The following is a 72,089-nucleotide window of genomic DNA, read 5'->3' as shown; positions in this document are numbered from 1 at the left end:
TTAAAGAAAACATACAATACAAAAATAATACATTAAGAAACCAAAGTATTTACATGTATAGAAATGGTCATTAGTAGAAAAAATATGATTTTCAAAGCATCTTGAACCACAATCAAACAAGGTACAGAGAAAAGGTGCCAAGGTGGTAAAGAGATAGATGGTGGAAAATATAGTAGTGCCAACACATACCATACTATAGCAAATGTAGGATTTTCTATGGAAGCTTAGTTAAAGCGAGTATAGATGTATCAGCATCTAAGAGAAGAAAGTGTTTTTACTCAGTGTAAGGTAATAATGTGGTTATAACGGAATGGTACACCTACCCGTGGGAGTAAGGAACTAAAAGAGGCTGGTTAGCCCTAGTTAGTGGATTGCCTATGGACACTTAGTTGAAGTACAACATCTAAGATAAAAAAAGTATTTTAAATCAGTGTAAAGATAGTCACATATGGCTATAACGGAATAGCACACTTACATATGGGGGTGAAGTACTAGTAAAGGCTCGTTAGTCCTAGTCCTAGGATTACCTATGGGTGCTTAATGGAAACAAGTATGGATGTGTCAGCATTTAAGATAAGGAGGTAATTTTACTCAGTAAATATGAGTGCTAGTGTTAGTGGGGATGCTGTGGGCATTGGTGGAACCCCTGCAAGGACACGCCCTATGGGCACCATATATAGTGTGCTTCCAAAGTTTAATGGCAATAATATGCCTCTGTCTGATTGAGTGTCCTGGCTGCAAAGCACCCTGAAGAGTTATAACATCAGCACAGACCTTGAAGCGAACATTGCGTTGATTGCCTTGGAGGGAGAGGCCCGTAAAAACGTCTGTCTACAGCTGGAACTCACTAGTAGTACCCTGAAGGAGTTAGTGAAATTCTTGGAAGAGATCTACGGCGAGACTGCTAGCGCGGGACACCTTTGCGCCAAATATTTCTGTAGACTGCAGCGGGAAGAGGAAGGGATCTCTCAGTATGCGACAGCACTGTAAGAAGTGTTGGCAGAAGTGCAAATGAAAAAGACGGATAGGCTCGGTGGCATGGGCTCCAAAGACCGGATACTCCGGGAACAATTCATTCTGGAACTGCACAACACATCCTTGAGGAGAGCACTGTAAGAACGGGTCTGTGTAGATCTGGCTCTTTCATTCCGTCAAATCCTGGCAGAAGCAGTGTCCAGAAGCAAGGAAGACAGTTACGCGTCTGGGGTGATGCGTGTCCAGGGTGCCAATTCCAGAGGGGACCCAAATCATCAGGAGGCGCTGGTCCAGGTACTGCAAGGTACTGCAAGACTTGCAGCAGTCTCTTGTCGGTATGCAAGACAAATTAACCCGGAAGGAGCAAAGAATGGGAGAATAACAGTCAGACCCTCCTTCGTACTCATATAACCACTCTTCCGCCCGACCCATAAGGGATCAGTTGGTGCAAGCTCCCTTCCGTCAGGCATCGGAGGCACGAAGACAGGCTCGGGGTGCCCCTCGGCAGAGAGGAGGCATCCAATGCTGGGAATGTGGAGGACAAGGGCACCTTGCCAGAGACTGCCGAAATTATGTTCAAAGCCACTGTTAAACTACCAACTCCCGCAGTAACGCGGCACTCTGCGGGGAGGCAAGAAAAGAGGCCCCTCCTTATCATAATGAACATTTGATTGCTGGGAGTCCCATCCTGCGTGCCAAATTTGAGGGTGTTCCAGTGGATTGCTTGATAGATATCGGGTCACAAGTTACAACAATGCCAGAATCATATTTCAATCAGCATTTTCAGGCCCTGGCCAAGCCAGAGAAGGAGACAGTGATTCGGTTATTTGCTGCCAATCAACAACCGATCCCGGTCACAGAGGTCATGTGGATGAATATTTGAATCTGTGGGCAAGAAACGGGAAAGAAAGGGATCCTGCTAGTCCCTGAGTCCATCAAAGAAGATGTGCCTGTAGTACTGGGAATGAATATCCTACGAGAACTCAATCAGATAGTGTTTACCAAACGGGGACCCAGTTATTGTAAAAAGGCTGCCACACACAGCCTTCTCAAGAAGCCCTTCAGCGATTGATCCGCATCTGTGGGACACTGAAGAGTGTGCTGTGTTTTGAATGAGTAACCGGAGGAGGAAAAAACAAAAACACAAGCTAAGTCCAGAAAACCGGAGAGGTTGATAGCTAGCGGATTGCAGACCCCTGATCCTATTCACCACAACTAACAGTAGCCGTGGGGGGTTCCTACGGTGCCCTAGACACCTCATCACAGCCGGAGAGCTAAATAAGCCTAAAGAAAGAAAGGGGAAATCTAAACTGCCCCAGAGCAGACCCCAAAGCAATAGACAGCCCCCAACATGTATTGTCGTTGAAAAACAGATGAAAACACAAACACAGACAGAAATACAGGCTGAGCAAATGATGGGGCCCAACTAACTAGATAGGAAAGGACAGAAAAGATGCTGGCTGCAATCACGCAAAAAACCCTGCCAAAAATAATGTCCAACTCGTCTGATAGAAAAGGCCCTGAAGTCACTAGACTTCAAAATCTCTATATCAGCACTCAGGTATATTCTGAAGACAGAGCAAAGAGATCAACTGATCAGAGACAAAAATGGAGTTCAGCCCGTCCCAACCAGGGCAGGCTGAACACAAACACTAAGTAAACAGACAAAATCTCATGGAAAAATAGCAGAGCAAAAACTTAGCTTTTAGTAGACAGGAACTAAACTGGATGCCAGAGCTCAGAGCAGAAAGGATCACCAGCAATTCCTGCAGGGCGTCGGCTGCCTTATATCCACTCAGAAATTCCGGATGTCCAATCACACTCCACCTGTTCAGATGACAGGTTCTTCCCATCCAGATCAATTTCACTACCTCCTTTCACCAGCAGAGGGAGTTCCTCAGACATCAGAGGTGAAGGAGAAAATGAACTCATAACAGTACCTCCCCCTTGAGGAGGGGTCACCGAATCCTCATCCACGCCACCAGGGCAATCAGGATGGGCCCGATGAAAAGCACGAACCAATCTTTCGGCATGCATATTGGATGCAGAGACCCAAGAATTATCCTCCTGGCCATAACCCTTCCATTTAACCAAATATTGGAGTCTCCGTCTAGCCAGACGAGAGTCCAGTATCTTCTCAACCTCATATTCCACATTACCTTCAACCAATAAAGGGTCAGGAGGTGCCACTACAGGAACTACTGGCTCAACAAACCTCTTTAACAGAGACTTATGAAACACGTTATGGATCTTGAATGTAACAGGAAGAGCCAATCGAAAAGAGACTGGATTAAGAATCTCCAAATTCTTGTAAGGTCCAATAAATCTAGGTTTAAACTTTGGGGAAGCCACCTTCATAGAGATATTCTTTGATGACAACCAAACCATATCACCCACCTTAAACCGAGGACCAATGGTCCTATGCCGGTTGGAAAACCGCTGGGCCTTTTCCTGGGAGAGAGACAACTTATCCACCACTTGGTCCCAGATCTGGTGCATTCTCTCCACCACAGTGTCATCACCTGGGCAGGCAGAAGACTCCACCTGCCCTGAAGAGAATCGAGGATGAAACCCAAAGTTACAAAAAAAAGGTGACATCAAAGTGGCAGAACTAGCTCTATTATTTAAAGCAAGTTTGGCCAAGGGCAAAAATGAAACCCAATCATCCTGATCAGCAGAAATAAAACATCTCAAATACGACTCCAAAGTCTGGTTTGTTCTCTCCGTCTGCCCATTGGTCTGAGGATGAAACGCAGAGGAGAAGGACAACTGAATTCCCAGCTTGGAGCAGAAAGTCCTCCAAAATCTAGAAACAAACTGAACTCCTCTGTCAGATACAATGTTCTCAGGAATCCCGTGCAAGCGAACCACCAGTTGCAAAAACAAGGGCACCAACTCTGAGGAAGATGGCAACTTAGGGAGTGGTACAAGATGGACCATCTTAGAGAATCTATCACAAATCACCCAAATAACAGTCATTCTCTGAGAGACAGGCATATCAGAGATAAAATCCATTGAAATATGGGTCCATGGCCTACTGGGCACCGGCAAAGGCATCAACAACCCACTAGAGCGAGAACAAGGTTTAGACCTGGAGCAAGTCCCACAGGACTGCACAAAATTCCCGACATCACGAGACAAGGCGGGCCACCAAAAAGACCGACTCACCAAATCTCTAGTACCAAGTTCCACTGGTCAGGACCATACAATTTTCCAATAGGACAACGCTCAGGTTTGTCCTCCTGAAACTCTTCCAGAGCACGTCTCAAATCGGGCGGGATGGCAGAAAGAACTACCCCCTCACCTAAGATGGTAGCAGGCTTGGTCACAATAGGAGAATCAGCAAAGAAACTCCTAGAGAGGGTGCCTGCCTTGACATTCTTAGTGCCCGGAAGAAAAGAGACCACAAAATCAAAACGTGTGAAAAACAAGGCCCACCTAGCCTGCCTAGGATTCAAGCGTTTGGCCGACTCCAGGTAAATCAAATTCTTGTGGTCAGTAAGGACCACGACTTGATGTTTAGCTCCCTCCAACCAATGTCTCCACTCCTCAAATGCCCATTTCATGGCTAACAGTTCCCGATTCCCCACATCATAGTTACGTTCGGATGGGGAGAACTTTCGGGAAAAGAAAGCACAGGGATTCATTTTAGATGTTACAGGATCTTTTTGGGACAAAACAGCTCCTGCACCAATCTCAGAAGCGTCCACCTCTACCTGAAACGGGAGTGAGACATCAGGTTGCCGCAAAACCGGAGCAGAAGTGAACCTTCGCTTCAGCTCCTGAAAGGAAGAAACAGCCTCCGGAGACCAATTCAGCACATCAGCACCCTTCTTAGTCAAATCAGTCAATGGTTTGGCAATACCAGAAAAATTAGCTATAAATTTACGATAAAAATTAGCAAAACCCAAAAACTTCTGGAGGGCCTTCAAAGAAGTGGGCTGAACCCAATCATAAATGGCCTGGACCTTGGCCGGGTCCATTTCAATAGTTGATGGAGACAAAATAAATCCCAAAAATTAAATCCTCTGTACCCCAAAAAGGCATTTCGATCCCTTGACATACAGGGAATTCTCCCTCAAAATCCGGAACACAGTCCGAACCTGTTCCACATGAGAGTCCCAATCCTTGGAAAAGATCAAAATATCATCCAGATAGATGATCAAAAATTTATCCACAAAGTCTCGGAAAATATAATTCATGAAGCACTGGAAGACAGAAGGGGCATTAGTGAGCCCAAAAGGCATCACCAGGTACTCAAAATGTCCCTCCGGAGTATTAAACGCCGTCTTCCATTCATCCCCATGCTTAATGCGAATAAGATTATACGCCCCCCTGAGGTCAAGCTTGGTAAACCAGCAAGCACCTTTAACTCTGGAGAATAGATCAGAAATCAGGGGTAACGGATACTGATATTTAATAGTAATTTTGTTGAGGGCACGATAATCAGTACAAGGCCTTAATGAACCATCTTTCTTGGCCACGGAAAAAAAAAACAGCACCTAAGGGTGAAGAGGATGGTATAATATGACCCTTCTCCAACGACTCCTTAATATAGGATCGCATAGCCTCGTGCTCAGGTATAGATAAATTGAAAAGTCGACCCTTGGGAAATTTACACCAAGGGCTCAGCTCAATTGCACAGTCATAACTCCTATGAGGAGGAAAAGACGCAGACTCATTCTCACTAAATACATCATAAAAATCAGCCAAATAGTCAGGAACATCATGCGACTGGGGAGAGGTGGAGAAAACAGGAGCGTCACTAAGGGCACACCGACAACCCCAACTCACCACAGACAAAGATTTCCAATCCAAAACTGGATTATTGATTTGCAACCAGGGAAACCCCAGAACAATGGTATCATGCAAATCATGCAACACCAAAAATCTGCAATTTTCTTGATGGTCTGGGGCGACCTGCATTACCACCTGGGTCCAAAACTGAGGTTTATTCTTCGCCAAAGGAGTAGCATCAATACCCCTCAAAGGGATAGGCGTCTGCAGAGGTGTCATAGGAAACCTACAACAGTTAGCAAAATCCAAGTCCATCAGATTCAGAGCTGCTCCCGAATCCACAAAAGCCTTAGCGGAAAATGTGGACAGGGAGCAGATCAGAGTAATTGCCAGAAGAAACTTAGGTTGAACACCAACCACAGCAATTGTGTGTGCAAAACGTTTCTCTAGTTTAGGGCAGACAGAAATAATATGAGAGGCATCTCCACAAAAAAAACACAGCTTATTACGCCTTCTGAACTTCTGACCTTGCGCCCTAGACAAAACTATCACATTGCATAGGTTCAGACATTTGTTCAACAGGTGGCAACACCTCTCGTGCAGTTTTGCGTTCACGCGAACTCCGATCAACCTGAATGGCTAATGACATAGAATCGTCAAGACCAGAGGGAACAGGAAATCCCACCATAGTATCTTTTTCAGTTTCTGACAAACCCTTCCGAAAGAGAGCAGCCAAGGCACCATCATTTCAGGTAGTAAGGACCGCCCACTTTCGGAATTTTTGACAGTACAACTCAGCAGAATCCTGACCCTGGCTCAATGCCAACAGGGCCTTTTCAGCCTGATCAATAGCATTAGGTTCATCATACAACAGCCCCAAGGCTTGAAAAAATGTGTTCACATTAATTAGAATAGGATCATCAGGTTTTAAAGAAAACGCCCAACCCTGGGGATCGCCGCACTGCAAAGAGATGACAATTTTAACCTGCTGCGCGGAGCTCCGCGATGAGTTAGGCTTCAAGGCAAAAAATAATTTACAATTATTCTTAAAATTCAAAAATTTAGACCGATCCCCAAAAAACACATCAGGAGTAGGGATCTTTGATTCAGCAGCATGTGAATGAGAAAGATAGGCGGAAATTCTCCGCACTTCAGCAGTGAGCTGCTCCATACGAACAGACAATTGCTTAATCTCCATTGAGAAAAAATTCCCCCTACGGCCTCAGAGAAATAGAAAAAAAAATATACACAAAAAAAAAAATTCTGACACTTTTTTTTTTTTTTAACAATTCTTTCCTGCTATTGAGTACCCTAGAATCTGCGGTATGGCTGGTGATTCTGTTATGAATGAGTCACCGGAGGAGGGAAAAACAAAAACACAAGCTAAGTCCAGAAAACCGGAGAGGTTGGTAGCTAGCGGATTGCAGACCCCTGATCCTATTTACCACAACTAACAGTAGCCGTGGGGGGTTCCTACGGTGCCCTAGACCCCTCGTCACAGCCGGAAAGCTAAATAAGCCTAAAGAAAGAAAGGGGAAATCTAAACTGCCCCAGAGCAGACCCCAAAGCAATAGACAGCCCCCAACATGTATTGTCGTTGAAAAACAGTTAAAAACAGAAACACAGACAGAAATACAGGCTGAGCAAATGATGGGGCCCAACTAACTAGATAGGAAAGGACAGAAAAGATGCTGGCTGCAATCACGCAAAAAACCCTGCCAAAAATAATGTCCAACACGTCTGATAGAAAAGGCCCTCAAGTCACTAGACTTCAAAATCTCTATATCAGCACTCAGGTATATTCTGAAGACAGAGCAAAGAGATCAACTGATCATAGACAAAAATGGAGTTCAGCCCGTCCCAACCAGGGCAGGCTGAACACAAACACTAAGTAAACAGACAAAATCTCATGGAAAAAGAGCAGAGCAAAACCTTAGCTTTTAATAGACAGGAACTAAACTGGATGCCAGAGCTCAGAGCAGAAAGGATCACCAGCAATTCCTGAAGGGCGTCGGCTGCCTTATATCCACTCAGAAATTCCGGATGTCCAATCACACTCCACCTGTTCAGATGACAGGTTCTTCCCATCCAGATCAATTTCACTACCTCCTTTCACCAGCAGAGGGAGTTCATCAGACATCAGAGGTGAAGGAGAAAATGAACTCATAACAGTGCTGTCTTATCAGACAGTAGGGGTAAACAGGGCCCCAGGGAAAGAGCCTGTAATCCTGCCTCCCAAGCGAGAAAGTATATTACACCTTCCAGTGGGGATTCATCGCAACCTTGACAGGCTGAAGGTGATTGTTCAGCCTGTGGTAGGCGGAGGAGCAGACCAAGAAGTCATGATAGCTCGTACGATAGCGGTGGTCCAGCGAGGACACGTCTCCATAAGAGCTTTGAACGTGGGCCCCGGGGAGGTCACCTTGCAGTGAGGGATAGATCTGGGCCATGTGTACCTACACAAGGGCGAAGTGATGAGTCATCAGATGTCTTTATCGCCGATAGAAGGTACGGTGTAGACTTTGGCAGTCGCTGTGGGGCCCGAAGAGACTCCTTCCCCGGAGTGGAATGGGCGGGTCATCCGGGATCAAATGGAAGTGGATGTCAAGGCCCTAGGCCCTGAGCATGTGCAGACGATAGAAGCTATGCTGTGGGAAAATCAGGCCGCATTGACTCGTCACGCCGAAGATTTTGGCTGTACCGAAGTGATCACACACGAGATACCAACCGGAGACGCTCGTCTAATTCGAGAACGATACCGGCAAATCCCACCCAAAATGTATCAAGAGGTAAAGACATTACTCGGGCAGATGCTGCGTTCAGGAGTAGTGCAAAGTAGTCAGAGCCCCTGGGCGGCCCCGGTGGTGCTCGTCAAGAAGAAGGATGGGACCATCTGGTTCTGTGTAGATTACAGGAAACTCAATGCTTGGACTGTGCAAGACTCATACCCGATACCCCGCATCGAGGAATCCTTGACAGCATTGGGGAAAGCCAAGTACTTACTTCAGCCCCGATTTTGGCCTACGCAGATTTCGATCAACCGTTCCTGTTGTACACAGATGGTAGCCTTCATGGACTCGGTGCAGTTCTTTCCCAAATACAGGATGACATGAGAGAGTCATCAGGTATGCTAACAGGTCTTTGTGAGACAGCAAAAGAAACCCCCACAATTACAGCTCTTTCCGGTTAGAGCTCCTGGCCCTGGTGTGGGCCATGACAGAGAAGTTTGCGGGATTCCTGGTAGGGACCAAGAGTCAAGTTCGACCGGACAATAACCCCCTGGCCCACCTTGAGAATGCTAAATTGGGGGCCTTGGAACAACGGTGGGTGGCTCACCTGGCCAAGTTTGACTTTACCATCCGTTATCACTCTGCCACTGAAAATGCAAATGCCGAGGGCCTGTCACAAGTGACGGTGAAAACACCAGTGGGGGATCTCGATGAACAACTCGAAGAGGAAGAAAACCCAGACTTCTGTAAGTTCAGGACCCCAGTGGCTGCGGTCCAGTCAGGTAGGGAGGCCTGCGAACTACCCCGATCTCTGAGGAGAACCAATGAAAAATGGTGATATGTTCAAGATGAAGATGAAGGGCTGAGACAGATGAAATGCTGGGTAGCGCAGAAGCGGAAGCCAGGCAAACAACAGAGGGATAATCTGGACGCTGAGATGAAGAGTGTCTTACACCAGTGGGATAGGCTGGAGGTGCGAGAATCGGTGCTATATCGCAAGAGACAACAGCCGAAAGACACTGAAGTAAGGTGGCAGGTGGTCATCCCAGGAGGAATGGCCCAAGAAGTGACTAAAGAAGCCCACGAATTGGGAGCCCACTTCGGGTCCACAAAGACCTACCAGTGGTTACAGTGGTAGGTGTACTGCCCCCAGTTGGAGTCCGTGGTAGAAGAGGTTTGCCGGCAATGTCGGGTATGTGACCTCGTTAAGAGTACTGAACAAAGGGCACCAATCCAGACCATACATACTAAGGAACCACTGGAAGTCTTGATCTCCTTGTGGGACACTCAGAAGGCATGCTGGCCAGACTACCTGCCAGCGTTGGTCTGGACCTACAACAATCGGGTCCATTCCACAACGGGTTACACCCCATATCTGCTGCTGTTTGGAAGAGCTGGACGTGAGATCATTGAGTTAAAGTTAGAACAGCCAGAAGAGCTGATGGAGCGAACCGTCACTTCATGGGTGAAAGAACATCGGCAACGATTGCAAACGATACAGCGGTTGGTGGGTCAGCAGCTACAGGAGAAAGAACATATGGGCCGTAAACCGATTCAGGAGATACCGCTCCGGCTCGGGGACCGAGTATTAGTCAGAGAGACATGCCCCAGGCGTAAGCTAAGCGAGGGATGGGAAAAACAGCCTTACAAAGTAATCGAGCGAGTGTATGCTGACGGCCCGGTCTACAAGGTGTAGGCTGAGAATGGGGCGTCCGCCCCTTGAGTGCTCAAAAGAAATATTCTGCGGCCATGCCGGTCCGAGGCCCGTCCTGTACCAGTGCGGCTTGAGGGTCATGCTCCACTTCCTGAACCTGTCTTGCCTGCTGGTGAAATCAATGATGAATGGTGGATCGGCCCTGACACTGTGGGGGGCCCTCAGGTGGACAGAGATGGTAATCTTCTGGAGGTACCACTGCCGCCACGTGACGATGAGTCCAGACAAGAGCCTACTACAACTCCTGAAGCAAGTATTCCTCTGGAAGATAATCAAGAAATCCGGAGATTCCAGAGGTCTACTGCAGGGGTTTCACCAGCCCGATACATGTAACAGTGTTCTTTGTCTGTTTCTCTGCTTGTGTTTTCTCCCCTATAGGTGCTGTTCCATATTGCAAGTGTCTCTATCCCACTGCAACCTTGATGCTGTGATGGTTGAGGACAACCATCTTAAGTAGGGAGGCATGTAAGGGGGTGGCATTGCTATGGACCGTAGAGACAAGCTGCCACTTTAAGAAACAGTACCCCCCTTGGTTAGAGCAGTGGGACATTCTGCTCTTCCCTGCAGGTAAAGACTGTGTGGCTTCTTCCGCCAGCACTGGAAATGGGCTGCTTTTCTGTGCGTGAGGGGAGAGCCGAGATTTCTGCAGGAAGGAGACGTGCCTGGAGCTGTGAAGAAAGACTTTGTAAATTCTTCTGGGGATAACAAGGTGGCTTTCCTGTGTTGCCGTGAGGAGCCATGAAGAAACACAAGAAAGGAATCAAGGGGAGGGAATCCACCATTTCTACTGGCATCACTGGACCTGCACACAAGGAGAAGACCACGTTGCACAGAGCTTCCGGAAAGATGTGTGCACCATCTTGCAAAGCTGCAGGGGCCCTGGGATTGGACTGAGATACCAATGCTACTGAGAGTGTTAACCCCTTCTCTGCACATGCTAGCGTTTAGGATAGGCTGCAATAGACAGAGCATGGCAGCCACGTGGCCTGGTAGGCAAAGGCCAGATAGGCTATAGTTAGCGTAGCATCATACATTACTTTACTGTGTTGTCTTGCCAGTTGGATAAATACACTGAGCGGTGATAGTTGGTGCTCCGTGCTGTTTGACGGCCCAGCTAAAGAATACTATCCTTGTAAATTGTCTGTTTTCATAGCATACCCCTGTTTTTGCATTATCCTAAACACTGCATTCCATGCCTGTAAATAAATTAACCCTTTGTTGTTTGCACCTCATCTTGTATACCGTAGTTTCCCTGCATTGTGGTGGTCCCCGGCCATCGCTTCAATTACACATCTAAAAGGGTATATGATTGGGGCACATGGGAGAATGTCCATAGAACCCCTAAATCTATTCTGAAACGTGATAATTATTACAGGAGGACAAAGAATATAAAACCGCAAGTGAGTGTTACTTCATCTGATCCTGATTCATCAGATACAAATCTTAGTGCTTCTGATATTTCTTTAAATGAATCGGGTTATTCTATGAAAACACATTCCTTTCGGTCGTAAAAAAAAACTGGAAAAGTCGAGGCGGGAGGAAACATAGGAAATGTGTCGAGCTTGCCAACTAGTTACCAGAAAACACCTACGGTATAAGTTCTCCTGTTAATATATTGTACATATCTTCTAGGAATTTTTCCAAGGTGTAATTGGATGTCCTATCGCAGTGGTCCCCAACCTTTCTGACTTTGAGAGCCACATTCAGCTTAGAGAGAGGGTCACGAGCCACATTCAGCTCCCACCCCGCAAAGCCCCCATTACAGGTATAATGATAACCAAAGGTTTTCCCTCAGAAATCACTTCAAAGCAGTACACTGAGATCCAGGGGTTGTTCCCACATTTCCCTCATTCATTAGTCACCCATCAAGGACTCCCAACACACTGTCACATCCAGCTTTGAGCACCTCCTCTAACAGGTAGTACCATCCTCCAGCGTACCATACCTAAATCATCTAATCCCCAAGACAGTAGTGGCTGGAGCCTCCCCTCCCCTCAGGAAAGGCGTTAGGCGGAGGCCAGCATGACGGGGGGTTTGGAGGGGTGAGGGTGGGGGGAGTGGGTTAGTTGAGGGGGTGTTGCCACTATATATGGGCACGTAGTGGGGCCTCCCTCCTCATAGTTCCCGCTCTGCTACAAGCAGTTGTCCCACTCACCATGGCTGATCTGGAGCGGGCGTTGCAGTGCCTGAGTGCGGCTTCTTTGCACCAGCCGCCAGGATGGCTGGAGGCGCAGTTGGCGGCGGTCACCCCAGGGACGTCCGGGCAGCCGGTCCTGCTGACACCAAAGGAGCAGCGCGCACGGCGGGTGAGGCCGCCCGAAAGACTCCCCTGATGTGGCTCCTAGGGCCTCCCGTCGGCGCAGGAGCCCCTCCGGGGACCCTCCAGGCCGGGCGCCCCGCGCTGCTCGCTCCAGCGGGCCCCGGCTTGGGAGGAATCCTCATGCCCGGCGAGGCCCTGCGGCGGTGTCCGGGCCTCAGTCTCGCTCCGTGCAGGGGGCGGGGCGGACACGCGCCGGGCGGCGCTCGTCACAGGATCAATCGGAGGGCCGCGCTGGGGGCCCTAATCCAGCGCATCCTGCTCCCAGCTCCTCTCCCCGGTCTGCGAGGACTGCGTCAGCGGCCTGCGCCACGGCAGGGCCTTGCCTCTCACCCTCCAGTGTGGCGGAGTCTGCGGGTCCATCGGGGGGCCGCGGCGGGGGGGTGCCCGCAATGCGGCCTGCTTCCCGCTCCGGGAGCAGCGACAGGAGGCCTAGCAGCAGGGACGGGTCGGCCTGCTGCTCTGCAGGGCATGCGTCATCCACCCCCAAATCCGGCAGCAGGGGGTATGCTGTGGTCCCGCGGAGCTTGCCAGCGGGGGCCGCACACGCGTCAGCGCGGACGGCTGGCGCGTCATCGGGGTCTCCGGCAGTGTTGGCGCAATCAGCAACGTCGCCTGGGGATCTACAAGCGGGATCCCCCTTGGTCTTCGGGCACGATGGCCCGGTTCCCTCAGGGGGGAGTCCCGGACGACGGCGGTGGTCAAGTGGTGACGGCATCAGGAGCCAATTGGGCAGGAACGCATCTGGGGATCCTGGCGCTTCGGCTGGAGGGCTCACAGCTCCCTCGCAGCCCGGTGAGTATGCATCTGTGTCCCCTGTATGTCAGTCATTGGCGTCTCCAGGGTTAGGCGGGGTGGGTCCCTTGACGGACGGTTTGAGTAATGGGGTGGGGGTTACGTCCATGCTTGCAGAGGTCCGCAATTTGCTGTCACGTTTAGAGCGGGGCATCGTTGTATCATCCCCTTTGGCGGCCTGGGTGGGGTCTTCAGCTGGGGAACAGGTGGGGCTGAGCGGTCCAGAGCTGGCGGGTCGTACTAGCGAACCAGTGTCAGTTTCTGTGCAAACTGAAAAGGAGAAGGAATGTCGTGTGCACTTGGATGACAGGGCTCACGGCGAGGTCTATGTCTGCTTTGAGGGCCCATTGGGGGCTCATTTAAAGAAGGAAGTTAAGGAGCGCATATGGAAGGACGAATATGTGGAGATTTTCTCGTTATTGCCGCTTGAAAAATTTAATCTGGATAAGAGCAAGAAGTTGGATAGCAAAAAGGAGGATGAGGAGAAACGCAGGTGGCGCTTAATTCCTCAAACATTTGTGAATTGGCAGCAAGCGTTTGCCATTTTGGCAAGCGTTATAGGGGAAAGGGCCCCGGACAATTGCTCGGCATTGTTTTGTTACCTGGATGCGATAGGTGAAGCTTACAGGGTTTACGGGGGTCAGGCGTGGCTGAGGTACGATGAACAATTCCGGCAGAGGAAGGCTGTTCGCCCAGCCATTCGTTGGGATCAGAAGGATATTGGGTTATGGATGCGCGTTATTGCTCAGAACAAGTATGGGAGCTCCTTTCATGGGGGGGCTGGCAGCACCAGCCAGAGCAGCGGTAACTCAAGTGCCGCAAGCGGGAGTGGATCGGGGCAAGGGGGGCACCACAAGTTGGGGGTTTGTTGGCAGTTCAACGATGGGCAGTGCAAGTTCGGGGCGAATTGTAGATTCAAACACCTTTGTTCCACCTGTAACGGTGCTTCCCATGGAGCGTCTAAGTGTTTTAAAAAAGGGAAGTCAGGAGCTGGGGGCGGTAATTCAAAAGGGGGAGACTCCAGTGAAACTGGAAAGGATGGTCCCTTATCTAAATAGATATGCGGACCGGGAAAAAGCGGCATTGTTGTATGCGGGTTTTAGAGATGGTTTCGTGATTCCGCATCCTCCTTTTGTCATTCCACTCATTTTAAAAAATTTGCGTTCAGCTCTGGTTCACGCGGCTGTGGTCTCAGACAAAATTGAAAAGGAAGTTTCTTTGGGCCGCATGGCTGGCCCTTTCTCGTCCCCGCCGTTTCCGGATCTGGTGGTCTCTCCCCTGGGTGTGGTCCCAAAGAAGGAGCCAAATAAGTTTCGGCTTATCCAGCATTTGTCTTTTCCTCGGGGTAGGTCGGTCAACGACAGTATTGATCCGGAGATATGTTCGGTGGTTTACTCCTCCTTCGACGAGGCGGCGCGGTGGGTGCGGAGTTGTGGTCGGGGGGCCCTTATGGCCAAGACTGACGTGGAAGCTGCTTTCCGTCTGTTACCGGTCCACCCGGACAGCATGAGGCTCTTGGGTTGTTTTTGGGACGGCAAGTTTTTTGTGGACAGGTGTTTACCCATGGGCTGCTCATTGTCTTGCACGTATTTCGAGGCCTTTAGTTCTTTTCTTGAGTGGGTGGTGCGTGGCGTCTCTGGTTTTGAGTCAGTTATCCATTATTTGGATGATTTTTTGTGCGTCGGACCGGCTGAATCGTTGCGTTTAGAGTTGAGCAAAACGGGTCGAAAAAAATTCAAAAGTCGCCGACTTTTGGCAAAGTCGGGTTTCATGAAACGAAACCCGACCCTAGGATGAGGTCGGCCACGAGGTCGGCGACTTACGCGCCAAAGTCGCGTTTCAAAAGTTTGTTTTGCGCTCTTTTTCAGCCAATCAGGATCCACGGACACTGTGGGCAACGTGATGACCTAGGCACGGGTCACCACCATCTTTCAGAAGGGCATGCGAGTGATTGGCTTGCTTTGGTGGGCGTCACAGGGGGTATAAAAGGGCGTGCACGCCGACCGCCATCTTACTTCTGCCGATCTTAGTATAGGGAGAGGTTGCTGCTGATTCTGTAGGGAGAGCGTTAGGCAGGGAAGAAGACAAAAAAACTGCTTCTGCTGCTAGCGATTTGGCCTGCACAACACACAAGTCACTGTGTGTGCAGTGCAAGGGGAGGCTATATTGTGGTGTATTAGTGGTGTTGGCTGTTGGGCTGCCTTTTAAGGCTTCCTGACACGCTGGCATTGCTGTTTACCCACTGCTCCGCAAACTGCTTTTTTAAAAGCATTCCAATCTCCCTTATCCTCTCGTCACTTTGGTCACAGGCAGCTGTGCCATCGAGCGTGTCACATAGCGCTCAGATATCAGTGGGCCTCACACAATCCACAAGTGTCCAGTGTCCAAAAGTGTACGCAGAGATTCAAAATCTCCATTATCCTCTCGTCACTTTGGTCACAGGCAGCTGTGCCATCGAGCGTGTCACATAGCGCTCAGATATCAGTGGGCCGCACACAATCCACAAGTGTCCAGTGTCCAAAAGTGTACGCAGAGATTCAAAATCTCCATTATCCTCTCGTCACTTTGGTCACAGGCAGCTGTGCCATCGAGCGTGTCACATAGCGCTCAGATATCAGTGGGCCGCACACAATCCACAAGTGTCCAGTGTCCACAAGTGTACGCAGAGATTCAAAATCTCCATTATCCTCTCGTCACTTTAGTCACAGGCAGCTGTGCCATCGAGCGTGTCACATAGCGCTCAGATATCAGTGGGCCGCACACAATCCACAAGTGTCCAGTGTCCAAAAGTGTACGCAGAGATTCAAAATCTCCATTATCCTCTTGTCACTTTGGTCACAGGCAGCTGTGCCATCGAGCGTGTCACATAGCGCTCAGATATCAGTGGGCCTCACACAATCCACAAGTGTCCACTGTCCACAATTGTACGCAGAGATTCAAAATCTCCATTATCCTCTCGTCACTTTGGTCACAGGCAGCTGTGCCATCGAGCGTGTCACATAGCGCTCAGATATCAGTGGGCCTCACACAATCCACAAGTGTCCACTGTCCACAAGTGTACGCAGAGATTCAAAATCTCCATTATCCTCTCGTCACTTTGGTCACAGGCAGCTGTGCCATCGAGCGTGTCACATAGCGCTCAGATATCAGTGGGCCGCACACAATCCACAAGTGTCCAGTGTCCAAAAGTGTACGCAGAGATTCAAAATCTCCATTATCCTCTCGTCACTTTGGTCACAGGCAGCTGTGCCATCGAGCGTGTCACATAGCGCTCAGATATCAGTGGTCCGCACACAATCCACAAGTGTCCAGTGTCCAAAAGTGTACGCAGAGATTCAAAATCTCCATTATCCTCTCGTCACTTTGGTCACAGGCAGCTGTGCCATCGAGCGTGTCACATAGCGCTCAGATATCAGTGGGCCGCACACAATCCACAAGTGTCCAGTGTCCAAAAGTGTACGCAGAGATTCAAAATCTCCATTATCCTCTCGTCACTTTGGTCACAGGCAGCTGTGCCATCGAGCGTGTCACATAGCGCTCAGATATCAGTGGGCCTCACACAATCCACAAGTGTCCACTGTCCACAAGTGTACGCAGAGATTCAAAATCTCCATTATCCTCTCGTCACTTTGGTCACAGGCAGCTGTGCCATCGAGCGTGTCACATAGCGCTCAGATATCAGTGGGCCTCACACAATCCACAAGTGTCCACTGTCCACAAGTGTACGCAGAGATTCAAAATCTCCATTATCCTCTCGTCACTTGGGTCACAGGCAGGTGTGCCATCGAGCGTGTCACATAGCGCTCAGATATCAGTGGGCCGCACACAATCCACAAGTGTCCAGTGTCCAAAAGTGTACGCAGAGATTCAAAATCTCCATTATCCTCTCGTCACTTTGGTCACAGGCAGCTGTGCCATCGAGCGTGTCACATAGCGCTCAGATATCAGTGGGCCTCACACAATCCACAAGTGTCCACTGTCCACAAGTGTGTGCAGAAATTCTAAAACTCCCCTGTCCTATAGACACCTTGTACCTTGTTTTACATTACTATATAGTTTGTTGGATTTTGTCTACATTTCTACCAAAAATGAGGAAGGCTGGTGGAAGAGGCCGTGGAATTGGGCGGGGGTTGGCAGCTGGTAATGATGGTGTTGGTGGTGGATCTGATGGTAGTGGCAAGAGCAAAATAGGACCGAATGCAGGAGGTGCTGACCCTGCGTCATCGTCTGGCTACATAAGGCCTCGAACGCTTAGTTTTCTAGGAGTTGGCAAACCGCTTTTAAAGGCAGAGCATCAGGAAAAAGTTTTGTCTTACATTGCTGACTCAGCCTCCAGCTCTATCGCCTCCTCTTCTTCAGTTGTAAAAAGTAAAAGCACTGAGTCGTCATTGGAGGCTCATGTTCATGAACCACACCTTTCCTTGTGTCCTTCACCCCAACCAAGATTGAAGGATGACGCAGGCCATACTACTGATTACTCCATGGAGCTGTTTTCACATACCATGCCTGGATTATCAAGTCAAATGGTGAATTACCCAGGCCAAGATGAATCTGACATGGAGTGCACTGATGCACAGACGCTGATGGATGATTCTGCTGGTACATTCACTCAGAGCACTACATTGTCCTCGCAGTGTACAGAGCCAGATTTTGACCCTGATGAGACTCAGGTGCCCCTTCCAGCACACTATACCACCATACACGGTGACACAGAGAAAGGTGCACATGACATAGAAGAGGAGGTGATGGATTACCCAGTTGTTGACCCAGATTGGCATCCATTGGGGGAAGAGGGTGCTGCTTCCAATAGCTCAGATGAGGAGCATCCACAGCAGACATCGACATCGCAACAGCTGTTATCTGGCAGGCCCGGAGCACTCCAAAGACAGGTTCCAAACATCAAAAGAGTTGCTGGACAGCTTGTCCAGAGGGTCAAAAGATCACAGCGTGCTAGGCCGCAAAATGTCTGCCAAAGTAGGAAGAGTGCAGTGTGGCACTTTTTTGACCAAAATCCTCATGATCAGGCCAAGGTTATCTGTAAGATGTGCGCAAAGACCTTTAGCCGAGGGAAAAATCTGAAAAATTTGAATACCAGTTGCATGCTTAGACATTTAACCAGCATGCACTTGCAAGCGTGGACACAACACCAAACCTCAAGTGCCACATGTGCAACTGATCACAACGAAGGTAGTCAGCAACGCTACATTGTTTCCCCCACTGTAAGCCCACCGGTTAGCACAGCAGCAAATGTTGAGGTGTCGTTGCAAGGCCACAGCAGTCAGGGAATCCCACTGTTATATCAATGAAAGACTGATTCTAGGCCATCAGAGAGAACACCAACTCCATCACCATCATCAACCCTCTCTCAGTCCGCCCGCTACTTCCACCATATGCAGCTCTCAAGTCCAGCTCACCCTCCCAGACACTATGAGTAGGTCAAGAAAGTACTCAGTCTCTCATCCGCGTACACTGGGTTTGAACGCCCACATTGCCAAACTAATCTCGTTTGAGATGATGCCCTTTCGGTTGGTGGAAAGCACAGCTTTCCGCGAACTCATGGCCTATGCAGTACCACGCTATGACCTACCCAGTCGCCACTTCTTCTCTCGCAAAGCCATCCCAGCCCTCCACCATCATGTGAAAGACCGCATTGTCCATGCACTCAAGCAGTCAGTGAGCGGAAAGGTGCACCTCACAACTGATGCATGGTCCAGTCGGCATGGCCAGGGCCGTTACGTGTCCATCACTGCGCACTGGGTTAATGTGGTGGATGCAGGGTCCACAGGGGACAGCGGTGGTGGGACAGTGCTGCCTAGCCCACGGTATAGGAAACAGTTGGCTGTAGGCGTTCGACCCTCCTCCTCCTCCTCCTCCTCCAGAAGCGAAGCTCGTCCACAGAGCGCAGTCGTACGAGCACTCCATCTGCAGCTGCCACTGTTGCACACGATGTGTCCCCCTATCGAGCAGCTAGTGGAAAGCGTCAGCAGGCTGTGTTGCAGATGATGTGTTTGGGCGACAGACACACCGCCGAGGTGCTGGCCGAGTACTTGAAGCGACAAACTGAGTCATGGCTGGGCAGTGTACATCTTGAGGCAGGCAAGGTAGTTAGTGATAACGGCCGTAATTTTGTGGCAGCCATAGCCCTTTCAAAACTCAGCCACATACCTTGCTTGGCTCACACCTTGAACCTGGTGGTGCAGTGCTTCCTCAAAAATTATCCGGAGTTAACAGCCCTGCTCCAGAAGGTGCGAAGACTGTGCGCGCACATCCGCCGGTCGCCTGTACACTCCGTTCGTATGCAGAAGCTGCAGCGATTGCTCCACCTTCCCAACCACCGCCTCATTATCGACATTGCAACAAGGTGGAACTCCACCCTGCACATGGTGGAGCGGCTGTGCGAGCAGAGGCAGGCCATAATGCATTTGTGGGAGGATACACGGCCAGGCACTTTGAGAGCAGACATGGAGTTGACAGGCGTGCAGTGGTCGAAGCTGAAAGACCTTTGTAAAGTCCTTCAGTGTTTTGAGGAATGCACACGGCTGGTAAGAGCAGACGACGCCATCCTAAGCATGAGCATCCCACTTATGCGTCTGCTCATGCAAACTTTGACGCACCTTAAGGAGCAGGCGTCTGCAGCCAATGTTGATGAGGAGGAAGAGGAGGAGGGAATCCTTGATGACATTCAGCCATTGTCTGCTCAGGGACCTCTCCTGGACGAGGTGGAGGAAGAAGAGGAGGAGGAGGATGATGGGGATGATTACTTAGGGGAGGAGGATGCATCTCGTGGGGCAAGTGAAAATGTTGGTGTGCCAAGGTCTGGTACAGGGTTTGTGCGTGACTGGAGGGATGTGGATTTGCCAGAAAGTGCTCCTCCACCCAGCACTCGCAGTGCATCATTGACACCGGGAAAATTGGCCCACTTGTCAGATTATGCCTTGCGGATCCTAAAAAGGGACCCCCGCATTGCCAAAATGATGAACGATGACGACTACTGGTTGGCCAGCATCCTGGATCCACGCTATAAAGGCAAATTACAAAACATCATGCCACAGGAGAACCTTGACCTAATATTGGCTAATAAACAAGCAACTCTGGTAAATCGGTTGCTTGAGGCATTCCCAGCACACAGCAGCGGTGATGGTTCTCACACGAGCCGTACGGGCCGGGGGCAGCTTGGCAGAGGTGTTCGTGGTGCACACAGCAGAAGTGGCGTTGGAGACAGGGGTTTCATGACAATGTTGTGGACTGATTTTTCAAATACCGCTCACACAACTGGTAATACTGCATCGATGGAAAGTGACAGGAGACAGCAGTTGTCAACTATGGTTACAAACTACTTTTCCTCCCATATCGATGTTCTCCCACACAGGTCATTCCCCTTTGACTATTGGGCCGCTAAACTGGACACCTGGCCTGAATTGGCCCAATATGCCTTACAGGAGCTCGCTTGCCCAGCTGCAAGTGTGCTATCGGAAAGAGTCTTCAGTGCAGCTGGATCAATCCTGACAGAAAAAAGGACCCGTCTGTCAACTCAAAATGTGGATGATCTAACCTTCATTAAAATGAACCACGCATGGGTTTCCAAGGATTTTGTCCAACCTTCCCCTGATGACACATAGGGTGACAGAAAAATGGCTTGCTTTGGTCCACCTCTTCCTGGTACTTCACCTATTTCGCCTTTTGCATCAGCTGAATGTCCAACATCAACATATGCCACTTTCTAAAACTCCCTAACTGTGCTGCCTCCCCCCCATGGCCGGGGTCACCACCTACCGCACGACACCGTGCGAGTGCCGTTGCCCTGGACAGGTGGGTAGGCCGACTCTTGGGCACGGGCACTGGCACAGGGTCCCTCATAGTGCAATCAAGTGTCTCTGACGGTGGTGGTGCACACCCGCCGTCAGACACACCGCTGTACTATGAGGGGCCCAGTGCCAGTACCGACGCCCACGAGTGGGCCCCCCTTGCTTGGCCAGGGCCCCAGCATTTGCAATCTTTACCTCTCCCTGCTCCTCCGCTGTGTAATCTGGGCCGTCAAATCCATACTGTGCCTGACACCGTCTGAGCCTGCCTCCTGAGACATATATTTTGAATGTGTACGCTATCCATACATGTTATCCAGGGATACGGTACCCTTTCTAACCTTTGTGCAATGACGTGTAATCCATACTGGGCCTAACACCGTCTGAGCCTGCCTCATGCTGTATAGACATATATTTTGAATGTGTACGCTATCCATACATGTTATCCGGGGATACGGTACCCTTTCTAACCTTTGTGCAATGACGTGCAATCCATACTGGGCCTAACACCGTCTGAGCCTGCCTCATGCTGTATAGACATATATTTTGAATGTGTACGCTATCCATACATGTTATCCGGGGATACGGTACCCCTTCTAACCTTTGTGCAATGACTTGCAATCCATACTGGGCCTAACACCGTCTGAGCCTGCCTCATGCTATATAGACATATATTTTGAATGTGTACGCTATCCATACATGTTATCCGGGGATACGGTACCCTTTCTAACCTTTGTGCAATGACGTGCAATCCATACTGGGCCTAACACTGTCTGAGCCTGCCTCATGCTGTATAGACATATATTTTGAATGTGTACGCTATCCATACATGTTATCCGGGGATACGGTACCCCTTCTAACCTTTGTGCAATGACGTGCAATCCATACTGGGCCTAACACCGTCTGAGCCTGCCTCATGCTGTATAGACATATATTTTGAATGTGTACGCTATCCATACATGTTATCCGGGGATACGGTACCCTTTCTAACCTTTGTGCAATGACGTGCAATCCATACTGGGCCTAACACCGTCTGAGCCTGCCTCATGCTGTATAGACATATATTTTGAATGTGTACGCTATCCATACATGTTATCCGGGGATACGGTACCCTTTCTAACCTTTGTGCAATCACGTGCAATCCATACTGGGCCTAACACCGTCTGAGCCTGCCTCATGCTGTATAGACATATATTTTGAATGTGTACGCTATCCATACATGTTATCCGGGGATACGGTACCCCTTCTAACCTTTGTGCAATGACGTGCAATCCATACTGGGCCTAACACCGTCTGAGCCTGCCTCATGCTGTATAGACATATATTTTGAATGTGTACGCTATCCATACATGTTATCCGGGGATACGGTACCCTTTCTAACCTTTGTGCAATGACGTGCAATCCATACTGGGCCTAACACCGTCTGAGCCTGCCTCATGCTGTATAGACATATATTTTGAATGTGTACGCTATCCATACATGTTATCCGGGGATACGGTACCCTTTCTAACCTTTGTGCAATCACGTGCAATCCATACTGGGCGTGAGAACGGCTGGCGAGCTGTTAAGCAAGCTACAGCACCTGTCCAGACAAGTACAGGGATTCCCTAGCGAGGAGACTTATTTGATTGTTTTCAATGTTGGGACAGCAATTTTTGGGGAGCACTATATTCTGGAGAATGATAGATGGGGCCCACCATACACTGGAACATTCCAAAGGTGGACATCAGACACTGGAGCAGCATTTACAGGGCCCATTATACACTAGAGCATTAGAAATGGGGCCCATTATGTTTGGAGCATTATTTGGGCCCATAAGACAGTGGAGCTTCATCCATGGGGACCAACATATACTGTAGTATTATGTGGAGCTCATCATATACTGTTTCAAACATTATATGGGACCAATGATTTTGTATGGAGAAATAGATGGGCCTCGTCATGAGATGTAAAAAGTGAGGTATTTTTCATTGTACTATACCGCTATTTCTCTGCCGTATCGGAGCATGATGAGTTGTGGTATGTGTTAAAGGGGCGCTCTTTCGCCCAGGGCACATGAAAACCTGCAGCCAGCCCTCCCCCCCACAACTCTAGCCAAATAACCCCCATTTTTCAGTGCGTAACTTGTATTATGAAGTTAATTAAGGTTGACAAGCTTAAGTAAGAAGAATTGATGCTTTTGGCATTCAAATGGGCACTGTAGGTGTGTTTCCTGTCCTCCTCTCACTGCCGACTTTTATTCCCCGTTGACTTACATTGGGTTTCGTGTTTCGGGACGACCCCGACTTTTCCCTATAATCGGACGATCTTGCTCGACCCGACTTTTGGAAAAGTCGGGTTTCACGAAACGAAACGCGACCCTAAAAAACCAAAAGTCGCTCAACTCTAGTTGCGTTGTCACAGACTATTGCAAACCATCGAGTGGGTGACTGAGCGCTTTGGCGTTCCGCTGGCGCCTGGTAAAACCGAGGGCCCAAGTACATGCTTGCGTTTTTTGGGGATTGTTGACACCGTTGCGTGGGAGTTTCGGCTGCCGGAGGACAGGTTGGCTGATCTGCGGGCTGAGGTGGTTCGGGCACGACGTTTGAAGAAAATATCATTGCGCGATCTCCAGTCGTTGCTGGGGAAGTTGAATTTTGCGTGTCGAGTAATGCCGATGGGGCGAGTTTTTTCACGTAGGCTGGCGAGCGCTACTGCAGGGATTCAGGCCCCCCATCATTTTGTCAGATTGTCGTCAGAGCTTAGGGCGGATTTGGCGGTTTGGGAGTCTTTTTTGGTTGGGTACAACGGTCGCTCTTTGGTGATGTCTGATGTGGTTGGCAACGACGCGCTGCAGCTGTTTACGGATGCGGCTGGGGGCATCGGTTTTGGAGCTTATTTCAGAGGACAGTGGTGCGCGTCTCGTTGGCCTGATGAGTGGATCGAGTCTGGTTTGGTGCGCAGCATTGCGTTGTTGGAAATTTTTCCGATCCTGGTGGCAGTGCATTTGTGGGGTCGGGAGTTTCGGGATCAGCGTGTGCGGTTTAATTGCGACAACATGGGTGTCGTGTGCGCAATCAACGGGCTTACCGCTTCATCTCCTCCGGTAGTTCGGGTGCTGCAACAATTGGTTCTGCTATGTTTGTCTTTAAATGCGTGCGTGACCGCGTCACATGTTCCTGGAGTCAGGAACGAAATAGCTGACTCTCTTTCTCGTTCGCAGTGGGATCGTTTTCGCTCCTTGGCGCCAGAAGCAGAGGTCGAGGGTTTGGCTTGCCCGGAGGAACTGTGGAGGTTGGCTTATGGGCCGCAGAGGCGCTGATTGAGTCCTCCTTGGCGCCGAAAACCTGGGAGGCCTACCGGGCAGTATGGCGGATGTGGGAGGAAGTTGCGGCAGCCGGCCCTGTCATTGGTTTCGGGCAGGATCAGGAGGGAATGCTGCTGGCCTGGTTGGGGCGTGGTTCACTTGAGGGCTGGTCTTGCGCAAAAGTGTCACAGGTTTTGGCTGGATTGTCGTTTGGCTTTCGGCTACGTAATAGTCGCGATTTGACAAAGAAGTTTTTGGTCAGACAAGCGGCTAAGGGTTTTCGCCGTTGCAAAAGTGGGGGTGATTTGAGGAGGCCGATATCTTTTAATATGTTGGAACAGTTGGGCCTTGTGCTGGAGTCAGTTTGTTCTTCGCGTCATGAGCTTTTGTTGTTTCGTTTAGCTTTCTCGTTCGCCTTTTTCGGAGCTTTATGGGCGGGAGAGCTTGTTTCCCCCAACACAGGTTCAGTTGGTGGGTTGTTGGCTAGGGATGTTGTGTTGACATCGCGTGGTGTGGAATTTTGGTTGCGACGGTCCAAGACGGATCAGTCGGGAAAAGGCCGTCGGGTGGTGTTGGGCAGCGTGCCCGGCTCTTCTATGTGCCCTGTTCAGGGTTTACGGAATTTTTGGGAACTGCGACCCAGCTTGAGCGGATCGTTGTTGTGTCATGTTGATGGTAGTAGTTTGTCTCGTTATCAGTTTGGGGCCGTTTTCAAAAAGTCTATTCGGTTGTTGGGCTTAGACGAATCCCGTTTTGCAACTCACTCTTTTAGGATTGGGGCTGCCACGGAAGCAGCGGTTGGGGGTTTAGGTCCTGCGTGCATAATGCAGATTGGTGGCTGGAAGTCTAATCGGTACCGAAGCTATGTTCGGCCTCAATTGGAGGGGGGGGTGGCTTGAGTGGAAGTTTGTGGCGGATTGGGAGTTATGTTCGCGTACTGTGGTATGTTGTGATGTTTAGCGCCCCCTTCCCCTCTTTTTGTTTCAGATACCGCACCTTTGTTAGTTTGGATTTTTGGGCACTCCTTTGTTCATTGGGGAGCTGTGCGTGCTGACGTCCGGAACGATGACAGACAACTCGGCTTCTCCAGGACCGTGGCTGTGGTGCGGTGGCTCGGTTTCAGGGGAATGGAGTGGAGAAGGGTATTGAAAGAAATTCATGTGTGTGCTCAGTTGGACCGCGCTCCGGACATTCTGGTTCTTCATGTTGGGGGCAATGATTTAGCGGTTCGACCTTTTCGGGTGCTGATCAAGGACATCAAGCAGGATTGCTTGCAGTTGTGGCTGTTGTATCCGGGGGGTCACCATTGTCTGGTCAGAAATTGTTCCACGCAAGCGTTGGCGTTACATGTGATCCTTGGTGAAGGTCGACAAGGCAAGGATTAAAGTTAACAGGGCGGTATCTTCTTTTGTGGTTAGGAATGGGGGTGTGGTAGTACGTCATTTTGATCTTGAAAAAGGGGAAGGAGATTTTTGGTTGGCTGATGGTGTTCATTTGAACGCGGTGGGATCCGACATTTGGGCTCTGGGTCTGCAGGAAGGCATTGAGAGGGCCATGGTATGGCGTTTTCGGGGGGTCTCGGGCCATTGAGGTGTTCAATGGGCCCTCGTTGTGGCGGTTCGAAAGGGGGGGGGGGGGGGAGTCCTTGGAGTCATTTTGAAATTGTTTTTGGAGACTCATGGTATTGGGTCTCCTATGTTCATTGATTTGGTGGTGGTGATCTGGTGAAAATTGGATGGGGAGTTTCCGTAAAGTGGGCGGATCCCCTAGTTGATTAGTGGACAATATACCTCGGTGTGGTGGTGCTCCCGAGCCTGTGGGGTAACGGCTGGGAGTAATATGTTGGTTTCGTCCACAACAGTTTAATTCACCTAGATCTTTGTGGCTTCAAGGACTCCTCCTCAGTGTTCAAGTATTGCTACATTATATTATTTATTGTTGTTTGTTAATTTAATAAAAGGCTGCTGTGGCCATACATATTCCAAAAGAAACTCTTGGTCTCTGGTGTTATTAAGCGGCGTATGGGGTTAAGTCATGGGGAGTGGTATTGGTCTTCAGGATGGTCTTGTCTCCCACAATCGAGAACAACTTGACAATCCCAACGTCAAGTTTATGTGCATCTAGATCTGCTCTTCTGTGCAGGGCTACTCACACAATTCACCATTTTGAGATGTTCTCTTCATACTTGTTTGCTAGACCTGGAATTAATGCACCAAGCTGGCAGACAGCCGCGAGCCACAATTAATGAGATCGCGAGCCACATGTGGCTCCCGAGCTACAGGTTGGGGACCCCTGATCTAGTATATAATATCTAATTAACTCAATTTCTGGGCTCTAAACTTAATCTGTGACTTTTGTAGTGAAGAAAGTGCACAAAACCAGATGCAAAAAAACCAAACACATTTAATAACCATAAACGTAATAAAACGAAAAGTACCCAAATTTCACAACTACCGCCAAAACCCTATTTGTAAGAAAACCCTAGTTATTTCTATGAAATATCCACAAACTTTCCATTATTCATTCATAAATTGAGCAAAATAAACAATCGTGATGAAAAAAAACACAAAAAGTACAAATCTTCAAAAAGTGAGAACCTTCAGGCACAATAAGCCTGAGAGGCCACACCTGCTCTCCGCAAGGACGGCAGAAAAACAGAGTGGGGTGTGAAGTTCAAACAGACCCTAAAAATGAAGGCCGTGGTTGTTCGGGACCCCCCATCGCCTTGGAGAGGATGGAACTCAATAATGCGTGTGAGGGCCTGTGAGGTCTACTGCGCCAGGAATGTGACCAGGTGAGACTGACAGGGTAATCGAGGTGTCCACACTACACACGCTGCAGCCTGTCCCTCCTGTGCTCTCTGACCTCACAGGTTCCTTTACAAGTGGCTTCACCTGGTGGGAACACATATAATAAGGATTCCAAAGGGCCAGCATTTCTTAGTGAGTGGATCCAAGTGATCCCAGTCCCAGCTGTGCAGCAATAACCCCCAGCACCTCAGGGAGAGCAGGAACCTAAGCAACAGCAAAGAGGACAGAGGGCATTCCACCCTCATCCAACATGGCGCTGGCGGCCTCCAGACCACGCCCCCTGGTGTATGCACAGTCATCGCTCCCCCTGGCGCCGGCGCCTGGTGATGACGTGCTGTGTTTGGTGAGACACACTCACTTCGGGGGATCCTGGCAGCCGCGGTAGGGGATGGCGGACGCGGCGGCTATCAGCGGAGAAGACAAGGAGGAGGATGGTGGGAAAAAGGCGGCGGGCCCCACGGAACACAGTGGGCTTCTACGAGAGGAGCGACATGCAGCGGCCAGAGGAGAAGAGGCGCCACCTGTCAGGTGACTGACAGGCAGGGGTGTATGGTGGGTGGGGGGTTAACCATGCAGTGACCCTGCTCCGGCCATTGTTTGCCCAGGTGAATAACAAATAGTAACTTGGCACTCAACTTGAATGATCCTTTTTGAAAGAAAATTTTATTATGTGCAGTCTCAGAAACGTTTCGGCCCACAACAGGCCTTCATCGGTCTGCCGACTGATGTCACAGTGTGGTGACTAAATGCAAGTCCAAAATTTTGTTTATATTGATTCCTGCTATCAAGGTTGGTGCAGGTGTGCACTGTGCACTCACTTGATACTGTTTGCGTATGGGCTGGTAAACTAACCAGACTCAATATATATTGATTTTGGTGCGGTATCTAACTCCTTGGATTCAAATTAGGATGATGCACATTGTGAGATGCTTGGCCATGTAAGACAGGCGTTTAATATGAAAAACTAAGTGCTCTTGAACCATATGTCTGTCATACAAGCGGTGGATACCGCGTTTTGATCTACATACCCCAACCGACCTCCACAAGCTTTAGGGGATACCACTACATTGATTACACCGCTTATCTTGTGCTCCCTGTCAGCTACAGTCCTGGATGGACCTATGGTTCAAGAGCACTTAGTTTTTAATATCAAACGCCTGTCTTACATGGCCAAGCATCTCACAATGTGCATCAAACTAATTTGAATCCAAGGAGTTAGATACCGCACCAAAATCAATATATATTGAGTCTGGCTAATTTACCAGCCCATACGCAAACAGTATCAAGTGAGTGCACAGTGCACACCTGCACCAACCTTGATAGCAGGAATCAATATATACGAAATTTTGGACTTGCATTTAGTCACCACACTGTGACATCAGTCAGCGGACCGATGAAGGCCTGTTGTGGGCCGAAACGTTTCTGAGACTGCACATAATAAAATTTTCTTTCAAAAAGGATCATTCAAGTTGAGTGCCAAGTTACTATTTGTTATTCATTTGGGTCTGGGTAACCTACTTGTGCACCCTGCGGTAGTGCCACGCTATACTTATCATTGTTTAGCCAGGGGCCCTTCCCTGAGTGGCAGACAGTGAAGTGCTGTGTGTATATATATATATATATACCAGTGTCCGTCCAGCACTGCAGACAGGGGAGTGCTGTGTATATATATATATATATACCAGTGTCCGGCCAGCACTGCAGACAGGGGAGTGCTGTGTATATATATATGTACCAGTGTCCGGCCAGCGCTGCAGACAGGGGAGTGCTGTGTGTATATATACTGTATATACCAGTGTCCGTCCAGCACTGCAGACAGGGGAGTGCTGTGTATATATATATATATATACCAGTGTCCGGCCAGCCCTGCAGACAGGGGAGTGCTGTGTATATATATATATATACCAGTGTCCGGCCAGCACTGCAGACAGGGGAGTGCTGTGTATATATATATATATATATATACCAGTGTCCAGCCAGCGCTGCAGACAGGGGAGTGCTGTGTATATATATATATATACCAGTGTCTGGCCAGCGCTGCAGACAGGGGAGTGCTGTGTGTATATATATACCAGTGTCCAGCCAGCGCTGCAGACAGGGGAGTGCTGTATATATATATACCAGTGTCCGGCCAGCGCTGCAGACAGGGGAGTGCTGTGTGTATATATATATATATATATATATATATATATATATATACCAGTGTCCGGCCAGCGCTGCAGACAGGGGAGTGCTGTGTGTATATATATTTATACCAGTGTCCAGCCAGCGCTGCAGACAGGGGAGTGCTGTGTGTATATATATATACCAGTGTCCGGCCAGCGCTGCAGACAGGGGAGTGCTGTGTGTATATATATACCAGTGTCCGGCCAGCGCTGCAGACAGGGGAGTGCTGTGTGTATATATATACCAGTGTCCGGCCAGCCCTGCAGACAGGGGAGTGCTGTGTATATATATATATATATATATATACCAGTGTCCGGCCAGCGCTGCAGACAGGGGAGTGCTGTGTATATATATATCAGTGTCCGGCCAGCGCTGCAGACAGGGGAGTGCTGTGTGTATATATATACCAGTGTCCGGCCAGCCCTGCAGACAGGGGAGTGCTGTGTATATATATATACCAGTGTCCGGCCAGCGCTGCAGACAGGGGAGTGCTGTGTGTATATATATACCAGTGTCCGGCCAGTGCTGCAGACAGGGGAGTGCTGTGTATATATATATACCAGTGTCCGGCCAGCCCTGCAGACAGGGGAGTGCTGTGTGTATATATATGTATATATATACACTCACTGGCCACTTTATTAGGTACACCATGCTAGTAAGGGGTTGGACCCCCTTTTGCCTTCAGAACTGCCTCAATTCTTCGTGGCAGAGATTCAACAAGGTGCTGGAAGCATTCCTCAGAGATTTTGGACCATATTGACATGATGGCATCACACAGTTGGCGCAGATTTGTCGGCTGCACATCCCTGATGCGAATCTCCCGTTCCACCACATCCCAAAGATGCTCTATTGGATTGAGATCTGGCGACTGAGGAGGCCATTTGAGTACAGTGAACTCATTGTCATGTTCAAGAAACCAATCTGAGATGATTCGAGCTTTATGACATGGCGCATTATCCTGCTGAACGTAGCCATCAGATGCCTGTTCTTAGCTGAGAGGAGTGGTACTCAGTGTGGTCTTCTGCTGCTGTAGCCCATCTGCCTCAAAGTTCGACGCACTGTGCGTTCAGAGATGCTCTTCTGCCTACCTTGGTTGTAACGGGTGGCAATTTGAGTCACTGTTGCCTTTCTATCAGCTCGAACCAGTATGCCCATTCTCCTCTGACCTCTGGCATCAACAAGGCATTTCCGGCCACAGAACTGCCGCTCACTGGATTTTTTTTCTTTTTCGGACCATTCTCTGTAAACCCTAGAGATGGTTGTGCGTGAAAATCCCAGTAGATCAGCAGTTTCTGAAATACTCAGACCAGCCCTTCTGGCACCAACAATCATGCCACGTTCAAAGGCACTCAAATCACCTTTCTTCCCCATACTGATGCTCGGTTTGAACTGCAGGAGATTGTCTTGACCATGTCTACATGCCTAAATGCACTGAGTTGCCGCCATGTGATTGGCTGATTAGAAATTAAGTCTTAACACACAGTTGGACAGGTGTACCTAATAAAGTGGCCAGTGAGTGTATATATATATACACACAGCACTCCCCTGTCTGCAGCGCTGGCCGGACACTGACCCATATATATATATATATATATATATATATATATACACACAGCACTCCCCTGTCTGCAGCGCTGGCCGGACACTGGTATATATATACACACAGCACTCCCCTGTCTGCAGCGCTGGCCGGACACTGGTATATATATATATATATATACATAGACAGCCAGGGGTGGATTAAGGGTAGCCAGGGCCCGGGGCAGTTCAGACTCTGTGGGCCCCCCTCGTCACGTGACGGGGGTCACGAATCGTAGAGCCACACTCTACATAGAGAATAATGGGGCCTCCAGCACCGACCTCCACCCGCACTCCACATAGAGAATAATGGGGCCTCCAGCACCGACCTCCACCCGCAGAGCCGCACTCCACATAGAGAATAATGGGGCCTCCAGCACCGACCTCCACCCGCAGAGCCACACTCCACATAGAGAATAATGGAGCCTCCAGCACCGACCTCCACCCGCACTCCACATAGAGAATAATGGAGCCTCCAGCACCGACCTCCACCCGCAGAGCCGCACTCCACATAGAGAATAATGGGGCCTCCAGCACCGACCTCCACCCGCAGAGCCGCACTCCACATAGAGAATAATGGAGCCTCCTGTACCGACCTCCACCCGCAGAGCCACACTCCACATAGAGAATAATGGAGCCTCCAGCACCAACCTCCACCCGCACTCCACATAGAGAATAATGGAGCCTCCAGCACCGACCTCCACCCGCACTCCACATAGAGAATAATGGAGCCTCCAGCACCGACCTCCACCCGCACTCCACATAGAGAATAATGGGGCCTCCAGCACCGACCTCCACCCGCAGAGCCGCACTCCACATAGAGAATAATGGGGCCTCCAGCACCGACCTCCACCCGCAGAGCCACACTCCACATAGAGAATAATGGAGCCTCCAGCACCGACCTCCACCCGCACTCCACATAGAGAATAATGGGGCCTCCAGCACCGACCTCCACCCGCAGAGCCGCACTCCACATACATGGCTGCTCTCAGTGCTCTGTGCGCACAGGACCTGTGATGAGGTCACAGGAGGGGAGGAGACAGGGGTCACATGATCGGGGGCCCTGACACCTTACCTCCTGTGATCTCATCACAAGCCTTTGTACGCTACCAGCAGCATCAGCGTTCACGCTACTTGTAGATGCTGCTGGTAGCAGAGCACATAATGCCGCCCCCACGGTCACTCACTTTTAGGTGGGGAGAAGATGGAGTGCCATTGCAGCAGCCAGCAGGAATGTGGTGGGGGCCCCCTTAGAAGCTCTTGTGGTGGGGGGCCCTGGGGCTGAAGCCCCGCCTGCCCTGCCTATAATCCGGCCCTGCGCGGTGGCGGATTATAATGGGGCAATTTACTGGCCTGGGCTGTGGGCCCCTTAACCTCACTGGGCCCGGGGCAACTGCCCAAATTGACCTCATTATAATCCGCCACTGTACACAGCACTCCCCTGTCTGCAGGGCTGGCCGGACACTGGTATATATATACACAGCACTCCCCTGTCTGCAGGGCTGGCCGGACACTGGTATATATATACACAGCACTCCCCTGTCTGCAGGGCTGGCCGGACACTGACCCATATATATATATATATATACTTATATATATACACAGCACTCCCCTGTCTGCAGCGCTGGCCGGACACTGACCCATATCTATATATATATATATACAGTATATATATATATATATATATATATACACAGCACTCCCCTGTCTGCAGGGCTGGCCGGACACTGGTATATACACTCACTGGCCACTTTATTAGGTACACCTGTCCAACTGTGTGTTAAGACTTAATTTCTAATCAGCCAATCACATGGTGGCAACTCAGTGCATTTAGGCATGTAGACATGGTCAAGACAATCTCCTGCAGTTCAAACCGAGCATCAGTATGGGGAAGAAAGGTGATTTGAGTGCCTTTGAACGTGGCATGATTGTTGGTGCCAGAAGGGCTGGTCTGAGAATTTCAGAAACTGCTGATCTACTGGGATTTTCACGCACAACCATCTCTAGGGTTTACAGAGAATGGTCCGAAAAAGAAAAAAAATCCAGTGAGCGGCAGTTCTGTGGCCGGAAATGCCATGTTGATGCCAGAGGTCAGAGGAGAATGGGCAGACTGGTTCGAGCTGATAGAAAGGCAACAGTGACTCAAATTGCCACCCGTTACAACCAAGGTAGGCAGAAGAGCATCTCTGAACGCACAGTGCGTCGAACTTTGAGGCAGATGGGCTACAGCAGCAGAAGACCACACTGGGTACCACTCCTCTCAGCTAAGAACAGGAAACTGAGGCTACAATTTGCACAAGCTCATCGAAATTGGACAGTAGAAGATTGGAAAAACGTTGCCTGGTCTGATGAGTCTCGATTTCTGCTGCGACATTCGGATGGTAGGGTCAGAATTTGGCGTAAACAACATGAAAGCATGGATCCATCCTGCCTTGTATCAACGGTTCAGGCTGGTGGTGGTGGTGTCATGGTGTGGGGAATTTTTTCTGGGCACTCTTTGGGCCCCTTGGTACCAATTGAGCATCGTTGCAACGCCACAGCCTACCTGAGTATTGTTGCTGACCATGTCCATCCCTTTATGACCACAATGTACCCAACATCTGATGGCTACTTTCAGCAGGATAATGCGCCATGTCATAAAGCTCGAATCATCTCAGATTGGTTTCTTGAACATGACAATGAGTTTACTGTACTCAAATGGCCTCCTCAGTCACCAGATCTCAATCCAATAGAGCATCTTTGGGATGTGGTGGAACGGGAGATTCGCATCAGGGATGTGCAGCCGACAAATCTGCGCCAACTGTGTGATGCCATCATGTCAATATGGTCCAAAATCTCTGAGGAATGCTTCCAGCACCTTGTTGAATCTCTGCCACGAAGAATTGAGGCAGTTCTGAAGGCAAAAGGGGGTCCAACCCCTTACTAGCATGGTGTACCTAATAAAGTGGCCAGTGAGTGTATATATATATATATATATATATATATATATATGGGTCAGTGTCCGGCCAGCGCTGCAGACAGGGGAGTGCTGTGTATATATATATATATATATATATATATGGGTCAGTGTCCGGCCAGCGCTGCAGACAGGGGAGTGCTGTGCATATATATATATATATATATATATATATATAGATCAGTTTCTGGCCAGCCCTGCAGACAGGGGAGTGCTGTGTGTATATATGGGTCAGCGTCCGGCTCTCGCTGGATGCATATTTTGCCATAGAGATAAGCAGCTGCTGATGGCTCCTGTGACGCTTCTCTCTGGTTACGGTTCAGTATGCCCTGATGTGCCCCCCATACATCACATGAACCCGCTGACCATTACCTGAAGGAGCAGTTTCCGTGTGTTATATGGCACCGATGTCCTCTCTGGATCAGGCCCAGAGTGCATTGTGTAAGAGGTCCTCCAAAGATATTGTATAAAATATTCAAATTTTATTCAATGCAAAAAATGACACAAAATATATAAAGAAACAGCAAACCATACAGAAAGTGGAAAATAGCATGACACTGAGTGAAAGAAATTTTTGATGACTATTGAATGATTGGTATAAAATATAGCACATGAGGGAGCATATAAGAAAAATATTACATGCAAAAAAATGCTTAAAGTGCTGGTGCAGCAAGCAAAGACAGGTTACATAGTAGCACTAAATAGTTAATTCTAAAATTTCACATATCAAAGCCTAATAGCATGCTTGGTGAAGCTTGCAGCAGGATCATACACAAGAAAATAGATAAAGCACAGACATTGCTGATTTCCCCATATCTGATCTGCTCAGAAGGGGTGAGGAAGACATTCATCGAAACACGCGTTAAGGGGGACCCTGGGTGACCTTCTAATTTTGGTAAATATGTAATTGCTTTATTTTTTAAGCCATGAGGTGCACTTCCCTTACCTGACCTTCTCTATACTTACATCATTCATTTTCTATGAGGGATTCTTTCCTTCTGAGGAGATCAGATATGGGGAAACCAGCAATGTCTGTGCTTTATCTATTTTCTTGTGCATGATCCTGCTGCAAGCTTCACCAAGCATGCTATTAGGCTTTGATATGTGAAATTTTACAATTAACTATTCAGTGCTACTATGTAACCTGTCTTTGCTTGCTGCACCAGCACTTTAAGCATTTTTTTGCATGCAATATTTTTCTTGTATGCTCCCTCATGTGCTATATTTTATACCAGTCATTCAATAGTCATCAGAAATTTCTTTCACCCAGTGTCATGCTATTTTCCACTTTTTGTATGGTTTGCTGTTTCTTTTTATATTTTGTCATTTTTTGCATTTAATAAAATTTGAATAATTTATACCATATCTTTGGAGGACCTCTTCTCTATAGTGTTTATACTTGGTTTCACGGTCCTCTGTGTTATAACCCCCTTTCGCCTTTGAATATTGGTTTATGCATTGTGTAAGAGTTCTACATGGGCACGGTGCCTTGGCAGGTGCCTGACCCTGAGATCACAGCGCTGAATGTGGAGCGGAGCCGCCAGCTGTCGCCATATGTGTCCTCAGGTGAGGTGCGGGGTCTGCTAATTGATACAAATAAGCTAGCTATTAAAGCACCACTTTGGTGGTTATTTTTTCCAGTGCTGGAGTGGAGCTTCTAATCTAAGGTTCCTGTCCCCCGGTCTTAAGGCCCCGTCACACTAAGCAATCTCGGTAGCGAGATCGCTGCTGAGTCACAACTTTTGTGACATAACAGCGATCTCACCAGCGAGATCGCTGTGTGTGACAGCGATCAGCGAGCGGCCCCCCTGCCGGTATCGCTGATCGCTGCAAGAAATCTCTGGACATTTCTTTTGTCGCTGGTCTCCCGCTGGCCAGCACGCATCGCTGTGTGTGACAGCGGGAGACCAGCGATCAGGTGTAAAAAATAATAAAAAAAATAAAAAATATAGTTATTCTCACCTTCCGACGTCGCGTTCAGCCATCCCGCCTCTCTCCACGCTCCGGTCCCAGTGATCCTTTGCACGAATGACCGCGAGACTTTGTTATCCCGCGAGACTGTGACATCTCGCGGTCATTCTCGCAAAGGATCACTGGGACCGGAGCGTGGAGAGAGGCAGGATGGCTGAACGGGACGTCGGAAGGTGAGAATAATATATTTTTTATTTTGATTCTATTTTTTACAGGATGGCCAGCGATGCCGGGCGCTCGGCATCGCTGTGCTGATCGCTGGTGAAGCTGTCTGTGTGACAGCTCACCAGCGATCACATAGCGATTTACCAGCGATCCTGACACCTTCATATCGGTGTCGGGATCGCTGGTAAGTCGCTTAGTGTGACGGGGCCTTTATACTCAGCTGCCGCCACCTTCACCTTTATCAGATCCCCCTCCTTGCCCACGATGTCCTCTTGTGAGCGCAGCTTCTGAGTGGCCGGAGGTGAGAAGTCATGTAACAAGCTCTCAGTAAGTCTGAGGGCCACAATGAGGATCTCACAGACTTGCATTGAGTTGTGATCTCCGGCGTTCTCCATGAAACACTGGAGCGATCCTGCAGGTTACAAACTGCCTGAGACCGTCGGGAGCGACGGCGATATAAGGGGAAGATGGCGGATGGTGAGTATTACAGTAGGGTCAGGGACTTTGCTTTAGAAGCACCACTCCTGCAGTAAAATGAAGAAAAAAACACTGGTTTAACATTCCTATTTTTTAGATGATTCTTACGTTTCTGCATTTTTTTTTTTTTTTTACTCCTGCCTAATACTTTTGCACAGTATTATAAATAGAGCGGAGGTAACATCTTATGATTCCTTATCGATAGTCTCATAGTTCTGCAGGTAGACAGCAGCAATTCGAGGAGCTAACAGAGCGCTCACAGGTGTAGCAGAGCTGAGTGCGACATTTAAGGAGCTGTTGGGGTATTCTGTTATAGGAAGAGACAAACAGAATAAGTGATCCGTGGCCTCGGGTCTAGTAATGGAAGCAGAGGGATCCCATAATAATAGATCTGGCCCCTCTCCTTTCATTTGGCCGCTTTGTTATAGTGGCTCCTGACCTCCTGAGGCTGCTGCGGTGTAAATGCCCGGCTGGCCCAGGCTTCCTCCCGCAAATTCTGCTGTTTTCAGAGGCGCAGGGTGAAGGTCCTGTTGCAATCAGCTGATCACCCTAGCGGCTGCATGATAAAATGGGTTCACTTTATTGGTGGGCCTCATACATGTTCCTTAATTAGCTGTAAGTAACATTTCTTCACTTGCGTCACTTAAAATCGTGTCGTATGTACCAATAACATCCAGAGCTGCCTTCAGAATTCTGCTGGCTACGATTGCAACCCACTGAGACATCTCTAATGGCCTCATACAATCGCAAGCTACACAGTCCCGCTCTACACACTATATTTCCTACAACACCGCGTTGGATGCTCTGTACTGACAAGGAGCCGGTAAGGGACTGGTTAGCGAGGTTACGTCTTAAAGGGGTTTCCGTGATCACAGGCTGCCATATCGTGACCACACCGCCAGGGTTCTGCAGACTTTTTTGTTCAGCCCAGAAAACCTCTCTGAAGTGTTGTCTTCCTGAGAGCTAGCAGTAAAGCAGCAGAAGTCCGAGCAGCGTCACACAGGTTCTCTCATAAGTATAGAAGCGGAGCTGTGCCCTACATATGGTGGGTGAAGGTTTGTGTCAGGGCACAGGAGCTGCTCCTGGCCTGGAGAGGGCAGCAGGGGGGTACACCCCTTGCACTCTGGGGGCTGGGGGGACAGGGGCAGGACTGGGCTTACCCCCTCTCCAGGTGCTGCTGGCAGGCTTCTTCGGCTCAGAGGCCCTGTGGTTGGCATACTCGTCTGCCAGGGCGGCTGTAGCAGAAGCCCCCTTTGGTTTCCGGTCACGGAGGAACTGCTGGAGGGCCTCTGGGCAGTTCCACAAGAACTGCTCCGTGACAAACAGTTCCTGGACTTCCTGGCGGGTGGTGAGCTCTAGACCCAAGGTCCAGTGCTCCGCAGCTCTCAGCAGTGCCCGCATGTGGTCAGTCCAGGTGTCCTTTGAGCCCCGCTGCAGGCTTCCCACTTCCTGCGGTACGACTCCGGGGTGAGGTTGTAGTGCTGGATCAGGGCCCGCTTGATGCTGTTCCTGCTCCTTCCCGGCAGGTAAGTCCTCCAAAACTTCCAGGGACTTACCCCTCAAATGGGGGGTCATGTACCTTGCCTACTGATCCAGGGCCAGATGGTGTTGGAGGCAGGTTCTTTCAAAGGCCAGCAGAAATGAATCCAGGTCTCCATCCTTTTCAAGCAGGGGGAAGTCCTCCGCCCGGACCTTGGAAGCCTTGGTCCCTGGTGGGGCTGGAGCGTCCAGCGGGAGCCCGTGCTGAGCCATCTCCAGTCGGTGCCGGCGCTCCGCAGCTTCACAGCGTCCAGTATGCTCACGCTCCGCTGCTCTCTCGGCCGCCGCTTGCTCACGCTCCTCTGCTTTCTCTGCTGCCTCTAGGAGTCTGTCATGGGCGGCGTCGTTACCAGCCTCGAGCTGTGCCATAGCCGCTGGGAAAAGGGCCTCCGATCTGGACAGGCTGGGGTGGGCAGGTGGTGGGCAGTCCACTGCGGGACTGAGCACGGGGGTCTGGCTCCGTGGGGAGCCCTGGCTGAGCTCCCCCTCGCTTTCATTGGTATTGTCCTCCTCCTCCACCACCTCCTCATAGACCATAGCATTGGCCTGCCCCTTTGTCCTACTCCTGGTGCCTTCCGCCATCTTGGGAACCTCTGGTTACTGACACAGCTGCAACCCTGGCCTCCCACACAACTTATTATATTTGCACTCTGACCGTCTAGTGCTGGGCTGACCTTAAGACCCCGGCAGTGAAAGTTACCGCTGGTAGTCTCTAGTGTCTGGGAGTAGGGGTCCCACGCACACTATTACTCTGATCCCACCGCTGCCACCAAGTGTGGAGGAACGCACACAGACCCGTTCCTCCCATGTCACCACCGTGCTGTAACCACAGGCACAGCTCTCCGGCGCCCCCTTTGTCTCTCATGTCAGTAAGGGAACTGCACCTAGAGCAAATGGTCGCCGGGGAGGAGGTCCTGTTACCCGCTGGGGGTTCTAAGATTCGTGATCAGAGTAAAAGCATCAGCCCAAGATTAAGTATATAGTTTAATTGCCTTAAGGGCGCACTAGATAGTTACAGAAATATACAGTAAATTTGCAGTCAGAGAAAAGATATAACAATAAGGGTACAAGACTTAAGATATTAAGCTGGAGGTCAATTTACCAGATTGTAGGGTCATGTGGGTGCTGGGGAGCTCTGCAGTCCACAGGTACAAGAATCTTAGTTGCCGAACAGACCGCCAAAGCATGGGCCGCTGCTCCCCTCGGCAGGTCTGTCCCCAAGTCCTTCTTAGATCGTCATCGTCCGGATCTTCTGTGTGAAAGAATGAATGTCTGCCAGGGACTGCTAGTCCTTAAACACGCTAGGTTCCTCCCCCTGAGTCAGAGGGTGGGCTAATAATCCATGCTCCTAGGATGGAGCCAAAGCGTCTGGGACACACAAAGGACGTATATTCCTGCGTCTGCTAGCAGGTACATTCTAATTGAAGCCCTAGGCTTTTTCCGGCCCCCTGCTGGCACGGCTCCGTACCTGAGCTTTGAAGCTCTGTTTTGGGCCTATTCTCATTATCACACCAATGGCCCTGGCTATTTAGCATTGGAACACTAAATCCTGCTTGTATTCACTAAGTACACAGCACCTGGGGGTATAGAAACCGTTAGCTGCCTGTAATTCCTGAACTTAGACCAAAATGGATGCCAAGCTCAGACATGTGGCCCCATATCTAAGATGGCAGCTGCTCCTTCATCACAGTCCCTAAGAACACACTGACAGCCCCAACTCACCACAGACCCAGATTTCCAATCCAAAACTGGATTATGAGCTTGCAACCAGGGAAAACCCAGAGCAATAGTATCATGCAAATTATGCATCACCAGAAATTTACAATTTTCTTGGTGGTCTGGGGCAACTCGCATTATCACCTGGCTCCAAAACTGAGGTTTATTCTCCGCCAAAGGAGCAGCATCAATACCCCTCAAAGGAATAGGCGTCCGCAGAGGCGTCATGGAAAAACCACAACGTTTAGCAAAGTCCAAATCCATCAGATTCAATGCTGCTCCAGAATCCACAAAAGCCTTAGTCGAAAACGTGGATAAGGAGCAGATCAGAGTAATTGCCAAAAGAAACTTAGATTATACACCACCTACAGCAAATGTGTGTGCAAAACGTTTCTCTCGTTTAGGGCAGACAGAAATAGTATGAGAGGCGTCTCCACAGAAAAAACACAGCTTATTACGCCTTCTAAACTCCTGACGTTGCGCCCTAGACAAAACACCATCACATTGCATAGGTTCAGACATTTGTTCAAAAGGTGGCAGCGCCTCCCGTGTAGTTTTACATTCACATAAACGCCGATCAACTTGAATGGCTAATGACATAGAATTATCCAGACCAGAGGGAACAGGAAATCCCACCATAACATCTTTTACAGTCTCTGATAAACCCTTCCGAAAGAGAGCTGCCAATGCACTATCATTCCATGTAGTAAGGACCGCCCACTTTCGGAATTTTTGACAGTATAACTGCAGAATCCTGACCCTGGCTTAATGCCAACAGGGTTCTCTCAGCTTGATCAACAGCATTAGGTTCATCATACAACAACCCCAAGGCTTGAAAAAATGCATCCACATTAGTCAAAATAGGATTTTCAGGTGTCAGAGAAAAAGCCCAATCCTGGGGATCTCCACGTAGCAAGGAGATGACAATTTTAACCTGCTGCACAGAGCTCCCCGATGAGTTAGGCTTCAAGGCAAGAAATAATTTACAATTATTCTTAAAATTCAAAAATTTTGACCGATCCCCAGAAAACACATCAAAAGTGGGGATCTTAGGTTCAGCAGCATGTGACTGAATGAGGTAAATGGAAATTCCCTGCACTTCAGCAGCAAGTTGCTCCACACGATCAGACAATTGCTTAATCTCCATTAGGAAAATAAAAAAAATCCTCCTACAGCCCCAGAAAAAAAGGAAAAAATTAAAAAAAAAAAATTCTGACACTTTTTTTTCTCTTTTTCTTTTAAACAATTTTTTCCTGCTTTTGAGTACCCTAGAATCTGCGGTATGACTTGTGATTCTGTTATGAATGGGTCACCGAAGAGGACAACAAAAAGCTAAGTCCTAGAAAACCAGAGAGGTTGGTAACTATGCAGATTGCAGATCCCTGATCCTAACCACAACAACTAGCAGTAGCAGTGGAGCATTCCTACGATTTTCCTAGATGCCTCATCACCGCCGGAGGACTACATAAGCCTAAAGCAAGAAAAGGGAAAACTAACTGCCCCAGAGCAGACCCCAAAGGAATAGACAGCCCCCACACATGTATTGATGGTGAAACAAGATGAAAACACAAACCCAGGTAGGAAAATAGGCAGAGCAAACGATGGGGCCCAAACTAACTATAAAGAACAGGAAAGGAAAGACACTGTCTGCAATCTGCCAAAAAACCCTACAAAAATAATGTCCAACACTTCTGATAACACAATTAACCCTGAAGTCACTAGACTTCTCTCACTATATCAGCACTCTGAAATTTTCTGAGACAGAGCAAAAAGAGGCCAATCTAATAGGGGACTAAAAAGCAAATTGGCAAATACAGATAAATAAGAGTGGAAATTCAGCACAGCCCCAGCCGGGGCTGGCTGAATACACAAAAAAACTGAATAGACCAACAAAAACAAGTGTGAACATTAGCAAAAATGCTTAGCTTTGAGAAGGCTGGAGCAGAGCTGAAAGCCCAGACCTGAGAAGCCTGAAGCAATCACCAGCACTAGACTAGGGCGTCGGCTGTCTTAAATCCAGTCTAAGATTCCTGAAGTCCAATCATCATCCTCATTATCAGGTGGTAGATCTCTACTGATTAAATCAGCCTCACTACCTCCTGTTACCACCAGAGGGAGTCTGGAAGGAGAACTCACAGCTGGTGGACCAGAGAATGAACTCACAACAGTACCCCCCCCTTGAGGAGGGGTCACCAAACCCTCATCCACACCACCAGGCCGATCAGGATGGGTCCAGTGAAAAGCACGAACCAACTTATCCACTACTTGGTCCCATATCTGCTGCATTCTCTCAACCACAGTATCCACACCTGGGCAGGATGAAGATTCCACTTGCCCTGAAGAGAATCGAGGATGTACCCCAAAATTACAGAAAAAGGGTGACATCAAAGTGACAGAACTAGCTGTATTGTTCAGCGCGAATTCGGCCAAGGGCAAAAATGAAACCCAATCATCCTGATCAGCAGATATAAACTCCAAGGTCTGGTTTGTTCTCTCAGTCTGCCCATTAGTCTGGGGATGAAACGCGGAGGAGAAGGATAACTGAATTCCCAGATTAAAACAAAAGGCTTTCCAAAATCTGGAATCAAACTGGACTCCTCTGTCCGACACACTGCTCTTAGGAATCCCATGTAACCGAACCACCTGTTGTAAAAACAAGGGCACCAACTCAGCAGAAGATGGAAACTTTGGGAGTGGTACAAGATGGACCATCTTCGAAAATCTATCACAAATCACCCAGATACCAGTCATTCTCTGAGAGACAGGAAGATCAGAAATAAAATCCATCGAGATATGGGTCCATGGCCTCTTGGGCAACGGCAGGGGCATTAGCAACCCACTAGAACGAGAACAGGGTTTAGACCAAGAACAAGTCCCACAGGACTGCACAAAATTCCTGACATCACGAGATAAGGCGGGCCACCGAAAAGACCGAATCACCAAATCTCTGGTACCAAAAATACCTGGATGACCAGCCAATGCGGAGCAATGAACTTCAGACATCACTCTCTTTCTCCACTGGTCAGGAACATTCAATTTTCCCATAGGGCAACGCTCAGGTTTATCCTCCTGAGATTCCTCCAGGGTGCATCTCAAATCGGGCAAAATGGCAGAAAGAACTACCCCCTCACCTAGAATGGAAGTAGGCTCGGTCACATTAAGAGAATCAGCAAAGAAACTCCTAGAAAGAGCGTCTGCCTTAACATTCTTAGTGCCCGGAAGAAAAGAGACCACAAAATTAAAACATGTGAAAAGCAAGGCCCATCTAGCCTGTCTAGGATTCAAGCATTTGGCCGACTCCAGATAAATCAAATTCTTGTGATCGGTGAGGACCACAACTTGATGTCTAGCTTCCTCCAACCAATGTCTCCACTCCTCAAATGCCCACTTCATGGCCAACAATTCCCGATTCCCCACATCATAGTTGCGTTCAGATGGGGAGAACTTACAAGAAAAGAAGGCACAAGGATTCATCTTAGAAGTCACAGGGTCCTTTTGGGACAAAACAGCTCCTGCACCAATCTCAGAAGCATCTACCTCCACCTGAAATGGAAGTGATACATCAGGTTGCCGTAAAACTGGAGCTGAAGTAAATCTCCGCTTAAGCTCCTGAAATGCTGAGACAGCCTCAGGAGACCAATTCAGCACATCAGCGCCCTTCTTGGTCAGATCAGCCAGTGGTTTGACAATACCAGAAAAATTACCTATAAATTTACGATAGAAATTAGCAAAATCCAAAAACTTCTGGAGAGCCTTCAAAGGAGTAGACTGAACCCAATCATAAATGGCCTGTACCTTGGCCAGATCTATTTCAATAGTCGACGGAGACAAGATAAATCCCAAAAATGAAATCCTCTGTACACCAAAGAGGCATATCGATCCCTTAACAAACAGGGAATTCTCCCTCAAAATCCGGAACACAGTCCGAACATGTTCCACATGAGAATCCCAATCACTAGAAAAGATCAGAATATTATCCAAATACATAATCTAAAACTTATCCACAAAGTCCCGGAAAATATCATTCATGAAGGATTGGAAGACAGAAGGGGCATTAGTGAGCCCAAAAGGCATCACCAGGTGCTCAAAATGTCCCTCCGGAGTATTAAACGCTGTCTTCCATTCATCCCCGTGTTTGATGCGAATAAGATTATACGCCCCCCCTGAGGTGAAGCTTAGTAAACCAGCAGGCACTCTTAACTCTGGAGAATAAATCAGACATCAGAGGTATCGGGTACTGATATTTAACCGTCATCTTCTTAAGGGAAATTTAATCAATACACGGTCTTATTGAACCATCCTTCTTGGCCACAAAAAAAAAAAAACAGCACCTAAAGGTGACGAGGATGGTCTAATATGACCCTTCTCCAATGACTCCTTAATATAGGATCGCATAGCATCATTTTCGGGCACTGATGGGTTGAAAAGTAGTGTTGAGCATTCCGATACTGCAAATATCGGGTATCGGACGATATTCGCTGTATCGGAATTCCGATACCGAGTACCGATATTTTTTCAATATCGAAATCGGAAGTTCCCATAATGCAATGAGCCACTGTTGTGGCTCTGATTGGCTGCCGAAATGACGTCATCCTGATGCGCGGTCTGTGCGCATCATGATGCACCGTCAGTTCGGGCCTTCCGGGGGGGTCTGTGCCGACTGCCCGGGGGGCTGTACCGGCCTGCCGGGGGTCTGTGCCGACTGTCCGGGGGTCTGTACCGGCCTGCCGGGGGTCTGTGCCGGCCTGCCGGTGGTCTGTGCCGACTGTCCGGGGGTCTGTACCGGCCTGCCCGGGGGTCTGTACCGGCCTGCCGGGGGTCTGTGCCGACTGTCCGGGGGTCTGTGCAGGCATCGTAGTATGTATGTAGTATGTTTCATGTAGTATATATGTAGTATATATGTATGTTGCATGCATGTAGTATATATGTGGTATATATGTAGTATGCATGTTGCATGCATGTAGTATACATGTTGTATATATGTATGTTGTATGCATGTAGTATATATTGTATATATGTATGTTGTATGCATGTAGTATATATTGTATATATGTATGTTGCATGCATGTGGTATATATGTAGTATGTATGTTGCATGTAGTATATATGCAGTATGCATGTTGCATGCATGTAGTATATATGTGGTATATATGTAGTATGCATGTTGCATGCATGTAGTATATATGTTGTAATTATGTATGTTGTATGCATGTATGTTGCATGCAGTATATATTGTATATATGTATGTTGCATGCATGTGGTATATATGTGGTATATATGTAGTATGTATGTTGCATGTGGTATATATGTAGTATGTATGTTGCATGTAGTATATATGTAGTATGCATGTAGTATATATGTAGTATGCATGTAGTATGCATGTAGTATACATGTAGTATGCATGTTGCATGCATGTAGTATATATCTTGTATGTATGTAGCATGTAGCATGTATGTAGTATATATGTTGCATGTATGTAGTATGTAATTTTTTTTTTTTTTACATTCAACACATTAGCAGGATGATGGGACTACTACTGTCCCATCATTGGCTAATGTGTCAATCACCGTCATGGTAGCAGGCATCGCCCGATGGGACTTGTAGTCCCATCGGATGATGCCTGCACAGACCCCCGCAGCCTGCACAGACCCCCGGACAGTCGGCACAGACCACCGGCAGGCCGGTACAGACCCCCGGCAGTCCGCACAGACCCCTGGGCAGTCGGCACACACCCCCGGAAGGCCGGCCCGTATACACCCCCGAGAGGCTGTACAAGGACAGAAAAGGGTTTTTCTTATTCCGATACCGGAATTCCCATGGACTTGAATGGGACTTCCGGTATCGGAATCGGCGATACCCGATACTTTTTTCGTATCGGGCCGATACCATCCGATCCGATATTTTAGGGTATCGGATGGTATCACTCAACACTATTGAAAAGCCGACACTTGGGAAATTTACACCCAGGCATCAACTCAATTGCACAGTCATAACTCCTATAAGGAGGCAAAGACGCAGACTTACTCTCACTAAATACATCAGAAAAATTTGCCAGACAATCAGGAATATCATGAGACTGAGGAGAGGTGGAGAAAACAGGAGCTTCCCTAAGAACACGCTGACAGCCCCAACTCACCACAGTCCCAGATTTCCAATCCAAAACTGGATTATGAGCTTGCAACCAGGGAAAACCCAGAGCAATAGTATCATGCAAATTATGCATCACCAGAAATTTACAATGTTCTTGGTGGTCTGGGGCAACTCGCATTATCACCTGGCTCCAAAACTGAGGTTTATTCTCCGCCAAAGGAGCAGCATCAATACCCCTCAAAGGAATAGGCGTCCGCAGAGGCGTCATGGAAAAACCACAACATTTAGCAAAGTCCAAATCCATCAGATTCAATGCTGCTCCAGAATCCACAAAAGCCTTAGTCGAAAACGTGGATAAGGAGCAGATCATAGTAATTGCCAAAAGAAACTTAGATTGTACACCACCTACAGCAAATGTGTGTGCAAAACGTTTCTCTTGTTTAGGGCAGACAGAAATAGTATGAGAGGCGTCTCCACAGAAAAAACACAGCTTATTACGTCTTCTAAACTCCTGACGTTGCGCCCTAGACAAAACACCATCACATTGCATAGGTTCAGACATTTGTTCAAAAGGTGGCAGCGCCTCCCGTGTAGTTTTACGTTCACGTAAACGCCGATCAACTTGAATGGCTAATGACATAGAATTATCCAGACCAGAGGGAATAGGAAATCCCACCATAACATCTTTTACTGTCTCTGATAAACATTTCTGAAAGAGAGCTGCCAATGCACTATCATTCCATGTAGTAAGGACCGCCCACTTATGGAATTTTTGACAGTATAACTGCAGAATCCTGACCCTGGCTTAATGCCAACAGGGTTCTCTCAGCTTGATCAACAGCATTAGGTTCATCATACAACAACCCCAAGGCTTGAAAAAATGCATCCACATTAGTCAAAATAGGATTTTCAGGTGTCAGAGAAAAAGCCCAATCCTGGGGATCGCCGCGTAGCAAGGAGATGACAATTTTAACCTGCTGCACAGAGCTCCTCGATGAGTTAGGCTTCAAGGCAAGAAATAATTTACAATTATTCTTAAAATTCAAAAATTCTGACCGATCCCCAGAAAACACATCAGGAGTGGGGATCTTAGGTTCAGCAGCATGTGACTGAATGAGGTAAATGGAAATTCCCTGCACTTCAGCAGCAAGTTGCTCCACATGATCAGACAATTGCTTAATCTCCATTAGGAAAAAAAAAATCCTCCTACAGCCCCAGAAAAAAAGGAGGAAAAAATAAATTAAAAAAAAAAATTCTGACACTTTTTTTTCTCTTTTTCTTTTAAACAATTTTTCCCTGCTTTTGAGTACCTTAGAATCTGCGGTATGGCTTGTGATTCTGTTATGAATGGGTCACCGAAGAGGACAACAAAAAGTTAAGTCCCAGAAAGCCAGAGAGGTTGGTAACTATGCAGATTGCAGATCCCTGATCCTAACCACAACAACTAGCAGTAGCAGTGGAGCATTCCTACGATTTTCCTAGACGCATCGTCACCGCCGGAGGACTACATAAGCCTAAAGCAAGAAAAGGGAAAACTAACTGCCCCAGAGCAGACCCCAAAGGAATAGACAGCCCCCACACATGTATTGACGGTGAAACAAGATGAAAACACAAACACAGGTAGGAAAATAGGCAGAGCAAATGATGGGGCCCAAACTAACTATAAAGAACAGGAAAGGAAAGACACTGTCTGCAATCTGCCAAAAAACCCTACAAAAATAATGTCCAACACTTCTGATAACAAAATTAACCCTGAAGTCACTAGACTTCTCTCACTATATCAGCACTCTGAAATTTTCTGAGACAGAGCAAAAAGAGGCCAATCTAATAAGGGACTAAAGAGCAAATTGGCAAATACAGATAAATAAGAGTGGAAATTCAGCACAGCCCCAGTCGGGGCTGGCTGAACACACAAAAAAACTGAATAGACCAACAAAATCAAGAGTGAACATGAGCAAAAACACTTAGCTTTGAGAAGGCTGGAGCAGAGCTGAAAACCAAGACCTGAGAAGCCAGCAGCAATCACCAGCACTAGACTAGGGCGTCGGCTGTCTTAAATCCAGTCTAAGATTCCTGAGGTCCAATCGTCATCTTCATTATCAGGTGGTAGATCTCTACTGATTAAATCAGCCTCACTACCTCCTGTTACCACCAGAGGGAGTCTGGAAGGAGAACTCACAGCTGTTGGACCAGAGAATGAACTCACAACACTGCACCTTCTCCTAAGGTATAGTGCCCCACCATCCAGGTAAGGTGGGAACTCCCAACCACGCTCCACATTCGCACCCCCACACACAGGATAGTTCAGCAGGGGCCCATCCATGCTTTATGCTGGAAAGGTAATAGAGTACCTTTTGTGGTCCCTGGCTTCGTAACATGAGAGGTGCTGGGGAGGTGGGTGGAGTTAGTATAAAAGAAGGGGAAAGTGTAGGATTGAGATCAGTTCAGTTGAGAGCAGTTCAGTTCAGGATGAGCTGAGATCAATTGAAGGTCAGTCTGCAGAAGAGGGCAGGCGGAGTAGGAAGGACAGTCACTCGGTGAGGAGTGAGGATCCCTGGAAGAAGGGATGGAGGAAGGAGTGCTGCAGCTGCCTCAGTGACCTGAGCCAGCTGGCATGGGAAGGAAAGTAAGGAGAAGAGACGTAGACCTGAAACTACAGCTTCCATAGAAAGATAGAACAGATCGGAACGAAAGAGAACAGAAGGACGGTGGGAAGTGGGTTTGAGAAATAGATAACCCTTCCAGTCCAAAGCGCAAGGCTGGGGCCCGGTCCCCGAGGTTGATCGGATCTTTCATATCCAGCAACAGACACCGGTGGAGTAGTGAGCCGCTAACGCCTTACTCCCATTATAGACTTGGGACACAACAGCACCTTAATAGTGAGCCGGGACTCTGGAGATAGAGATCCCTGATCAGGCTACAGCTGTCTGTCATACAAGTGAGGGTCGTAGGAACCCGAGACAAGAGGTACTCCAGGGAACCACGGTACAGGGGTACTTCACACTCAAAGGCGCATTAGGAGACGTTCAGGAAGGTACATGTTGGTGGAGTGTTGAAAGGGAGAATCCTATCTTGCCTGGAGGTTGGCTGAGGCCCTGACCTGGAGAACACAGCACGGAGGCAGGCACCTGTGTGAACTGCAGACTGTGAGTAAAGCTTTGGAACTGCACACTTTGGTGTCCTCCAGTTATTCCAGCACCGCTACACCTGGGTACCAGCATCCGCGCCTCCCTGCCATTACCACATCTACACTGCCCTGGGACCACAGCTCCACCTGTGGGGAGCTTTACCATCTATGCTGCATACACCATCAGTCCCAGTGGAGCTGCACGCAGCGTTGGCTTAACATCACACTTGCCAAGCACCACAGGTGGCGTCACAAACTATTCTACCATTAACTACATCTCCCCATTACTTGGGCACCAGGGCCACGTACCGGGTCACCGCGACCGCAGCACATCCCCCTGACAGCGGCCCAGTACCGAGTACCCCACAGCCCTGGGACGGGGCATCCCATAACCACACACCAGACTGGTGTATGTGCAGACTAACAGCAAACATAAATACCTGGTGCACCTTTCCTGCCACTCCTACCTTGTGTATGAAAAAGCTCTGTCGTTAATACTGTTCGGGTATAGCTATTCGATAGCGCTATCCATGAAGAAAGTGCACTGGTAAAGCTATCCCATAGCTCTATTCCTAAAGGAAATGAACAGGTAGAGCTATCTGATAGCGCCATCCCTCAATGTTCCTGAGCGTAAGCTATTTCACATGGTTGAGCGCACTTGGGATCTGCCCCCAAGGCCCTGCCCATGCCCAATGTTTGGTCCGTAGACCGCGGCTAGGAGTTAGTCCCGCTTCTAAACAGGTCCAGCAGTGATGGTGGATCTGCTAGACTTCAGGGTGCTCAATGCTTAGGTTTCCTGTCTTTCAGATGGTTCTAGGGCAACAGTGACAACCTGCAAATACTCGAGCAGCCCTGGATAATCCGCGCCGGCAGGATGATAAGATCCGGCGGAAGATGGAACCTATGAGAAGAGAAGTAAATATAAAGTAAGTGATGGGACTCCATATGACATGATACTACTGTGCAGTCACTGGGGCCGGACGGCAGAGGAATATTATCACACAGAGGTCAGGGATCATTGTCAGCCACCATACATGTGATAATCCCATCACTGACAGATGACATCTGCTCCACACGAATGATTCTCACTGACCTCACACAACATGGAGCTGATTCTCACACTTACCTCGTCTCTTTTTCCGCTTTTCTCCATTTTCTGATTTTTCTTCTTTACTCAGATTTTTTGGAGAATTTTTTCTTTCCGTCTGAGCAGGAAATTCTGATCAGAAAGTAAAAAAAAACCCTCATTAATGACATATCCTAATGGGATCTGCTTTGTCTCCTGTATATAGTAGAATTGTTCTAGTCCTGTCTCCTATAGTCCTGATAATCTGGTATTATATCATAATAGGGCAGAATAAGTCCTATGTAATGTACATAATCCCGTCAGAGGTGCATTAGATGAGTCACTGATATAGAGCAGTAAGCGCCCTGTGTGCCGCCATGTGGTGCATCACTGATGAGCGATATTCTATTATAGGAGACAAAGTCTTCTTATGATGATGTAGGTCATTGGACGTTACAAAATATCTCACAGAATCCATAAACAAATTTGTACAAAATTAGTGAAATAGGGATTCAGTATGGGCCCATGGGCAACGTAATTGGGATCCATGAAACATGGATAACATAGGAGACCTATTACAGAAAAAACCATGTAGAAATATTTGAGCCTTTACATCAACATTCCCATTATTGGTGCTGCAGACATGAACATACCTGACAGTGGGGACGAGGATGGCAAGATGGTAATAACGTCGTCTCTATCACATTCGGGGACAGATTCTTTCTGCCTGTTTGTTAGAAGAAAAACATGTAAATCACAAGTAAACACAGTATAAAAGGAGTTGTCTCCCTATAAGAACACCGACTATAAGGCCTAATAGGACATGTGATTGCCATAGTGGGAAAGGTCTTCTGCTCAAAACTACGTTTTATAGAGCGGAGCGGAATTAAGTTACCAAGAATGTCTGGCATGTTATACTACATCTCTCCTACAGTGTGGGCAACACTAAAGATGCATGACCGGCCACAATCATGGACTGTTATCACCAATGGTTTCTGAAGACAAATATACAATCACCACTAATTATGGGGCGGTGGATGCTGAATTTGATAAAATGTTATTTATGTCCTATATTTGGTGTTGTGCACATATATCAGCCTGGAGCTCCCAGTAATGACCCCGTAATCTACTTACTTTTCTGAGACATTTGTGCTGTCGCTTGGTGCACACTCTGGAGGGTACTTGGGATCCTCCTCATCCTCTGAGTCCAGATGTTTGTCTATATCAGAGTGATCTACAAGACATAGGTAATGAAGTGTTATTAGAGGTTCTCAATATAATACTGTCACAATTTATACATGAAAAATGGAAAACATAAAAACCATGTGGAAATATTTGCGCTTTGAAGTCAACATTCACATTGTTGGTGCTGCAGACATGGACATACCTGATAGTGGGGACGAGGATGGCAAGATGGTAATAACGTCGTCTCTATCACGTTCGGGGACAGATTCTTTCTGCCTGTTTGTTAGAAGAAAAACATGTAAATCACAAGTAAACACAGTATAAAAGGAGTTGTCTCCCTATAAGAACACCAACTATAAGGCCTAATAGGACATGTGATTGCCATAGTGGGAAGGTCTTCTGCTCAAAAGTACGTTTTATAGAGCGGAGCGGAATTAAGTTACCAAGAATGTCTGGCATGTTATACTACATCTCTCCTACAGTGTGGGCAACACTAAAGATGCATGACCGGCCACAATCATGGACTGTTATCACCAATGGTTTCTGAAGACAAATATACAATCACCACTAATTATGGGGCGGTGGATGCTGAATTTGATAAAATCTTATTTCTGCCCTATATTTGGTGTTGTGCACATATATCAGCCTGTAGCTGCCAGTAATGACCCCGTAATCTACTTACTTTTCTGAGACGTTTGTGCTGGAGTTTGGTGCACACTCTGAAGGGGACTTGGGATCCTCCTCATCCTCTGAGTCCAGATGTTTGTTGATATCAGAGTGATCTACAAGACATAGGTTATGAAGTATTATTACAGGTTGTAAGTATAACATAGTTACCATTTATACGTGAAACATGGAAAACATAGGAGACCTATTACGGAAAAAATGTGGAAATATTTGAGCCTTGAAGTCAACATTCACAGAGGTGGTGCTGCAGACATGGACATACCTGATACTGGGGACGAGGATGGTAAGATAGTAATAGTGCTGCCTATATCAGATACGGGGACAGATTCTTTCCGCCTGTTTGGAAGAAGAAAAACACGTAAGTCACAAGGAAACGCAGTATAAAAGAGTTTGTCTCACTATAAGAACACCGACTATAAGGCCTAATAGGACATATGACTGTCATAATGGGGAAGGCCTTCTGCTCAAAGCTAACTTTCATAGAGCCTAGTGGAAAACAACTACCAATAATGTCTGGCATGTTATACTACATCTCTCCTACAGTGTGGGGGGGCAGCACTAAAAATGCTTGACTGGCCGCAATCATGGGCTGTTATCACCAGCAGTTTCTGAAGCCAAAAGCACAATGACCGCTAACCATGGGGCTGTGGATGCTGCATATGATAATATGGTATTTCTGTCCTATATTTGGTGTTGTGCACATATATCTGCCCGGAGCTCCCAGTAATGACCCCATAATCTACTCACATTTCGCAGATATTTGTGCTGTCGCTTGGTGCACACTCTGGAGGGGACTTGGGATCCTCCTCATCTTCTGAGTCCAGATGTTTGTCTATATCAGAGTGATCTACAAGACATAGGTAATGAAGTGTTATTAGAGGTTCTCAATATAATACTGTCACAATTTATACATGAAAAATGGAAAACATAAAAACCATGTGGAAATATTTGCGCTTTGAAGTCAACATTCACATTGTTGGTGCTGCAGACATGGACATACCTGATAGTGAGGACGAGGCTGGCAAGATGGTAATATCATCGCCTCTATCATGTACAGATTCTTTCTGCCTGTTTGGAAGAAGAAAAATGTGTAAATCACAATGAAACAGTATAAAAGGTGTGGTCTCACTATAAGAACACCGACTATAATAGGACATATGACTGCCATAGAGGGAAAGTTTTTCCGCTTAAAGCTAACGTTTATAGAGCAGAGTAGAAAACAACTACCAAGAATGTCTGACACGTAATACTACATGTCTCCTACTGTGTGGGGGGCAGCACTAAAGATGTATGACCGGCATCGATCATGGATTGTTATTACCAGCACTTTCTAAGGACAAGAGCACAATGACCGCTAACCATGGGGCGGTGGATGCTGCATGTGATAATATGGTATTTATGTCCTATATTTGATGTTGTGCACATATATCAGCCTGGAGCTGCCAGTAATGACCCCATAATCTACTCACATTTCGCAGATATTTGTGCTGTCGCTTGGTGCACACTCTGGAGGGGACTTGGGATCCTCCTCATCTTCTGAGACCAGATGTTTGTTTATATCAGAGTGATCTACAAGACATAGGTAATGAATTGTTATTAGAGGTTCTCTATATAATACAGTCACAATTTATACATGAAAAATGGAAAACATAAAAACCATGTGGAAATATTTGAGCCTTGAAGTCAACATTTATATTGTTGGTGCTGCAGACATGGACATACCTGACACTGGGGTCGAGGATTGCAAGATAATAATAGCGTCGTCTCTATGAGTTATGGGGACAGATTCTTTCTGCCTGTTTGGAAGAAGAAAAATACATAAATCACAATGAAACAGTATAAAAGGTGTTGTCTCATTATAAGAACACTGACTATGAGGCCTAATAGGACATATGACTGCCATAGAGGGAATGGTCTTCTGCTCAAAGCTAACGTTTATAGAGCGGAGTAGAAAACAACTACCAAGAAGGTCTGTCATGTAATACTACATCTCTCCTATAGTGTGGGGGGCAGCACTAAAAATGCATGACCAGCTGCAATCATGATGGGCTGTTATCACTAGCACTTTCTAAGGGCAAAAGCACAATGACTGCTAAACATGGGGCGATGGATGTTGCATTTGATATAATGGTATTTATGCCCTATATTTTGTGTTGTGCACATATATCAGCCTGGAGTTCCCAGTAATGACCCCATAATGTACTCACGTTTCTGAGTTGTCAGTGTTGGATGTTGGGGTACACTCTGGAGGTGACTTGGGATCCTCATCGTTCATCATCCCATTAGTGGTGGTGTAGAGCTACATGCGGAAGCAACAAGATATGAAATTATTTTATGTTTAATTTTATGGGTCTTTTTTATACATATTTTGGATTTATTAATAGCATACTTACTTTAGAATGCCTTTCAGATGATGAAGTAAAATTTTGGAAGTCAAACAACTCATTGTCATCCTCTGAGTCCAGATGTTTGTTTATATCAGAGTGATCTACAAGACATAGATAATGAAGTGTCATTAGAGGTTGTCAGTAAAACACAGTCACAATTTATCATTAATATTAATAGGAACCGATTATCACATAATATGGAAGGCGAGACAAGTATACACTAAAGGGCCTGTCACACTAAGAGATATCGCTAGCAATATCGCTATAACTTGTGACGTTATAGCGATATTGCTAGCGATATCGCTGTGTGTGATACTTACCTACGACCGGCTCCCCCGCTGGTTATCGCTGATCGCGCGAGAACGTCCTGGACTGTTTCTCATCGTCAGCTTCCTGCGGCGCTTCCTGCTGTGACGACGAGCGACGCGTGGAGCCGGGCGGGAGGATGCAGGATCGCCTGGTTTGACAGGTAAGTAGCGACCCCCGTCCCCAGCGATGTCGCTAGTGAGATCTGCCTGAGTGGCAGCTCACTAGTGACCACCCAGCGATGCACCAGCGATCCTGACCGCGTCATATCGCTGGTCGGGATCGCTGGTACATCGCTAGGTGTGACAGTACCCTTAATCTAGATGATGGCTATTTCTACTTACTGATAAATAAACTGGTGTTCACATCCAATGTCTGCTGAGGAACGTAGAATGGCTTTTGACTTAGAAGGTTACCAAAGTCTAAATCTCTAAGGAATGCATGACCCTTGATCTCAAATGCTCCTCCTGGATAAAGAAAAACAAAACAAGTCAGAGACAGCTCCACACCAACAAATGAAGGAAAGCGCTTAATTCAGTAGGCTGGGACCATCTCATGGTAACTGGGGATTCTGACCATAAATGGGGCATGTTTAAGGATATCCTACTAGAATCCTGTAGAAAATTTATACCCTCTGGTAATAAAATGTCCAAGAGTAAAAAGAAACCATTATGGATAAATAAGAAGCTACAAAGTTTAATCAGACTAAAACAAAGGGCATTCAAAATCCTGAAGGCTGATAATAGAAAAATAGCATTTCAGGAGTATAAAGATCTAAGTAAGAAATGTAAAAAAGAAATCAAGCTGGCAAAGTTATCCACAGAGAAACAAATTGCCAGTGACAATAAAATAAATCCCCCAAAATGTCATAAATACATCAATGCCAAAAAGGAAAAAAAAGATGGTATAGGTCCCTTAAAAGGCAATAATAGCAAGATAATAATAGAGGACAAAGAAAAGGCTGAGATATTAAACAGGCACTTTTCATCCGTGTTCACCAATGAACTAACTGTTCCATGGATCACTCAACAAGGCAAAAATCAAAGATCACCACCGGAAATAACACAAGAAGTATGTCTGCGTCTGTGCAAATTAAATATTGACAAATCCCCTGGCCCAGATGGTATTCATCCACGGATACTGAGGGAATTGAGCTCAGTAATTGACATAATGCTATATCTTATATTCTTAGCCTCTCTTGTAACAAGAGTGGCACGGATTCATTAAAGATAGGCCGTGTCTAACTAGCATGCTGGGTTTCTATGAGGAGGTAAGTGCAGCTGATGTGATTTATCTGGACTTTATAAAGGCATTTGATACTTTTCCACATAACATCCTTATACTGAAGCTCCATAAGCAGGGACTGGGGTAATTATATGCAGATGGATAAGGAATTGGCTAAATGACAGGAAACATAGAGTCGTCATAAATGGTACATTCTCTGAATGGGATATAGTCAGAAGTGGGGACCACAGAGATTTGTACTAGGAGCAGTGAGGACCACAGGGATCTGTACTGGGGCCGCAGGGATCTGTACTGGGAGCAGTGAGGACCACAGGGATCTGTACTGGGGCCGCAGGGATCTGTAATGGGAGCTGTGGAGTACCGCAGGGATCTGTGCTAGTACCAATTCTTTTTAACCTCTTTATCAATGACCTTTTGGATATGATTGAGAGTAAAGTGTCAGTCTTTACTGACGACACCAAACTATGTAGGAAACTAAGATCTGACCTTGACATTACAATTTTGCAAAACAATCAGGATAAGACGTCTGAATGAGCAAACACTTGGCAGATGACGTTTAATGTAGATAAATGTAGAGTAATGCAGCTAGGACGGAGTAATCCTTTTGCTGCATACACATTAAATGGGAGAATACTTGGGACTACAGAACAGGAAAAGGACTTGGGTGTTTGGGTTACAAGTAAGCTGAGCAGCAGTACTCAATGTCAATCAGCAGCCGCAAAAGCAAAGATTTTAGGATGCATGAAAAGTGATAAAATCCCACAATCCCAATGAATTTTTAATTTATAAATCACTTGTGAGGCCACATCTAGAATATGGGATCCAGTTTTGGGCTTCACATTTAAAATAGGACATTCAGAAGTTAGAGTCAGTTCAAAGGTTTTTATCTAGATTATTGCAAGGGATGGAAGGCCTCTCATCTGATGAGAGGTTGGAAAAGTTTGGCTTGTTTTACTTAGAAAAAAAGACGCCTCAGAGGAGCTTTCATTTATATGTATAAATATATGTGTGGTCAGTAGAGTGGACTGGCACATGTCTTATTCCTTCCAAGGACCATACTAAGGACCAGGGGGCACTCATTTCTGGTGGAAGAAAGGCGATTACAGCAGTTAAACAGGAAAGGGTTCTTTACAGTAAGAGCAGTCAGACTGTGGAATGGCTGACACTATGACAGCTTTTAAAAAAGAGCTGGAAGATTTCCTCACTGCACATAACATTGTGAGTTATAGGTATTTTAGTGACAAAATGAGCAATTGGTGGAGAAAGGGAGAACTTAATGGTCCGAGGTCTTTTTTCAGCCTTTGTAACTATGTAACTATATCTGAACAGTTTATCTTAATCTGAACTAATTACGCAGCGAAGTAGACATGTAGGAAATAGAGTGAAAATCTTAGTACAGAGAATTATAAATGGAGAAGCTGATAGAGAAGAGCTGATCCTCATGGACATGAGTGATATGTCCTCGGTGTAATAAGGACATATTAATATTATATCCGTTACCTGTCCCAAGTCTATCCACAGGATTTGTTCTGAGCAGCTGAGTGATGAGATCCTGCGCATCGGGTGGAGGAGTGTTATCAGGATCCCATGGTATATCTCCTGTTATATAGAAAATTACAGAACATAAAACCTCTTTACTGGACTGTAAGATAAAGCAAAGGAAGGAACTAAGCCAAGATGACCAGGCAAGGCAATGATCAGATTATTCTACTTACCAATGATCGCTTTGTCAAAAATCTCCTCACTGGAATACCCATCAAATGGTTTACATCCCATGAGAAATTCATATAATATGATGCCCATTGACCACCAGTCAACAGGTCTTCCATAGCCTTTCATCAGGATGACCTCTGGGGCTATGTAATACGGGGTGCCATACACCTGGAAACCAACAGAAGGTAGAGATGAGAATCGATGAGACAATTATTATGACAAGTTCTTCACATAAAAACTGAATGACAGAGGATAACATATCAGTAAAAAAGCTCTCTAAAAATGAAGAATGAAGGGAAGAGAAAATAGAGTTATGAGATTTGTGCAGAACAAGCTAAGTTCCTGTAGGTAATGCTGACCTCCTCGTCCAGGAACTCTCTGGAGATGTTCTCTGCTGATTGTTTGTAGATGTTGGTGTTTGGCATCATGACTCCAAGTTTTGAAAGTCCAAAGTCGGCAACTTTAATATGTCCATCAGATGTTATCAGGAAGCTGTGAAAGAGAAGATGATTTTAGCTTCATAGACCATGAGATAATAAAGGATAACTTTCCCCTTTGTTTTGCTACAGGTATTCACTTACTTATCCGGCTTCAGGTCTCTGTGCACCACACCGTGACTATGCAGATATTCCACAGCAAGGACAGCTTCTGCAAAGTACAAGCGGGCCAACGGGACAGGGAAAGGACCTTTGGTGTTTAGAAGGGTCTTACAGTCTCCACCTATAGAAGAAAGGAAATATGACCGGTGAGGGGTTTATACAGCAGATCACCATGATGAGTGATGAGAAGTGAGCGGAAACATTGGGGCAGGAGACAATATATAAAGATATAATGTACTGTATACTGCACAAATGAATTAGTCTGACTTCATGGTGAAATATAATCTATGTAACTAATGACATAAAGTGATGTCACATCTCGTCTACAGCTGGAGATACTGATGTACTCAGTGCGGACATACAGGGAGATCACACACATCAATGATATTCTGGACACCATGGTAAGAGATATCCTATAGTAAACGTTGGGAGGGGATGTAACGTCCACGGGGACAAGTCCTAATGATGTGAGAGGTGATAAGATGTCAGCAGACATGGGAAGAATATAATACAATGTATATGACCTACCTCCTACATACTCCATGACCATACACAGGTGAGATTTAGTTGAGAAGGAGCAGAGCGTGGAGACCACAAAGGGACAATCTGCGAATGTTTGGATGTCCCTCTCGATAAAGGCCAATTCTATTTTCTGTGGAGTATTCAGGTTCCGCTTGGCCATTTTCTTCATAGCGAAGATCTGTTGTGATTCTTTATGGCGCACTAAGTGGACGGACCTGGAGAGAAGGAGAATCCATGGTTTATAATGAACCCTTATTAACAGTCTGTATATACAAGTCATTATATGATCTTTTGTACTAATGTTTAATATCAGCAGTCCGTCCATCACTAGAAATCCATGACATAACACTACATAGATCACCTATGGGGGTCTGCACAATGCCACGTCTGCCGGACCCTCACCCAGGTCACATTATAGATGAGAGAATCTACCGAAATTCATCTTGGGCAGATTCACTATAACCGACCAGTAGATACGATTCAGTCCAAAAAAAAATTGGTCAAAATTGAAAATTCTCCAAATGTCGTAAGAAGATGTTTTTTAATCTTTCTCCACAGCCCAAGACAGAATAAATGGAGGGGAGGGAAGAAGATAAAATATAATTAAACACATTACACCCCCTTGTTCTCGTCCCTCCCCATCCATCACTGCAGTCCTCCATCCTCTGCGCCAGTCTTTGGTTGTTCTCCCTTCTGCTGCTGAGGCCAGTGATCGGACTCACATGGTCATGGTGGAGGGTGGGGGTGCAGATGTCATTGGCGTCGGTATCGTGTCACCCCTCACGTGACCGTGTGCAGCCAATCACTATTATCAGCTCCATAATAGGGTCCCGAAAAATCCGAAGATCGGTGCGGAGGACGGAGAAGCGGTGGTGGAGGCGGCAGCATTAGAGCAGATGAGGTCTGGGACCGGTGGGTGTAATGTATTATATCATCCCTTTCCTTACAGACTGATTTGTTACAGATCTGGTCGCTCAGCTGTGTATAACTGAGCTGAATAGTGACATTGAGATGTGGACAGTGATGTGGACTCTGATCGTTTCCCTATGACAACACTGAATGGCAGAGCACAGAGGCAGCAGCATTGTCATAGGGAACCCTGAGAAACGGGGATTATGGGAACAGAAATCTCACCCAAAATATCCCCTGCCGATCTGTATAGATGTCTCATAGTCGCTCATACGCGGCTCTCCTGCCGGGATCAATGATCTGATCACGTCCTAAAAAAGAATAAGAAATAATACTAAGATATAGAAGCTGCAGGAAAACATCTCAGGATGTAAAATCTTCTCCTATATTATGTCCCAGCTGATTTACACTGATCTGATGTGGGGAATGATACAAGCCGGACGCTCCGCAGACACGGATGTAATATAAGGGGGATCCTCTGTGTAACAGTATTATTGTAATGTGCTGGATAATACGGGAGATCAGTAGGAGATTATCACTGGAGGACTATGTGTCTCGTGCCGTGTAGTCTTATTGCTCTGTAAACGCTCCACCACCACTGAATAGCTGCTTTCTGCCTATGCACAGTGTACACGAAAAGCTGCCAATCAGTGGTGTGTGCGGAGTTATACAAGGCTCAGGATTCAGAGCTCTGCTAGATCTGCAGCATAAAAAACTGGGATTTTTATCCCATCTGCTGGAATCAGGGTCTCTGTCCCTACATCATGCTCCTCTCAAATCAAATAGCATAAACCTGGTGACAAAGTCCATTTAATATAAATGCTTTTATCTAACACCCTAATGCCATAGACATCCCATGGTTATATGGGGGATAATACTGGAAGGGTCACTCACACCCCATGATCTGGTGATACACAGAAACCCCCTATATCTCCACAAGCCGACATTAATATACTGTACAAGGGACTTGAATGCACAATATTTCTGTAATGACGTCCATTATCTCAGCTGCAGCATTTACAAGTAGGAAGACTCTGATAGAGCGAGAAAGAAGGGAAAATACAGACTTCCCCCCACTGAGCTGTGACTACATCAGCAGAATACAGACTGTCCTCACAGAGGAGGGAGCAGCATAGACAGGCGGTCATAAAACCTCCTGTGCCTTCCGGGGACTGACAGGGAGGCCTGTAAGATCCAACACCAGATCTTCTGATCTCTGACTGGTGATCTGGAGAAGATTAGACAACAAGGACGTGTGATAGAGAAGATGATGGCTCCTTACCGGGTGTTCCGACGAGCGGGCCGGACGTTCTAGTACACACAGGACTATATCGGCCAGATCTTTAATATAATCCAAATCTTCTATTTGAGATCTTTTTTCAGCCTATAAAGAAGAAAAGAAACAAAAAGGAAAAATGTGAGATGAGAAAAGACATAATGGAGGCGGCCATTGTATGTGACATCTGCTCCTCTCTGCAGATAGAATGACTCCATATCTGGGGACTCATCGTGTTTTATATAGGAGGAAAGAAGAAGCTTCTCTCCCACCATTATTATCTATGACTAGCTGAAGAGCCCGGCGCTGCCCGGGCATAGTAACTAACTGTGGTTAGTTATAACAAATTATAATTATCCTCCATCCCATAGTCCCGTGCCCATATACCCATCATACAAATCCACCATCCCATTGTCCTGTGCCCATATACCCATCATACATATCCTCCATCCCATAGTCGAGTGCCCATATACCCATCACACATCCTCCATCCCATAGTCCAGTGCCCATATACCCATCACACATCCTCCATCCCATAGTCCCATGCCCATATACCCATCATACATATTCTCCATCCCATAGTCCCATGCCCATATACCCATCATACATATCCGCCATCCCATAGTCCAGTACCCATATACCCATCATACATATCCACGATCCTATAGGCCCGTGCCCATATACCCATCATACATATCCTCCATCCCATAGTCTCATGCCCATATACCCATCATACATATCCTCCATCCCATAGTCCAGTGCCCATTTACCCTCATACATATCCACGATCCCATAGGCCCGTGCCCATATACCCATTATACATATCCTCCATCCCATAGTCGAGTGCCCATATACCCATCATACATATTCGCCATCCCATAGTCGAGTGCCCATATACCAATCACACATCCTTCATCTCATAGTCCAATGCCCATATACCCATCATACATCCTCCATCCCATAGTCCCGTGCCCATATACCCATCACACATCCTCCATCCCATAGTCCCATGCCCATATACCCATCATACATATTCTCCATCCCATAGTCCCATGCCCATATACCCATCATACATATCCGCCATCCCATAGTCCAGTGCCCATATACCCTCATACATATCCACGATCCCATAGGCCCGTGCCCATATACCCATCATACATATTCTCCATCCCATAGTCGAGTGCCCATATACCCATCACACATCCGCCATCCCATAGTCCCATGCCCATATACCCATAACACATCCTCCATCCCATAGTCCCATGTCCATATACCCATCATACATATCCTCCATCCCATAGTCCCGTGCCCATATACCCATCACACATACTCCATCCCATAGTCCCGTGCCCATATACCTGTCATACATATCCTCCATCCCATAGTCCAGTGCCCATATACCCATCACACATCCTCCATCCCATAGTCAACCATTATGACATCATAATGAGCAGCGGCAGGGCTTGCAACCTATGATGACATCAGCATCGCCATGGCAACCATTGTGACATCATAATGAGGGGCGGGGCTTGACACGCACACACACTTTTTCCCCCAGTATGTAGATACGGGCAAAATTGTTTGGTGAATTGGAATGCGCGGGGTTAAAATTTCGCCTCACAACATAGCTTAGGACGCTCTCAGGGTCCAGACGTGTGACTGTGCCAAATTTTGTGGCTGTAGCTGCGACGGTGCGGATGCCTATCCCGGACATACACACATACATACACACATACACACATACATACACACACACACACATACATACACACATACACACATACATACACACATACACACTTTGAGCTTTATATATTAGATTATTGAGAAGTTTTGTGCGGAGCGTCCGCCATTTACCTGGTGTAGTAGTGTCCTGATGTTGTGACATAAATCCGTCAGATACTCTGACGTTAGTTGATCTTGTCTGTTTTTGTTCAGGCAATCCTTTACTAGCGCCACCACCAGCCGGTAAGTGAAGCAGAGGACGCCATCAGGTGGCAGAAACTCAATGTCAAGGTCATTGACGGTAAGAATCTCCAATAGTGCTTGTACCTGAAAATGGTGCAAACGTAATTCAGCCATAGTGAAAAATTGCAAATGCTCTCAGTCACTATAGAACCAAAAATGGCACCGATGATCCTGTGTACATTCTATAAGTAGTGACTGAGCTGTGATGTCACAATGGTCAAGTATCATCAGTGATGTCATAGTAGCCGAGCATCATCAGTGATGTCATAATGGCCGAGCATCACCAGTGATGTCATAATGGCCGAGCATCACCAGTGATGTCATCACGGAATCTTGTGATAGAATGTTGAAGGATCGGCTCTGCACAACTACAGTGGGGAAAATAAGTGTTTGATACACTGACAACTTTGCAAGTTTTCCCACCCACAAAGAATGGAGAGATCTGTAATTTTTATCGTAGGTTCAGTTCAACTGTGAATCTAAAAATAAAACATTATCACATTATATGATTTTTAAATAATTAAATTGCATTTTATTGCATGACATAAGCATTTAATCACCTACCAACCAGCAAGAACTCTGGCTCTCACAGACCTGTTAGTTTTTCTTTAACCCCCTAGTGACAGAGCCAATTTATACAATTCTGATCACTGCCACTTTATGAGGTTATATCTTTGGAACGCTTCAACGGATCCCACTGATTCTGAGATTGTTTTTTTGTGACATATTGTACTTCATGTCAGTGGTAAAATTTGTTCCATATAGCTTGAATTTGGAAAGAAATTTTGGCGAGTCCCAAAAATAGATAAAATCCTCAAATATATTTCACATATTTTAAAAGATCATATAGGTTGGGGATACATCTCAACGCGTTTCTGGCAAAAGCCCTTATTCACTGAGATACAGATTCCTTATGATACATGGTAAAAAAAACAAATGGTAACCAACCGTTGATCAATAAACACACATGTTAGCAATCAATCACATATTGAGAATAATTTGCATAATCACCAAGCTAGATCCCCCCCCCCAAAAAAAAAACCCTCCATAATCAAACCACCGGAACTTAATGTAGATAAAAAGTGTCATTTCTATAGTTCTATAGTTCATACCATTGGGGCATTTTGTTCCAAGTTTGATGATCCAAAATAGTTCTCTTAGGAGTTTTTTCTTCCAATCACTGCCTCTAATAGGATTATCCACTTTTTCTATCCCATAGAATGAAAAATTAGTGAATTCCCCCTTGTGTCTCTCTACAAAGTGTTTGCATGCTCCTGAATAGGATGCATTTTTATTTTTGATGTTAGTAACATGTTCTTCCATCCTTTTCTTTAATTTACCTATTGTGCAGCCAATGTGTTTCATTTTACATTCTTTGCAAAATATGCAATATACAACATAGTTTGGCTGATAGCTTGAATTTATTTATGAGATAAACGGAAATATGGCAAAAAAATTTACAATTTTGCCATTTTCAAACTTTTAATTTTTTCTACACTTAAATCAGATAGTGGCGTCACTCAAAATAGTTAATATATAACATTTCCAACGTGTCTACTTTACATCAGCATAATTTTGGAAACAATTTATTTTTGTTAGAACGTTATAAGGGTTAAAAGTTGACCAATGATTTCTAATTTTTCGAACAAAATTTGCAAAACCATTTTTTTAGGGGCCACCTCACATTTGAAGTGAGTTTGGGGGTCAATATAAGAGAAAATATCCCATAGTGACAACATTCTAAAAACTGCACCCCTCAAGGTGCGCAAAACCACATTCAAGAAGTTTATTAACCCTTCAGGTGCTTCACAAGAACTAAAGCAATGTGGAAAGAAAAAATGAAAAATTTATTTTGGAAACAATTTTTTTATTTTCACAAGGTTATCACAAGAAAATAGACCACAAAATTTGTTGTGCAATTTCTTCTGAGTACGCTGATACCCCATATGTGGGGAAAAGCCACTGTTTGGGTGCATGGCAGTGCTCAGAAGGGAGGGAGCACCGTTTGACTTTTTGAATGCAAAATTGGCTGGAATCAATGGTGGTGCCATGTCACGTTTGGAGACCGCCTGATGTACCAAAAGAGTGTAACCCCCCATTTCTAACTCCAAATCTAACCCCAACACACCCCTAACCCTAATCCCAACCCTAACCGCAACACAACCCTAACCATAATCCCAACCATAACCCTAACTACAAACCTAACCCTAACACACCCCTAACCCTAGTCTCAACCCTAACCCTAATCCCAACCCTAACCGTAATCCCAATCCTAGCCCCAACCCTAACCCTAGCCCCAACCCTAACTTTAACCCCAACCATAACTTTAGCCCCAACCCTATCCCTAACTTTAGCCCCCACCCTAACCCTACCTTTAGCCCTAACCCTAACTTTAGCCTCAACCCTAACCTAAACTTTAGCCCCAACCCTAACCCTAACTTTAGCCCAACTTTTACCCTAATGGGAAAATGGAAATAAATACTTTTTTATTTTATTATTTTCCCTAAGGGAACAATAAAGGAGGGTTTGATTTACTATTTTTTTTTATTTTGATCAGTGTGATAGGGCCTATCACAGTGATCAAAATGAACCAATAAGAAAAATTTCCCATTGTTGCACGGTGCCGGATGGCAGATCTCGGAGGGCACACTGCACTTGCGCCCACCATTTTCTTCTCGGAAGAAGACGCCGACGGCCGTGGGGGATGCAGGAGGGTCCAGGGACACCGGGAGGTTCTGGGGGAAATCGGGGTTCCTATTTCTCTCTCTTCTGATGTGTGATCACATCAGAGGAGAGAGAAATTAAATGGAAAATCTGACTTTTATTTTTCCGGTTGCTGTTACACCGTTAATAACGGCGATCGCAACCCCAGGGTCGGTAAAAACCGACCTGAATCATGTTCTCTGGCATCTCAGCTACCCCCGGAAGTCGAGACCCTGGAGAAATTCCGACTTTGGTGGCACTATACCCTTATTCCTCAGCAACAGCACTCTGGTTTAAGTACGCTTAACTGCCGCCACTGAAAGGCGATCCGGCGGTCATTATAGGGTAAGAAGCCCTCCTACTCTGCACTCAGTACCTGTATTAATCGCTCCTGTTTGAATTTGTTAACTTAGTCACCAAATTTGTCCAGCAATAGTCAATATCCTATCACTTCTCAAATCTATACATCACCATTTATGTTGCAAAAAAATATCAAAAGAATGGAAACAACAAGAAACATGTAATATTTTAATTAAAAGATATGAACTTTATTAGAAAAAGTGAAAAAGATATATACAAAAAAGGTGCAATATAAAAAGTGACCAAAAACCAAGGCTGTGCTAAATAATACACGAACAACGCTAACATGTAGATAGCACCAAAAATATAGAATGAAAAACCTGAGTTGTACACTCAAAGGGTAGCTATATAATGGTTTCTGCTATATAAATACGCTTGCCAAATACTATAACCTCCTACCCATAAAGCATAAAAAGAGTGCTTCCAAAATGACAGAAAAAATCCTTATCATATTTGGGTTATTTCTAAAAATAAAAAATAAATCTTTGTTTTCTTTTAATCATATCAATTCTTGGCTTTTTTTATTAATTCTGTGTGCGTTTTTTCTTTAGCTCTATTTTGTGCCTCTTTTAGCTCTAAAGTTTTTTGGAGGCCAGATTAATCCCCCACCCAGAATATACCCAGGGTTAAAGTGGCCTAGGCCAGATTATACCTCTCCGGGTCAGAATATACCCCAAGCTTCTGTAGATCAGATTTTTCACGCTTTTGAGAACCATTGAGTGATATACTCAACAACGGATCCCCAGGAAGCACACAGGGCCCCAGGCAGTGCACAGGGCCCCAGGCAGCACACAGGGGCCCCAGGCAGCACACAAGAGGGCAGACACAGTGCACAGGGCCCCAGACATCGCACAGGTTTGAGTGACATACTCAAGAATGGGGCCATAGACAGCACACAGGGGGTCCCAGACAGCGCACAGGGGGGCAGAGACAGTGCACAGGGGGGCAGAGCGCACAGGGGCCCTGAGTGCTGTCTTTTCCCCCTTGCTCACTGTCTCTGCCCTCCTGTGCGCTGTCTCTGCCCCTGTGCACTGTCTCTGCCCCCCTGTGTGCGGATTCCGCAGCATTTTTACACCCATTCCATTATAGATATCCGCAGGTATAAAAACGCAGACCAAATTCGCAAGAAATCTGCAGGAAATCTGCATAAAAACGAGTGGATTTTGACCTGCAGATTCTGCCAAGAGATGCAGATTCTGCATGAAAAAATTCCACACATATTCAGCAACGTGTGCACATACCCTCATAATGCCCATACAATAAATATATCATCCACATATCGATGATACACGTGGATATATTTGATCTATGTGTTGCCAACACTGTAGATATAATCATTTTCAAAACTTGCCAAAAACAAATTTGCTGTACCCGTTACTTGCACATACCAATTATTGTAAAAGGTGAAGGCGTAATGAGATAAAACAACATCTAGTCCTTCTGTCATGAATTTTATATTTAGTTCTGTATCCTGTGTTCATTCCAAAATCTTCATAATAGAATCTATCCCCAATGATTGTGGGATCGTCGTATATAAACTTTCAACATCTATCGATGCAGTTTACAATCTTTTTGCCACTACAAATATGATTGAATTTTAAAAAAAAACATTAGTGTCTTTTATATATGCTGGTATTAATTTTAATAAAGGTGTTCTGTCCTCACTGAATAAGGCAGAACACTCCCCGTCTGGCATCAACGGATGTCACTATTTCCTTCCTCTGAAGACAATAGGACCAGTTCAGTTACTGGTCTGAAAAATGTCTTAAGTTCATTCCCTTCGGCCATCCTAAGTTCGACTTTGTGGATGTTGCCATTCTTACTTGGGAATGTTGCAGTCACTAGTCCAAGTGGCCACTGGTTTCAGTGGACTGGACAGTCTTTCACAAGGACGAGGTCACAAATCCTCAGATTAGGCCTAGTAGATTGCCACATTGTCCGTGGCTGCAGGGTAGACAAGTATTATTTGAACCACCTGTCCCAGAATGCATTGGCAAGACTTTGTACCTGTCTCCATTGGTGCTTGTAGAGGTCCTTGGCATCGAATCCTCCTGGAGGGGCACTGGATAGTCTTCTTTTCTGGGTGAGGAGAGTAGCTGGAGTCAATGTATGAAGTGTAGACACATGAGGTCAGATTTCAGCATCTGAGTCCTCTCCCACTAGTTCAAAGGTGTCTGGAAAATGTTGAGTGATCTGCAGGATTTTGGTCCGTGGGAATGTAATGCCACTGTTTTGAATGAACTGATCTCCTAATTCGTAGCACTCTGTTGACATAAACATAGAATCATCTGGTTTCATTGTGGATGTATCCCAGGACTACCTTGCTGTCTGAGTAGAACTTGGCTTGTGTCAGGTCGATTTCCATCTCGGATGCGATGAACTCAGCTAACTCGACTGCTAAGACTGCAGCACAAAGTTCCAACCTGGGTATAGTGTGCTCTGGCTGTGGAGCAAGTTTGGTCTTCCCCATAATGAATCCAATGTGGCTCTGACATTTGGAGTCCACAGTTTTGAGATAGGCAACAGCGACAATTGCTTTGACAGAAGCATCTGCAACTGCGTACAGTCTTTGGCTTTGAATTTCTGTAAACGGCACAGGGGTGTATGGTCTTCGAACATTCAGGTTGGAGAGGGCTGCTAAAGAGTTCTTCCATACTTCCCACTGGATTCTCTTATCAGGTGGCAGAGGTGCATCCCAGTCAGATGTTTCCTTAGTTAAGTCTCTTAGTAAGGCTTTCCCTTGTATAGTAACAGGAGCTGCAAAACCCAAGGGATCGTACAGGCTGTTGATGGTAGACAGGACACCTCCGCGTGTGAAAGGCTTTTCTTCCTGGCTGACCTGAAAGGTAAAAGTGTCTGACTGTAGATTCCTGAGAAGTCTGAGGCTGCGTTGCATTGGTGTGGGGTCTGACCCCAGGTCCAAGTCTCTGAGACTGTTACATAAGTCATGTGAAGTGAATGCTTCCATGAGTTTTTGGCTGTTTGAGGCTATTTTGTGAAGCCTGAGGTTAGAGCAAGCAAGCATCTCTTGGGCTCTCCTGAGAAGACTGATGGCAGTCTCATTTGAAGGCATGGCTTTCAGACAGTCATCAACGTAAAAGTCCTTTTCTATGAATTGTCTGACATCTGATCCGTATTCTGTTTCTCCTTCTTGAGCTGACCTTTTGAGTCCATAAATGGCGACTGCAGGTGAAGGACTATTGCCAAAGAAGTGCACTCTCATGCAATACTCTGTGATCTCTTTAGTAGGATCATTGTCTCTGTACCAGAAGAATCTTAGGAAGTTCCTGTCTCTCTCTCTCACAAGGAAACAATGGAACATTTGCTGGATGTCAGCAATGAAAGCAATGCAATCCTTACGGAAGAGCACAAGTACTCCGAGCAGTTTGTTAATGAGGTCTGGTCCTGTCAGTAGAACATCATTCAGGGAGATATCATCAAACTTAGAACTGGAGTCAAACACCACTCTAATTTGGCCCGGTTTCTTAGGGTGGTATACTCCAAACATGGGTAGGAACCAGCCTTCTTCAGAGTCTTTGAGAGTGGGAGCTAGTTCTGCATGGCAGTTCTCAAAAATCTTTGACATGAAGGAGAAAAATTGATCTTTCATCTCTGGTTTCTTTTGCAGATTATGTTTGAGAGATGAGAAACGATTTAATGCTTGTTTTCTGTTGTTCGGTAGACGTGGTCTGTGGGTTCTGAAGGGAAGAGGCGCAACCCAGCTGTTGGTCTCATCCTTTACAAGTCCCTTGTCCATTACCTCTAAGAACAGCTTGTCATCTACCGACATTGCCACTTGGTTGTCTTGCTTAGTTTTCTGGAAGACTGTGCACCCTAACTGATCCTCATAGCTTCCTGACACAATACTGCTGTCATGAGTAAAGTCTATTAAATGATTAGGCCGTTGGATGCTGTGTGGTAGTTCCTTGACATGGAACTCGTTGCAAGGTTGAAACAGAGATGGGCGTCCTTTCTCCAGTGTATTTGTTAGCATACTTGTCACAGAAGATGGGGCGTGCATATGTCCCAAGCATACGTTTCCTATTATGACCCATCCTAGGTCTAGCTTTTGGGCATAGGGAGCATTGTGGAGTCCATTGATATGACATCTCACTTTATGGACCTGTAGGATATCTCTTCCCAACAGCAGTATTATCTGAGCCTGATGGTCGAGTTACGGTATAAGGTGTACTATGCGTTTTAAGTGAGCGTGTTGGATTGCCATATCCGGCGTAGGTATTTCAGATCTGTTGTCTGGGATCTGATTACACTCGATGATTGTAGGTAGTTGTAGGCAGAATTGTCCATCTAAGGACTCAATTTGGTAGTCAGTAGCTTTCCTAACTGCTGTTGTCACAGTACCTGCACATGTCTTTAATGAGTAGGGGGTGCTTTGCCCTTTGATGTTGAATAGGTCAAAGAATGCTGATCTGGCCAAGGATCGATTACTTTGATCATCCAATATAGCATACAGTCTTACAGCTTTGTCTCTATGACCTTTTGGGTACACTCTGATGAGGCATATTTTTGAACAAGACCTACTGTTTATTGTCCCTTTACAGACTTCAGTACATTATGAAGTGATCTCTGGCATAGCTGCATCAGTGTTCCTTTCCTTCCCGCCATGCTCACTGTGTCTCACTGGCGTGTTTTGTGTACTCCATGGAGCTGGGCCAGGGTGTAGAGCAGTGTAATGATCTGTGGTGCCACATTCTGTGCATTTTACACTGACCTTACAATCCTTGGCGAGATGAGTTGCTTTTGCAATCTGGCATAGATTTTCCTCTGAAGGCTCTGCATTTCAGTAGAGGAAGAGGCTTTTGATGGAGCGGGCACTGCTTGTCAGCTTCTTGTACCTTTGTCTCTAATTGGGAGCATCCAGCAGACCTGTAATTGGAACTTGGAGAAGAAACATAAGTCTTGTGCACTGCCACAGATGTTCTGTGTGGGTTTACAGCTGGTGACGGTGTGGCTCATGACATTGCAAAGTCAAAGCTGGGATCATTTCTGATTGTCGCTTGTTCGTGTATAAAGTCTACAAAAACGGAGAAGGGAGGGAATGGAACACTGTTTTGTATTTGTACATGGAACCACGTGTGAGCCACCTCTCATGTAGATTGTAGGGCAACTTTAGGACTGTCGTAGCTGTTTTCGTTTTGACCAAAGTCAGTTCACCAGATCACCAGTGAGTCCGAATTGTGAGATTTTTCGCCCTTCTGATGACAAACGCTTGGAGACAAAGGGACTCGACACACAAGCCGTGGTCAAATCAGTTTATCTGACGTAATGAAATACAAGACATGTTTTTATACCATTTACAACAATATGTGACTCTATGGAGCTCATTTGGCCCCCACCATCACCTCAGGGTCGTACCTTGTTTACAATGTACCCAGAACACGTTGTTGAGAACAAATATGATAACAAGTATAGTTTCCTTGAAGACAGAGACTAGTAGTCTACATAAGAATAATAAGAATAATACATAGCAATATTAGGCAAAAGGCAATTGAAGTCTTAAAGGCATTTAAAGGGATATAAAAGCAAACCATTAACTCTTCTATATGAATTTCCCCCTTTTGTAAATGGTATAACCTTTGCCACAGGGTCAGCTGATGTCCACAAAGGAGCTACTGTCTAATGGGTCTAGTACCCATAAGGGGGCTTCGTATCTGCTTCGCCCATCCACTCTCACTTTCCCCATCAGCAATGGCCACCTGGGGTCTATGATACACTACAGAAGGTTCAGCCTTAAATTGTTTTTTTCACACATACATTATTCAGTAGCTTAAGTAATACATATATTAGCGCTTTTATGGCTACATAAAACAATAAGCAAAACAACAAACTTTGCATACAAGTCTATATAATGCCAAAAAAAAATCCATCCTGCAAGGCCATTAAACCAATTTGCTGGATTTAGGAAAGAGAATGTGTTACCCCACCAGGAGTCTCTGCTTGCACTGTGTTGTTTTAACCATTGGTCTCTAAGTTCACCTATTTTGTCTATACTGGCCCTGATCTGGAGATTGCCAGCAGGGTCGATATAATTACAACATGTGGGACCAATTATCTGACACATTCCTCCTTCTTTTGTGGTCAGGTAATCTAGTACTATAGTATGTTGGTTAGTAACTACGATTAATTGTCTCTGTATTGTATTAGTTTCATTAAGAACTCCAAGAATCTGGAAAATCTGATCTTCCAGGTAGTC

This window comes from Dendrobates tinctorius, unplaced genomic scaffold (genome assembly GCF_039654945.1).
Source record: "Dendrobates tinctorius isolate UK_male_01 unplaced genomic scaffold, ASM3965494v1 ptg000039l, whole genome shotgun sequence".
NCBI lineage: Eukaryota > Metazoa > Chordata > Amphibia > Anura > Dendrobatidae > Dendrobates > Dendrobates tinctorius.
Note: the sequence above shows the minus strand (reverse complement) of the source record.